Source organism: Hakea prostrata, chromosome 10 (assembly GCF_041222555.1).
Source record: "Hakea prostrata isolate BN-2017 chromosome 10, UWA_Hpros_2, whole genome shotgun sequence".
Lineage (NCBI taxonomy): Eukaryota > Viridiplantae > Streptophyta > Magnoliopsida > Proteales > Proteaceae > Hakea > Hakea prostrata.
In genome coordinates this window covers 29,129,843-29,201,931 of record NC_142609.1, presented here as the reverse complement: position 1 = coordinate 29,201,931, position 72,089 = coordinate 29,129,843, and the positions used below count along the sequence as shown (strand labels likewise).

The 72,089-nt window shown below is 38.7% G+C and overlaps 1 protein-coding gene across 3 annotated transcripts; it reads left to right on the top strand.

The window, feature by feature from the left end:
• Positions 1–34,138: 34,138 nt before the first annotated feature.
• Positions 34,139–57,625, top strand: LOC149002429 (NF-kappa-B inhibitor-like protein). Of its 3 annotated transcripts, none has more exons than XM_089136192.1 (9): positions 34,139–34,367; positions 41,640–41,806; positions 45,206–45,310; positions 45,459–45,515; positions 47,569–47,643; positions 48,741–48,775; positions 51,637–51,726; positions 51,815–51,971; positions 56,128–57,624. In XM_089136192.1, exons 1-9 carry the CDS (start codon positions 34,214–34,216, stop codon positions 56,233–56,235), a joined length of 948 nt encoding a protein of 315 aa, XP_088992318.1. In that variant the 5' UTR covers positions 34,139–34,213; the 3' UTR covers positions 56,236–57,624. The 3 variants fall into 3 exon arrangements, with proteins under 3 accessions (XP_088992318.1, XP_088992317.1, XP_088992319.1); XM_089136191.1 differs by having other exon boundaries at positions 34,140–34,367; positions 47,563–47,643; positions 56,128–57,622; XM_089136193.1 differs by having other exon boundaries at positions 34,277–34,367; positions 41,689–41,806; positions 47,563–47,643; positions 56,128–57,625.
• The last annotated feature ends 14,464 nt before the right edge of the window (positions 57,626–72,089 follow it).

The window sequence follows — 72,089 nt, the reverse complement described above, 5'->3', positions numbered from 1 at the left end:
GCTGATGCTGAATTAAGGAAATGAAGCCTGGAACTTTCCTCTTTCTTATGCTTGAGTCTCTGTGTTTCCCTTGAAATCTTTTTCTAAGCTATATTTTCTGCTCTCTTTCATCTTCTTCTTCTCTTAAACCTATACTCCTAACCTCGATTTCTTCTGTTTTGGCTCATTTTCCCTCTTACAAATTCTGTTCTCTTCACTTATATGCTGCTATATTCTTCTTCCCCTCCCCCCACAATATTGGTCTTCATTCTTCTAAATTTTTGCTGCACACTGAAGTTGAGGGACAGAATATCCTAACGTAGTAGGTCAAAACTTCTACCCCTAATCCGTTATACGGCGTTGCAATGAGAGAACTAACTGAACCTGCATTCTTGATCAATTCCCAACTCCTAACCAGAATCAAATGTAAGAGTTGCTGTAATCTACTTACCTTGTCTGGTACAACCGCTTCATACAAAAGTAGAGCATCCCTTGCAGCATGATAAAATTACTTAGCCAGTCTTGGAGATGACTAGCACATATCTTACATTGATGGTGATAGAACATAAATATGCCCCTCCAAAGAAATTACATGCTTACCAATCACAGAATATGAAAGGAAACATTTGAATAAAAATACCATCAAGTGAATATAACATTAACATATTTATAATGTGAAACATTCAATTATACAAATGCCAAGATATTTGGCAAGAAGAAAGCATGAAGAAGCTGCACACAGCCTTGTTGTAAATATGTTTAAAACTTTATATAGATATTTTATTTATTTTAATTGTGTCTTTTATCCATGGTTTTATTTAGTCCCACATCGGGTGGAGAGGATCTGATTATATGGTTTTTATATAGTAAGAGCCCAGGTATTATTAATTTGCTTGATACCCTATAGTGACCCTGCCATGATTATATAGATAGATATATACCAAATTATGGTATTGGCCCTGAAATTAAGAGGAGAGGAGGTTTTGGTTCTACCAATCAACCAAGCACCTCAGCTCAGATTTTCGAAGAAGTACAGATACCCCTTTGCCAAACAAAAGATGATTTGAAATCTATTGAGGTAGAATGTCAAGTCAAAGTTGGTACTAAGATAGTTTCTTTAACCGGAATAATAGATACGGGTTGTACAATTAATACATTGAATCCTAAATGGTTCAATGATCCTAAGTTTTTAGTAGATATACCACCCACTATCAGTAGAGGAATAGATGGTATACCCCATACAATAGATAAGATGCTGAAAAATCCATTAATTAGTTTCAAAACTAATTGTGGCCAAAGTCAGTGGTTCCAGATGAGTAAAGTTTGTCCAAGACCAACTCCGTGGGATAACCTCTTAATAGGACTAAACTTTATTTTAAGCTTTAATGGTGCCTTACAAATTAACAAGCACTATGTTCAGATTAATAGACAGAGTATTATGATTCCCACTCTTCCCAACTCCAGCCCTCAGAGTAGCGAGCGAAACGTGGTGGATAAGATAAGAAAAATCAAAATTCCTGATTGCAAATGCAAAATACCAGGTTCTTGTAAGATTGCCTTAGATATTGAAGAAGATGAAAATTTTGAGTTCAGAATAGAACAAGAATTATTAGAAGAAGAATTTGAGTTTAATTCTTGTTATGAGATTGAAACAGATTATTTAGATTTTAGAAGATTTGAATCTAATTTTCATGAACTGACAATTCAAAAGGTTCTAGAAAAACTAGAAACATCAAAGATTATATAGGATAAAAATCCCTTAGAATTCTGGCATATAGATAAGCCAATGATTGAGCTAAAGATAAAAAATCAGGATATGAGGATTATTACAGGAAACCCTAAGTATAATCCCAAAGATGATGAAGAGTTCGATATGCACCTTAAAGAGCTCAAAGAACTTAGATTAGTACAAGATTCAAATAGCCCCCATAGGTCAGCTGCTTTCATTGTGATGAAAGAATCAGAAAAGAAAAGAGGTAAAAGTAGAATGGTGATAAACTACAAAAGATTGAATGACAATACTGAAGATGATGCATACAACATCCCCAGTAGAGATTTCCTTGTCTCACTAATAGACAAAGCAAAGATATTCAGCAAGTTTGATCTTAAATCTGGTTTCCACCAGATAAAGGTCCACAAAGATTCAATTCCATGGACTGCTTTTACAACAAGCAGAGGACATTACGAATGGAACGTAATGCCTTTTGGACTAAAGAATGCCCCTTCTGTGTTCCAACGCAGAATGGATCAGATATTCTTAGATTACAGATAATTTATTGCAGTCTATATAGATGATATTTTAGTTTTCAGCAGAAATGAAAAGGAACATGTTGAGCATTTGCTCACTGCCTTTAGACTATTTGCTAAACATGGTCCAGTCATTTCTAAGAAAAAATTAGAGATAGCCAAAGAACAGATTAACTTTCTAGGCTTAGTCTTAGGAAAGGACCTGATATCTTTACAAGATCATATTTCGAGAAAAATCTTGGAATTCCCAGATGTCCTTGAAGGAACAACCCAGATTAAATCTTTTGTTGGCTAGTCAATCAAGCCAGAAATTTTATAAAAGATTTGGGAAAAATCTTAGGCCCCCTATATGCTAAGACTTCCACAAAAACTGAGAAAAGATTTAACCAACAAGACATTAAGTTGGTTCAAAGAATAAAACAGCTGATTTCAAAAGTTAAACCCATGAGATATCCCAAAGATAATTACTACCATATTGTTGAAACAGATGGTTCACAAGAAGGATGGGGAGCAATACTCAAAATTAGACCAAATGATTATTCACCTAAATCCAGTGAAGAAATCTGCAGATATGCCTCTGGTTTGCACCAGAACAAAAATTTGGCAGCAATAGATTTTGAAGTTGAGTCTGTTATTAAAGGATTAGAAGCCTTTGAACTTTTTCTTCAAAATAAAAAGATTCTTGTTAGAACTGACTGCCAAGCCATAGTCAGATTTTATAAAAATTTAAATGAGAAAAAGATCTCACAAAGAAGATGGTTGATTTTTAGAGATACCATTATTAACAAAGGTTTTGATATAACATTTGAACATATTAATGGAAAAGATAATTTTCTTGCAGATGGATTATCCAGATCCTTATTTGGAAAATAATTTGCAGGAACTAGATTTGGCTGTTTCCCAACCCAAAGATATGGCTGATTCTCAGCCCAAAGATTCTGAAGATACGACTGGTTCCCAGTCAAAAGATACTTCTATTGAAGAGATTATAGCTTCTGTGGTTAATACCCGGAGCAACAAAGATAAAGTTCCTCAGATGGGAAGTGCTATCTTGAAAAGGAAGCATGTACCAAAGAAGATTATGTATGGGCAGAGATATCTCTACACCATAGATGAAAGATTTCAATTCAAGGTTTTACTTGAAGTTGAAGAAGAAGATAGAACAATTTTAGATAATCTTTGGATTTCTCACCATCGAGGTGTCCAAGAACCAAGAGATAAGAGCAAACGTGACTACTTCGATTCAGTCATGAATTGCTTGAATTATCAGATGAACATGGCTTATTCCAAGTCAAAGTCCAGTTATAGATACTACGTTGTGTTTAAAGGAAAGCTGCCTGGAATTTATACACAATGGTCAGATGTCTCTGTTTGCATCAGAAATTTTGACAAGCCTCTTTACAAAGGCTATGTTGATTTATCCGAAGCATTGAAGGATGCCAGAAGACTCTTGGTATTAACTTCTACAAAGACCCGAAGATTGAAAAAGTTGATCAAAAAGATTTCAAAGGAGCACTTATGGCGTGCGATGAGTGTTCTATCACAAAGATGGAGATAAAATATCTCACTGAGCAATGTGAAATAAACAGGGTGTCTGCACTACGCCTTGTTGAAGAAGTAAACAGCTTAAGGCTTGCGAACCGTAAGCTTGAAAGCGAGAAAGTAGAGTTGACAGCACATCTACTTCGTGCCAAAGATCTCTTAGGCACGAATGAGTCAGAAATTATGACATCATTTGTCAGAAAGCATAAGAAAAGATCAAATGAAGATTCCAAAGATAAACCCTCTACAGATAAACAGATTGTAGAAGCTTTAGAATCTCCTATCCAGTAATATGTAAAATCAATTGATGAAATGCTGGTACAGGTCAAAAAGCTACTATCAGCGGAAGATGGTGGACCCAGTTCATCCAGGTTCTACAGATCGATGGCTCGTAGAAGGCCCTCCAGAAGAGATGAGTATAATAGAAGATCCAGAAGAATAGTCATTGCCCAAATTGGGGACATTTCTATTCTAAGATGGGTAAACAGATATGGCCGGATACTTGGACGAAGATTCAAGAAAAATAAGAAAGCTACATGTTTTCTTAAAAGATATGAAAAGAAGCATGATGAAAAGGTGACCAAGAAAGCCAATAGAAGGAGCAGATCCGAAATCATGGAAATGATGGATGATCAGCCCTTGAGATACAACGAGACTATTGCAGAAATCATTAGCCTTGCAGCTGAAGATTTTGAAGTAGGAACAGTAATTGCCTAAAAGATTTCACTCACAAGAAAGATGCCGCTGACGTCATGCTGATGTCATGTAACCACTAAATAAGAGTCCTTTTTATCTTTTATTAAACTACCTTTTATAGTTTTTGGATTCCACTTTATCTTTTATTAAATTGTGTTGTATAAACTTTGAAGTCCATAGTCTATAAATAGGACTTCTTGTTTTTAAATAGAACATGAATGAAGAAAGAGAGCTTGAGAGAGGAGTGAAGCTCTGTAATAGTAACTGTTGTAAGGTTTGTAATAGATGTTTATGAAGTACTACTTTCAAATATTGCACTTGTTTTGAGAAGATCAAAGCGAAGAAAGACTGCGTCTTCTTCCGTAAGTTTCTTTTCTTAATTTCTTTAAGATATGGGCTTGTAGTAGTGTGGTAATTCTGCATTTCATGTCATTTGCATGCATATTCGAGGTGGATAACCGTGGAACATGCCTACAGTAGTGCCTCTGTTCTTGGTGACGACCACCACTGCATACATGTAGCTGCATATCTCATCAATAATCCCAGATGAGTAGTTTCAGTGGATAACCGAAACTAGATGTATGCTCGATGAGTACAGGTTGAAAGAGACCCAACTCCAGCACTGTCTAGAATTGGTGAAAAAGCACTTTAAAATCGATGTTAAAAATAATCCTAAGAATTATTCCGAAGTTCAGGATGATCGTTTATAACCCCGTGAAATAGTCGGTGAGGTGCCCGCACGGTCCGAAAGTCTGTCTAAGTCTTAAAGAATGAGTAAAGTTAAAGGACCCTATCCGATAAAGTCAAGAGGTAAAGGCTATACGATCAAGGATCGGGTAAAGGCCTCAGAGAGCCGTGAAGGGCGGTGAGTGTAAGTCCCGTTGTGCCGGCAAGGTTGCAGAGGTGCCAGATGAGTCTGTTTATGGAAGCCTCTCTTGACCTAAGGAGACAAGTACCATTAATTTGGTTGGGTTACTCCTTGAAAATTAAAAAAAATTTCACACTTGACTTTGCATATCATTTAGACTTTGCATCAACTCATATAGAACTCAATAAGAGTTGAGATCGGTTGAAGTGACAGAAATGTATCCCTTGGCCCAAAAGGAAATGCGCAAAGCATCCTGCTGCTTGCCACTTCTAGAGCGAGCTTGGCTATAAGTCTCGGTGGGTACGATGTAAGTATGCAGGAGCCCTATAGGCCTTGTGTTTTGCGTCTGTTTGTCTCAGATATACTGGTCAAAATACTCTGAGAGTATAGGTCATACTTGCATATAGCTTTGCATAGTTCGACCCAGCGAACTTAAAACTTTCTGGAATACCCCCTATTAATGATATTTGCATATAACTTTGCATAGTTCGACCCAGTGAACTTAAAACACCCAAAAAAAAAAAAAAAAAAAAAGGACAAACTATGCAAAGCTATATGCAAATATGACCTATACTCTCGTAGTATTTTGACCAAGATATCCGAGACAAACAGATGCAAAACACAAGGCCTACAGGGGCTCCCGCATACTTACATCGTACCCACCGAGACTTATAGCCAAGCTCGCTCTAGAAGTGGCACCGCAGAGCGTGGATGCTTTCTGCATTTCCTTTTGGGCCAAGGGATACATTTCTGTCTGCTTTCAACCAGATCTCAACTCTTATTGAGTTCTATATGAGTTGATGCAAAGTCTAAATGATATGCAAAGTCAAGTGTGAAATTTTTTTTAATTTTCAAGGAGTAACCCAACCAAATTAATGGTACTTGTCTCCTTAGGTCAAGAGAGGCTTCCATAAACGGACTCATCTCGGCACCTCTCGCAACCTTGCCGGCACAACGGGACTTACACTCACTGCCCTTCACGGCTCTGCTGAGGCCTTTACCCAGTCCTTGACTGTTATAGCCTTTACCTCTTGACTTTATCAGATAGGGTCCTTTAACTTTACTCATTCTTTAAGACTTAGACAGACTTTCAGACCGTCAGGCACCTCACCGACTATTTCACGGGGTTATAAACAAATATCCGAACTTCCGAATAATTCTTAGGATTATTTTTAACATCGTTTCGTAACAGTTTTTCACCAATTCTAGACAATACTGGAGTTGGGTCTCTTTCAACCCGTACTCATCGAGCATACATCTAGTTTCGGTTATCCACCGAAACTACTCATCCGGGGATTATTGATGAGATGATGCGGCTACATGTATGCAAGTGGTGGTCGTCACCAAGAACAGAGGCACTATCGTAGGCATGTTCCACGGTTATCCACCTCGAATATGCATACAATTGACATGAAATGCAGAATTACCACACTACTACAAGCCCATATCTTTAAGAAATTAAGAAAAGAAACTTACGGAAGAAGACGCAGTCTTTCTTCGCTTTGATCTTCTCAAAACAAGTGCAATATTTGAAAGTAGTACTTCATAAACATCTATTACAAACCTTACAACAAGCTTACTATTACGAGCTTCACTCCTCTCTCAAGCTCTCTTTCTTCATTCATGTTCTATTTAAAAACAAGAAGTCCTATTTATAGACTATGGACTTCAAAGTTTATACAACACAATTTAATAAAAGATAAAGTGGAATCCAAAAACTATAAAAGGTAGTTTAATAAAAGATAAAAAGGACTCTTATTTAGTGGTTACATGACATCAGCATGACGCCGCGGGCATCTTTGTTGTGAGTGGAATCTTTATGACATCGCCGAGGGGGCGGCGGGCATCTTTGTTGTGAGTGGAATCTTTATGACATCAGCATGACGTCAGCGACATCTTTCTTGTGAGTGAAATCTTTTAGGCAATTACTGTTCCTACTTCAAAATCTTCAGCTGCGAGGCTAATGATTTCTGCAATAGTCTCGTTGTATCTCAAGGGCTGATCATCCATCATTTCCATGATTTCGGATCTGCTCCTTCTATTGGCTTTCTTGGTCACCTTTTCATCATGCTTCTTTTCATATCTTTTAAGAAAAACAGTAGCTTTCTTATTTTTCTTGAATCTTCGTCCAAGTATCTCGGCCATATCTCGTTTACCCATCTTAGAATAGAAATGTCCCCAAGTTGGGCAATGACTATTCTTCCCGGATCTTCTATTATACTCATCTCTTTTCGGAGGGCCTTCTACGAGCCATCTGATCCTCGTAGAACCGGATGAACTGGGTCCACCATCTTCCGCCGATAGTAGCTTTTTGACTGTACTCAAAGCATTTCATCAATTGATTTTACATATTGCCGGATAGGAGATTCTAAAGCTTCTACAACTGCTTATCTCGTAGAGGGTTTATCTTTGGAATCTTCATTTGATCTTTTCTTATGCTTTTCGACAAATGATGTCATAATCTCTCGACTCATTCGTGCCTAAGAGATCTTTGGCACGAAGTAGATGTGTCGTTAACTCTACTTTCTCGCTTTCAAGCTTACGGTTCGTAAGCCTTAAGCTGTTTACTTCTTCAACAAGGCGTAGTGCAGACACCCTATTTATCTCACATTGCTCAGTGAGATCTTTTATCTCCATCTTTGTGATAGAACACTCATCGCACGCCATAAGTGCTCCTTTGAAATCTTTTTGATCAACTTTTTCAATCTTCGGTCTTTGTAGAAGTTAATACCAAGAGTCTTCCTGGCATCCTTCAATGCTTCGATAAATCAACATAGCCTTTGTAAAGAGGCTTGTCAAAATTTCGATGCAAACAGAGACATCCGATCATTGTGTATAAATTCCGTGCAGCTTTCCTTTAAACACAACGTAGTATCTATAACTGGACTTTGACTTGGAATAAGCCATGTTCATCTCGATAATTCAAGCAATTCATGACCGAATCAAGTAGTCACGTTTGCTCTTATCTCGCTGGTTCTTGGACACTCGATGGTGAGAAATCCAAAGATTATCTAAAATTGTTCTATCTTCTTCTTCAACTTCAAGTAAAACCTTGAATTGAAATCTTTCATCTATGGTGTAGAGATATCTCTCGCCCATACATAATCTTCTTTGGTACATGCTTCCTTTTCAAGATAGCACTTCCCATCTGAGGAACTTTATCTTTGCTGCTCCGGGTATTAACCACAGAAGCTATAATCTCTTCAATAGAAGTATTTTTTGACTGGGAACCAGTCGTATCTTCAGAATCTTTGGGCTGAGAATCAGCCATATCTTTGGGCTGGGAAACAGCCAAATCTAGTTCCTGCAAATTATTTTCCAAATAAGGATCTGGATAATCCATCTGCAAGAAAATTATCTTTTCCATTAATATGTTCAAATGTTATATCAAAACCTTTGTTAATAATGGTATCTCTAAAAATCAACCATCTTCTTTGTGAGATCTTTTTCTCATTTAAATTTTTATAAAATCTGACTATGGCTTGGCAGTCAGTTCTAACAAGAATCTTTTTATTTTGAAGAAAAAGTTCAAAGGCTTCTAATCCTTTAATAACAGACTCAACTTCAAAATCTATTGCTGCCAAATTTTTGTTCTGGTGCAAATCAGAGGCATATCTGCAGATTTCTTCACTGGATTTAGGTGAATAATCATTTGGTCTAATTTTGAGTATTGCTCCCCATCCTTCTTGTGAACCATCTGTTTCAACAATATGGTAGTAATTATCTTTGGGATATCTCATGGGTTTAACTTTTGAAATCAGCTGTTTTATTCTTTGAACCAACTTAATGTCTTGTTGGTTAAATCTTTTCTCAGTTTTTGTGGAAGTCTTAGCATATAGGGGGCCTAAGATTTTTCCCAAATCTTTTATAAAATTTCTGGCTTGATTGACTAGCCAACAAAAGATTTAATCTGGGTTGTTCCTTCAAGGACATCTGGGAATTCCAAGATTTTTCTCGAAATATGATCTTGTAAAGATATCAGGTCCTTTCCTAAGACTAAGCCTAGAAAGTTAATCTGTTCTTTGGCTATCTCTAATTTTTTCTTAGAAATGACTGGACCATGTTTAGCAAATAGTCTAAAGGCAGTGAGCAAATGCTCAACATGTTCCTTTTCATTTCTCGCTAAAACTAAAATATCATCTATATAGACCGCAATAAATTATCCGTAATCTAAGAATATCTGATCCATTCCCGCGTTGGAACACGTAAGGGGCATTCTTTAGTCCAAAAGGCATTACGTTCCATTCGTAATGTCCTCCTCGCTTGTTGTAAAAGCAGTCCATGGAATTGAATCTTTGTGGACCTTTATCTGGTGGAAACCAGATTTAAGATCAAACTTGCTGAATACCTTTGCTTTGTCTATTAGTGAGACAAGGAAATCTTTACTGGGGATGTTGTATGCATCATCTTCAGTATTGTCATTCAATCTTTTGTAGTTTATCACCATTCTACTTTTACCTCTTTTCTTTTCTGATTCTTTCATCACAATGAAAGCAACTGACCTATGGGGGCTATTTGAATCTTGTACTAATCTAAGTTCTTTGAGCTCTTTAAGGTGCATATCGAACTCTTCATCATCTTTGGGATTATACTTAGGGTTTCTCGTAATAATCCTCATATCCTGATTTTTTATCTTTAGCTCAATCATTGGCTTATCTATATGCCAGAATTCTAAGGGATTTTTATCCTGTATAATCTTTGATGTTTCTAGTTTTTCTAGAACCTTTTGAATTGTCAGTTCATGAAAATTAGATTCAAATCTTCTAAAATCTAAATAACTGTTTCAATCTCATAACAAGAATTAAACTCATATTCTTCTTCTAATAATTCTTGTTCTATTCTGAACTCAAAATTTTCATCTTCTTCAATATCTAAGGCAATCTTACAAGAACCTGGTATTTTGCATTTGCAATCAGGAATTTTGATTTTTCTTATCTTATCCACCACGTTTCGCTCGCTACTCTGAGGGCTGGAGTAGGGAAGAGTGGGAATCATAATACTCTGTCTATTAATCTGAACATAGTGCTTGTTAATTTGTAAGGCACCATTAAAGCTTAAAATAAAGTTTAGTCCTATTAAGAGGTTATCCCACGGAGTTGGTCTTGGACAAACTTTACTCATCTGGAACCACTGACTTTGGCCACAATTAGTTTTGAAACTAATTAATGGATTTTTCAGCATCTTATCTATTGTATGGGGTATACCATCTATTCCTCTACTGATAGTGGGTGGTATATCTACTAAAAACTTAGGATCATTGAACCATTTAGGATTCAATGTACTAATTGTACAACTCGTATCTATTATTCCGGTTAAAGAAACTATCTTAGTACCAACTTTGACTTGACATTCTATATGACTTGGGACTTGGGACTTGGGGACTTGGGCCGTGGGTCGTGGGCTTGATACGGAAGGCCCAGTTTGTCATGGGCCCTATTCTTGAAAGCCCACTACTGGGTGAATATGTGGAGATGCCATTTGAGTGGCACTCTCCTGTAGGGAGGTCAGCTGAAGGTACCTTGCTGAAGAGAGTTGAGCTGAAAGGTACCCTCACAGCCTTACCCTTTCACCCACAGCCTTTGGGGCTCTATATAAACTCCATTTCGTGCTCATTCTTGACACACAGAATTCCTCCTCCTCTTTCTCTCTCTCTCTCTCCCTGTATTCTGTTAAGCAGTGAACATAACCTGATTATACCTTGAGTAAACCTTTCTGGGGTGCAACCTTAAAGGTTTGGGCTGACTGATCTTGGGGTGAAGACACTTTTAGAACCCGTATTGCACAATTCGGGGTGTCTAAATACCTTAAAGAAAGTACTTCATGTACGTTTCAGCTCTAAAGAAGTACTGTGATTACAACAACAGTTCTGGTGTGCGTGCAGATCCCTCAGACGTCAACAACAAGCCCCATGGTACGAGGATCAATTAGTGAAGCTTTGTTTGAGATCTCCAGTTTCTCCTATCCCATGTTTGAGTAATGGGGAGGGGCTAGAGACTTGCTGTGAAAGCTAAAACCTATGGTTGAGGAATCTTGCTGAGAGAGCTGAACCACCTTTATCCCCTTCAATTTTCCAGTTGTTTCCCTGCTATTCTCCCTCTGTTTGAAACCTCTTGGAATTGAATTTGTGTTACAGCTTGATTGAAGGAGATCATAACTCATAAGTTTGACATCAACTCCTACCCAAGCTGCTGTGCTAAGACTGCTGTTGGTCCTCTTATTCTAACAGGTGTGCGACTAGAGTTTCGAGTGCCAAACAACTTTCTCCCTCATCCATCTCACAAATCCTTGTTGGGTAAACTAGCCTTGCATTATCACCTTCACTTCAAATAATCCAAGAAAGATGGGAGAGGCAGATGCAGCATCTACTAAAGGACTAGTGAGTTTGTACTTGGTATTTGGTAGCTTATTGTTTATAACTCAACTTGTCTAGTAACTTACTTAGGTTAATTTTATATGAAGTCTTTTAAGGATATTGTTGGGAAATGTCATGTCAGCATTTGCCACATCAGCCTCTATTGGTTTTGATGATAATAAGCATGAATTACTAATGGCTATATTGAGTTATGATGTTTTAGTTCAAGATGAGAACAAGTGAACCAACTCCAAGTCAAAGCCATATGCAAGTCAAAGCCAAGATCATGCCAAGACAGACATGAAGATGGACATGAAGTCTAAGTCAAGATGACCATGCCAAGATGGACATGAAGACCATTGTACAAAATCAAGTCGAAGACCAAGTCAAAGATCAAGACTTAGGCTAAATCAGGGCTTAGGACACCTTTGCATACACACACATGTAAATGCATCCATAATATGTAATCCATGTTACTAAAGTGACCTAGGACATGTTAGTAAGGTGTACAACGCTTAGGATTGTCAAAACGATCCAAAAATCCAAGCCATATCCCAGCCCAAAGTTGTTTAGAAAAACAGAGCCCAGACGGATGTCCGTCTGAGCAGACCGACGTCCGTCTGTTTTGATAACTCTGTTTCTCAGAAAACAACAGAAGGCCAGACGGAATTTCCCTCTGGCAAACGGATGTCCGTCTGAGCCAGTCCAGGCCAGACGGATGACCGTCTGGGCAGACGGATGTCCGTCTGAGCCAGTCTAGACGGATGTCCGTTTGGGCAGACGGATGTCCGTCTGAGCCAGTCCAGACGGATGTCCGTCTGAGCCAGTCCAGGCTAGACGGATGTCCGTCTGGGCAGACGGACGTCCGTCTGGCCCAGATTTGACTATAACGGCTAGTTTAAAGAGAATATCCTCTACAGCTGTTTGCAACGGATATTTTTGAGACGGATGACCGTCTGACCAGATGGACGTCCGTCTGGGCTGAAAAACAAGACAAAAAATATGTCCGTTTTCTATCCGTTGGGGATTGGGTTTTGGCACTCAAAGGTGCTCTATATAAACCCAATTCACCTCATTTGAGAGGAACAACACTCACACTTGATCAACCACTCCCCAAGTGATCCTAAAGCTCTCAAATTGCAAGAAAGCCTTGTGCTTTGCCTTTCACCTTCTCCCCAACCTTGAAGAACATACCAAGCTGTTAAAGTAAGCTTGTGGAAGTCAAGCTTGAGGTGATTGAAGGCTTTGGTGGTGCATACATTTCATATCTTGAGCATACAACTCTTATTGCATCACACACACACAAGAGGTAAAGTGTCACACCTCTTGTTAAGGTAACATCCTTCTCTTGTATCTGTTTTCAATTCTAGTCTAGGTAAATTAGAATTGGTTTTGGGTACTGTTGCCCGTGAACAAAGATTGGTTGGGTGCTCTTGCCCGTGAACAAAGATTGAAGAGGGTGCTCTTGCCCTAAGATAAACAAAGATTGTAAAGGGTGCTCTTGCCCCGTAACAAAGATTGTAAAGGGTTTGATCTCTACCCATTGTATTGAAAGAGAATCACTAGTGGAATACTCTCTTGAGTCCAAGAGGGGAGTGGACGTAGACTTGCAAAGTCGAACTACTATAAAATACTTGTCTTGTGGTTGCTTGTATTGTTTAGATTCATTTGAATTCTCAATTTATCTTGTATTTCCGCACAAATTGAAAAATTGGGACAATCCACTAGTTGCAACCTAATCACCCCCCTCTAGGTTGCACCAACAGATACCACTCGAAGTTTCGGTAGATTGGTGGCAATGTTTGTCACATCCACCCAGCCGGTACCCTACTTGGCATACCCGAGTGTGTGATCCATAGCCCTGAAGAACAATTATCGAGAAAACCCACCTCCCACATTCACAATAACATAATCATGAACAAGATGTAATCAATATAATATATTATAAGCAATGAGATCAAGATAAGAAGAAGAGAGACAATATAATCAGAGTGCGGAAAGAATGATACCAATATATAAATAATCGAAATGTAGAGTGTGCGGAAAATCACCCCACAACTACAACGGAAATGTAGCTCGAACAGAAAGGAAGATTACAACCGATTTCCAAAAGAAAGGAAAGAAAAGAAGTAATCAAACTAAACTAATATCTCTTCCGTCTTATAAAGAATGTCTTCATAAACATAAACAAAAGAAACTAAGCATGGCTGCTTCCACTCCAGAGTAGGGCTAGTCTTGGTATGCAGTATAATCACTTGAGGAATCTTCAATGTAATCTTCGTAACTGCTAGCACCTTGAGTGAAGTATGTTTCATCGGTTTGCGTCTCGTAGTACTGGCCTACATATTCTTTAGTACCTACTGGATAATCTAACAAAGATATTTGCACAAAAAGGAGTGAGTTCAAAAGAACTCAGCAAGACAAGTTATTCCACAACAACATAAATAACATGATAGCAAGACATAGCATGATGCAATATGATATGAAACAGATAATGCATGTATGATTCTAACTCTATGTATGCTTGTCTCTATAGGCAGACATGCTTTAAGTCACAACACCATACTTCTTTGGAAGGTCTCAAATCACTCAGCATCATTTGGTAATGGGTCTTGCATCCCTCTCGGACATTCCATGGCTGGGGCTTAGGTCACCGCTCTCGCACATCACCGTCTAGTCTAAGTATTGGCGCATGTCAAGGTAAAGCCTAGCCCAATACAAGTCAACTACTTGGTTATATTAACTAGAATTGGGATTTTGGCTTCTTAGGTCAAAATTTGGGATTTTTGGAAACATCGAAATTGGTTGAAACAAATTGCTTGAGTACCTCTAGCATATCATTCCTAGCATGTGAAAACTGATTTCATGTAAAAATTCAAAGCGGTTTGGAAGTAATCGAAATTTTTCTAAATTTGGGAATTTCGGCTGCGTTAGCGTTAACAAGTTGGGTTTTTGTGTTTGCTTGTTTTTGCATGGAAACTATGAAATTATGTTACTAACCATGCATGAACATGTTTCTAACCTAGAACAACAAGTTAAACATGGTATTTTAAGAAATCTAAGTGAAGAAACCAACTTGAGAAGAAGATGAATAGTGTTTACCTTGCTTTGATGTGCAATGTATGTTATTTTGATGTTGTTGAAGCTTAAGAACACTTGGATTCTCTTTGGAAGCACTTGTAAGAATGTTCCCCAGAGCCCTCCCACAAGAGAAATGAGTTAGAATGATGTTTGAAGTGAGAAATGAGGTTAAAAGCTAAATTTTCGCATGCTGTTGAGCTTGGTCGACCAAAGGAACACAAAATGTGAAAATTGGGTTTTTGGTGAAAATTTTGGATTTTGACCAAAGTTTGATTGTTTGCTTACTTTATTGATGCCTCTATGTATGATTTAAGCATTCTAATCATATGGTCAAGTGGTTATTGATGGATTTTCAAATTTCGGTGTTGTTATCTTTGGTTTTGCAGAATGGTTCTCTTGAGAAATCATCTCTTCAGTTCCGGTAGTACCGGCAACGAAGAAACACCTGCTGGGGGATCTGACCAATAGACCCAAGAGGATAACCATACTACTAATGGCATCTCCAATGCCCTTGAAATTGGAAGCTTCAAGGACATTGCTAGCGTCATGACAAATATGATGCAGTAGCAGCAAACCCAGTTCAATCAAATGATGGCTGGCTTTGTGGTTCTTCGGGAAGAGAACCGCGCTGACGGGCATGGTAACCCGGGAGTGGCAGCCCCATATGTGGAGAGGTTCGCTGAAACCCCGCATACCAGGCTGATGGAGAGTTTCTTAAAACTGCAAGTGCCATCTTTTACTAGTGTATCAAAGGATGCTCTGTTCCCTAACAGATGGCTAAGGGAGTTAGAGAAGGCCTTTCGGCACTTACAGTGTACTGATGCCCAAAAAGTACTCTTCGCTAAGCAGAAGCTCAGCAGGAAGCAGATGCATGGTGGACTTCATCTCGCCCTGTTCTCGAAGCCCTAAATGCTGGTGTTGTCTCATGGGAAGTATTTAAAGAAGCTTTCTGTAAGAACTACTTTCCTGAGGTAGTGAAGGATGCCAAAGAAGTAGAGTTCATGGCATTAGCTCAAGGTTCCTTATCAGTGCTGGACTATCAGCAGAAATTTGAAGAGTTATTCTTTTTTGCCCTTGATTCGATAAAGCCTAACAATGCTAAACCAAAGAAATTCTTCAAAGGACTGTGGCCATCTATAAAGACATATCTCACCATCTTACCTCTTGAGAGCTATGCTCAGGTAATTCAGAAGGCTGAGAAGTTGGAAGAAGCTGAAAGAGAAAGTGCGCGTGTCCAGAGGCCTTGGCAGCCAAGGAGCCCTGGTTATGTTGACCGCTCCGATCGTTGTTTTGTGAGACCTACTCCATACCCCACTCCTACTTTTCAGCCAAGGAGTGTTGGACAGAGTTCAGGTGTTAGACCAGTGGGCCAGCATAGCCATCCTGGCGGAGTTAGACCTGCGGGAGCTGTTTATCCTTCTTGGCCTAGGATTATTAATCCTAGACCTGCTTTTCAGAGACCTCCCACTGTAGTGACTCCTGTTGGATAGAAGGATTCTATTTGTTTCTTTTGCAAGCAGACTGGACATTTTGCTTGCTTTTGTCCAAAGAAGCCTGCCCAACCTTATGCTCCTGTTGTGAAAAGTGTTCCTATTTCTGCCCCTACCCCTCCCTCTGGTAGAGTATTCAGCATATGGTGTTGAACAGGACCCTTGTCATGAAGTCGTCACAGGTACATTGTTAGTTGCTTCTTTTCCGACATTTGTTTTGTTTGATACGGGTGCATCTCATTCATTCATCTCATCTACATTTGCTATGAAGACTAACCTAACACCTAGGTGTTTTTCTAGTTGTTTGTCGATGAGTACCCCTGTTGGGTCTGTCGTAAAGCTAGATAGAGTGTTAAAAGAATGTCCTATGTTGGTTTGCGGAAAGAATTTGAAGGCGAACTTAGTGTTGTTTGATATGAAGGATTTTGATGTAATCTTGGGAATTGATTGGCTGACATCTCACAATGCTATGATCTTGTGTTCTTCGAAGAGAATTCAGTATCAAGTTAGTGGGAATTCGGTTTTTGAGTTCCAAGGTGAGAAGGGAAGGATTAGTAAGAAGACCCTGACCGCATTAATGCAAGTCCGTGCATTAGTGGAAGATGCTTCACCTGGAAGCAAGGTCAAGGAAGGAAAGAAGCTCAAAGATGTGAAAGTTGCTTGTGATTTTGCTGATGTGTTTCCAGATGATCTGTTAGGACTGCCCCCTGATAGAGAAGTTGAGTTTTCCATAGACTTAACTCCTGGAGCTGCTTTGGTATCTAAAGCTCCGTATAGAATGGCACCTACCGAGTTAGTGGAGTTGCAAACACAACTGAATGAGCTCTTAGAAAGAGGTTTTATGCAGCCAAGTGTATCACCTTGGGGAGCTCCAGTCTTGTTTGTGAAGAAGAAGGACGGTAGCATGCGTCTGTGCATTGACTACCGGGAGTTAAACAAGTTGATCGTCAAGAACAGATATCCGCTGCCCCGTATTGATGATCTTTTCGATCAGTTGAAAGGTGCGGCTGTGTTCTCGAAGATTGATTTGAGGTCTGGGTATCATCAGTTGAAAGTGAAGTCAAGTGATATCGTTAAGACAGCGTTCAGAACAAGGTATGGACATTACGAATTTAGAGTTATGCCTTTTGTTTAACTAATGCTCCTGCCGTGTTCATGGATCTCATGAACCAAGTATTTCATGATGTGCTTGATAAGTTTGTAATCGTGTTCATTGGTGACATCTTGATCTACTCGAAGAGTGAAGAAGAGCATGTGGAACACCTTAATTTCACATTGCAAAGGTTGAGAGAAAAGAAACTCTATGCTAAGTTTAGCAAGTGTGACTTTTGGCTCTCAAGGGTAGTATTCCTCATCCATGTTGTTTCAGCCGAAGGTATTCGTGTTGATCCTGAGAAGGTGCAAACAGTTGCTGATTGGGAAAGACCGAAGACCATGACTGAGATAAGAAGTTTGGATTGGCGGGATACTGTAGACGATTTATCGAGAACTTTTCTAGGTTGGCTGCTCCTATGACTAAGCTAACTAGAAAAGAAGAGAAGTTTGTGTGGTCGGAAGCTTGCGAGAAGAATTTCGAAGAGCTGAAAGTTAGATTGACAAGTGCTCCGGTTTTGACTATACCTGATAGTTCCGGTGGTTTGATGGTCTACACTGATACTTCCAAGATTGGTTTGGGTTGCGTGTTGATGCAACATGGTAAGGTAGTGGCATATGCCTCTCGGCAATTGAAGAATTATGAGCAGAACTACCCCACTCATGATCTAGAGCTTGCCGCCGTTGTCTTTGCGTTGAAGATTTGGAGACATTACCTGTATGGTGAGAAGATCGCTATCTTCACAGATCATAAGAGTTTGAAGTACTTCTTCACTCAGAAGGAGTTAAATATGAGACAAAGGAGATGGTTAGAATTGGTCTCTGATTATGATTGTGACATCCAATATCACCCAGGTAAGGCTAATGTTGTTGCTGATGTTCTTAGCAGGGAAGAGTCGAAGAAAGTATTTGACTTGAATGCCTTGAGTCAACCTTTGTTGTATGCAATTGCGGGTTTTGGTTTAGAAGTTGTTTCTGAAGGTTCAGATTTTGTTCTCTCCACTATGACAGCAAGATCTACCCTTAGAGATAGAATTGTTGCTTTGCAGAGTTCTAATCTAGAGTTGAAAGAGAAGATTAAGAAGATTGCTTTGAATCCCGGAATGGACCCTAATTTTAGTATGTCTATGGATGGTACTTTATTGTTTAGAGGTAGACTTCGTGTGCCGGCTATTGAAGAAATCAGGAAGGAAATATTGAAAGAGGCACACCAGTCAATCTTTACAGTGCACCCTGGAAGTACTAAGATGTACAAGGACTTAAGGGAACATTTTTGGTGGAATGGTTTGAAAGTTGATGTCGAAGACTTTGTTGCCAAGTGTGAGACTTGTTAACGTGTGAAAGCCGTTCGTCAACCTCCGTCTGGATTGCTTCAGCCCCTTCCTATTCCTAATTGGAAGTGGGAAGATATCTCTATGGACTTCATGACTAGCTTGCCTCGGACAAGTAAAGGAAATGACACTGTGTGGGTGATTGTTGATAGGTTAACCAAATCAGCCCATTTTATCCCTTTGAAGATCACTTACACCTTGGATAAGCTAGCTAGACTTTATGTGGACAATGTGGTTCGTCTACACGGAGTGCCTGTGAGTATTGTTTTTGATCATGATCCTAGGTTCACCTCAAGGTTTTGGGATGGATTCCAGAAAGCCTTGGGAACCCAATTGAATCTGAGTACAGCTCATCATCCACAGTCTGATGGACAATCTGAGTGGACAATCCAAATTTTGGAAGATATGCTTAGATCTTGTGTGGTGGATATGGGTGGAAATTGGGATGAACACTTAGCTTTAGTTGAGTTTGCCTATAACAACAGTTATCAAGCAACAATAGGCATGGCTCCATTTAAAGCTTTGTATGGTAACACTTGTAGAACCCCGTTGTATTGGACTAAGACCGGTGAAAGAAGAGTCTTGGGTCCAGAGATGATTGAAGCTACAAGTGCGATGGTTGACATGATTAGAGAAAGAATCAAGTCTGCTCAGTCTAGATAGAAATCTTATGCCGACAAGTGAAGAACCGATTTAGAATTTCCAATCGGGGATAAAGTTTTCCTTAAAGTATCACCTATGAAAGGGGTGACGAGATTCAATGTGAAAGGAAAGCTTAGCCCTCGCTTCATTGGACCTTATGAGATTTTGGAAAAGGTTGGACCTGTCGCATACCGCTTGGCCTTGCCCCCATCTTTTGTTGGAGTTCATAATGTGTTTCATGTTTCGATGCTTCGGAAGTACATAGAGAACCCGGAACATATACTGCAGCAAGCACCTGAAGGACTTAGTGCCAATCTTTCTTAAGATGAAGGACCAGCCGAGATCCTAGACAAAAAAGACAAGCAGTTGTGGAATCGCACCATCCCTTTGGTGAAGATTCGGTGGAAAAATCACACCCCGGAAGAAGCTTCATGGGAAAAAGAAGAAGACGTGAAGGAGAAGGTTCCTCATCTTTTTGGAAGCACAGGTATGCTTTCAATTTCGAGGACAAAATTTCTTTTAAGGGGGGGAGAATGTGAAATCAAGCCCTTTCCTAACCCTGACCCTGACTCGGATCCATTTGTGTTTGTAGGTCCGAAGACCCGGAGTAGTGGAAGAAGAGACTTGTGGGCCCTCATAGTCGAAGATTCGGTGTATGACTCAGAGCCTATGGATATTGACAGTGATGCCCCTTACTTGGATACACTGTCAGTGTTTACTGAGAAATTGCACTTAGAAGGGGGAGAGCGTAGTTGAAGTACGTAATGCACTTCCGATCTCGTTTCGAAGGTATTTATCTATTCTAGACTTGTTGATTGACTTGTAGGAGAAAACCCAACTCAATTTGGATCAGTCTGGCCTTCCATTTCCCTGACTAAAGTTGCTATTCAGGCTTGGTCGACTGGCCAGTCGACCAACAGAATAGTAAATTCAAAAATTACAAAATTCTCCATTATTTTAACCCTACTTTTTGGGAAATCATGAATAGAAACCTAACCTAATCATTGGCACTCAAGAGCTCGAGGAGTGAGCTTCCCAAAGCCCTCTCTTGAAGTTGGTGAAGGATCTTGGTCTCAATCATTGCATTCCCTCTTCATTCACTTCCTCAAGGTATGATTCCTCTCTCTCATCCTCTAATCTACTCTTTCCTCCACTCATTCTCACTATTGAGACCATGGCTGAAGTGCTGCAACCTTGCAAACACTTAGCCATGTGTTTCCCTTTCATCTCCATTAATTTCTTCTTATTCTTGCTATGCTATGCATTCAATACAATCAATAGCATTGCATTTCCATGATTCTTGTCATTCCAAGTTGTCTTATTGAGCTAATCTGATGTATAGATGTATGCTAGGTCTGATTTACTATTGGTTTATGATTGTAGTATAGTTCTTATCATTTCTTTAGCTGATTCCCCATCATTCCTTGCCATTGCAACAAACCCCATTTCAATTCTTGATGTTAGCAGATAGAACATAGGGTTTTGATTTGGGTATTCCTAATTAGATCGTTGGATCTTGATAATTTTCATTGTGTAGTGTCCCTATATTGCTAGGATCTTTCCCTCCAAATTTTAGATCGATCCGACACCCGGAAGATTAGTTTCAGGCCCAATTTCCCTATGCTGCCCGTTATTGGTCCTCTTGGTCGATTGCTTGGTCGACTGGTCAGTTGACCAATCAGTCGACCAAAGGAAAACAACAACTTAACTCTTGCTCGTTTCGCTTCGTTTGATCCCTGATTTGATTGTTTCCTTCTCTAATGTTACTTATATGTTATCTAGGGTTCAAGCACTAAGTTGGGGACTATCCTAAGTGGTATTTGCTATTATTCCCGATTAGATTAAGGTAAGGACAGTTATACCCATATGACATGGACTATGTGCTTATTCAATGATGATTGGCAACTTGATATGCTTTGCTTATCAATTTCATTTAGACATTATATGACTACTATAGTTGTCTTTTAACAGCAATAACATGTTTAAGTACTTTTGTATATCATGTCTATTTAATTATTGTTATTTACATTACACTTGAATTATGCGATGTTATGATATGATTTCCAATATGATGATGTATCATGTATGTGTGACATGATGAATTGAGAATGAGATTGGATAAGTATAATTTGGGATTGAGGAATGTCCTATTGACATTTCTGTCCTTGGACATTGGAGGGAATTGTATGGGATGCTCTCCGAAGGTGTCCATCGACGCTTTCCCTGATTATTGGATGACATATATAGGACTTGTCTAGGTGTATGGCTAGGATATCCTTGTCATATCAGACCCAAATCGGAAGGGTATTGAGACCGAACAACTCGTGGTAGTAGTATGGTTTGATGGGCGCTCAAGACCGGTAACCAACCCGTGAGAGGACATAGATCATATTACGGATACCCGAAAGGGGCCATTGTTGGTAGGGTTGCAAATAGTCAGACTTGGGCTCATGGGCGCTCGAAGATCGGTGATTCATATCCGTGAGGGGACGTGAGAGCTTCCTGTCTACTATTTGTGGATGACCAATGGGGTTGATGAGTCCGGTGAGTAATATCCATGACTCTAGTGTGAAGGATACCGGAAAGGATCGCCCGGGGCAAGGAATGGACGTATCTGGATCTGACACGGTATGACTGAGTAGATGACTTACATTGGGCTAGGCTTTACCGTGACATGCGCCAATACTTATACCAATGGTGATGTGAGAGAGTGGTGACCTAAACCCCAGCCACGGAATTGTTCGAGATGGATGGTCGTGGGAAGAGTGATTTGAGACCTACCAAAGGGAGTATGGTGTTATGACTTAAAGCATGTCTACCATAGAGACTAGCATATGTAGAATTAGAATCATAATTGCATCATTTGTCTCATATCATTTGCATCATGTTATGACTTGGATCATATGGTTTATGTATTATGGATTAATTGCCCTGCTGAGTTCCTTTGAACTCATTCCTTTCTATGCACTTGCTTTGTTAGACTATTCCACAGGTTTTGAAGAGTCCGATGGCACGTCCTTCGAAGCACCCTATGATGAGCCACACTACCCTCAGGGTAGTGGCTACTATGAAGATTATTGTGAGGGTACCGAAGAGGACTATGCTGCACACCAGGATTAGCCCGACACTAGTGTTGGAGCAGCTATACTGGACTTTGGATATCTATAGTTATGAGGATGTGTTTTATGTGGCTGATGAAACATTTATTTAATATTACATTTTGGATTCTCCTTTAAAACCGGATCTGTAATTCAACTTTCTTGGATATACTCTTTTGATGGAATTTGTAAACTTAACTTGATTTTGCTACTTTCCGCTGCCGTGTGAGGAAGTGACTTTTGATCTCTCTCTCTCTCTCTCTCTCTCTCTCTCTCTCCTTTGGATTCTATATATATATATATATATATATATATATATATATATATCTTGGTATCATCTTTATTCCGCACTCTGATTATCTATTTTATTTTATTCATGATTATTTATTATATGCTTAAACCATGATTATTATCGTTCGTGATTGTGTTATCGCGTATGTGGGAGGCATGGTTGCTCGATACTTGATCTTCGGGACTGTGGATCACATACCCGGGTATGCTAGATGGGGTACCGGCTGGGTGGATGTGACATGGTTGATTGGCTGGTTGACTGATCCAGTCGACCAGGTGAACAGTAATCGAAGCCAAAACTGAATTTTTGGTCCAAAACCATACTTCCGGGACTCGAAACACTCTTAAATTCGAAATGAATCTTAGGAACAGTAAACCAAGACTATCTAGCAAAGATTAATCATCAAACAAGAATCAAAACCATGACTTTCTACTTTGAAAACATGACTTTCTAATATTGATCAAAGCATAGTTTTCAATGAAAACAACCATGGATGCAAAGGAGAATGAAGGATCATGTCAAGAGGATCATTAGCAATAGATCAGAGATGAATACTATCATAAACTTAGATCTAATATGCTAGAGAAATCAGATTAGAAGAATGATCATGCTTTCACGAAGAAAATCATATAATCATGGCTAGAATCAAGTATGTGAATCATGGCATCAATATAATGAATAAAGATTCATTCTAGATCAAAGGAGATTGTAAAAGAGGTGTTTGCAAGGTTGCAATACCTTCTTCATAATCACAGTAGTAAGAACAAGATCAAACAAGAGTAAATCAAAGAGAAAACAAGAGGTTACTAACCTTGAAGATGAACTAGAGAAGAAGAACAATAGATCTTGCAAGAGTTCTTCACAACCACCAAGGAGAGGCTTTAAGAGAGGCTTTACACATTCTTAGAGAGTTCTAGCAACAAAGGAGGCTAATAACCACGAAGTCTACTTACATAGAACCTTACAAGACCTAAAAATCAAATATTCTCGGATCTTACAATTAGCTGGCTGACTGGCTGGTCGACTGGCTAGTCGACCAGGCTAGGACAGCAAGCCTTGACAGGGATTTGACAACCTAGATCAACTCAAATTCAAGCGGGCTTCTTCCTACTTCTCAATTGACTAGTCTAGGTCAGAGAATTACCTTCAATTCATGTTCGAGGGTGCATTAGGTCCATCAACTAATCTCTCCTTCTTCAAGGTGCAGTTTCTTATCAAACACTGCCAAAGCTTCCATGTATGGAGCACCATCATCAATCTCCATGGGTTCGGAGTCAAACACCATGTCTTCTACTGAGAGGGCCCATAGTTGTCTTCTTCCTTCACTTCGGGTCTTCGGACCTAAAAACAACAGGATTTCCGGGTCAAGGTTAGGGCTGGATTTCATAATGTTGGCTCGTGAACGTACTACTGCCAGTTAATCCAAAACTCTAGAAACTGTTTCTTTTAGTTCTATACTTATGTATAACCTTACTCGTTGATTCTATATGTTTGTTGTAGCTGAGTGGTGGCTGCAATTTGGGGGTGAATCACCCAACTTGGTAGTGATTGCATGTAAAGTGCTCTCATAGACATTTTATGCCATTGGATGTGAGTGGTAGCTAGAGCACATTCAACCTCATTCCCTCTAAGAAGTGGAACCGATTCGGCATGAAGCAGCTGGTAGACCTAGTTTATGTACCCTACAATATGAGAATTAGAAAGAAGCACATTAAACTCGGGATGGAATGTGATAATAGCCTGATAGAGTTAGCTGAGATCTTTGAACTGGATGATGATGATGATGATGATGATGATGATGATGATGATGATGATGAGAACCGCCTATATGAATGGATCAAAGATAAATGTGAGCCTTTGTTGGGTGAGGGAGGTTGACCCAGTAAACATAGAGCAAACTAGATGGGTGTGAATGTGGATGAGTACTACACCACACATGGGAGAGTGCATACACAATCCAGTTCATTTGAGCCACACCCCAATACATCCCATAATAGTGAAGATGATTTACAGTGGTTGGACATAAACGATCATGCCACTCAAGCACCTATCTAGGGTGTTGTTGTTGATGATGATGATGGTACTAATGGTTCTGGTGGTAATGGTGGAGCACCAGCTGATGCCAGCCATAGATTGAGTTCTCTACAAGAGGAAGATGACCAAATGATACAACAAGCTAGGTTTGGTAGTCAGGCAAGGTCACTAAGGTTCACAAGGGAGTGTCAGTTCAACATGTAACATAAGATTGAGAATATGGTGCACCACATCAACGTCATGTACTTACAACCGACGCAATAGAACCTTGGATATGAGGATGATAGGTATAGGTTTTTGATGGATATATCCACCTTGTTAGGCACCGTGGGATCTGTGAACTTAGGGGAGCCTAGAGGATCTGGACACTGGTGAGCACCATCTGCAACAACCCCCGTATTTCTAACCTGGGATCCATATTGTAGGTCCGAGAACCCGAAGGTCTAGCCGGGTAAATTTTTGGAGTGTCCAGATAGAAGTCCATGATCCATACCTTGAACCCATGGATCTGGATTCTCTTGTTGAAGAGCCTGCCTTGCTTGGTAGTTGGACTTCTGGAAGGCAAGTGATGTCTAGAGATGTCCGGATTGAAGGTAAGAGCACCCCCATGTGTTCATTAGGATTAGGTTGTACTTGGACTTCAACCTCCTAAGCAAAGCACCCTTGTATAGCAATATACTAGGGGGCGGTTGATTGGACCAAGCGACCGCTTGGTCCTGGTTGCGGGGTTTTGCCCTATTTTGCCCCCAGACTTCTATAAATAGCAACCTTCGTCTATTTTACGAATATTATATTCGGGATTGCTGTTTTTGGTGGTGAGGCGGCTGTGGAGACGTGTTGGAAGGTGATCTGAAGTGCTGTTAGTGTTCCAGAAGCTTCTACTATCTTTTATAGCTGATCTGGTTGAGGTAAGTGATTCACTGTTCACTCATACTCTACCTTTAGCTATGCTTAAAGTAGATTAGTTTTCCTCTTTGGTTGTTCATGATCTTTCTATTTCAGTATCTACCTTTTTAATGATCTTGATGAGATCAGGTCCGAAAACGAAACCCTGCTTTCGTGAAAAGCACTGATCTAATCAAGGGGAGGATTCTGGATAACCAATATGATGTCAATTGTTAGGTTTTGTGTCACCCTTGGTTGTGGGAGTGTTAGATATGAAATTCGGACTATGATCATCCAAAAATTGGATTGAAATGGATGATCAGAAGCTTGAGTTTCGGATTGAAACTCTCTGTCTTTGGGGCGGTCACTAGTGGCGGTTGCTCAGCCCAAGCGACTGGCCCAAGTGACCGGCTGGTTTCTAGTGAGCTTGCAACTTTTGGATTTTATCCAATTTGATTCATTCGACTTACATATTATTGTAACCCTGTTTATAGGTGTCCTCTGTTTCAAGTAAAAGTATTATATTTGTTTTTGGTTTGCAATCCAGAGGAATTCTACTTATTTACAGGTAAGGACATACAACCTCATATTTATGAAATGACTTGAACATGCTAGTCCAGTGTCTTTCAATATTGTTCTTTCATTTTATATACTGTTGTGACCTTGTATAGCATGCTTATCTTATTATATGCTTGATGGTTTGTGGTTCTGATGGAAAGGGTATTCCATTGGGATATCTTAGCTTGAGATATCAGAGGGCTGTGGTATGGGACACATGCTCGCTGATGTCTCCAGCACTGTCATAACTAATGGATGACATACCTAGGTAGAGTCTAGAGTTGCATGGCTAGGTACCCCACATATTACCAAGGTTTAAAGTATCGGTATCGAGTATCGTATCGGTCAAGTGATTTTAAGAGACGTATCGTCTTGTATCGAGTATTGTATCACTCTGACTAATGTATTTTAGTGTAATTCAATGGAGAGACGTATCGAGATGTATCGTATCAGTTGGGTCAAATATGGATACATATCGGCTAGTATCGCATGGTATCGTGAGATACTTTAAACCTTGCATATTACTACCCTTTCGGTAGGGGAATTGAAGCCGACTGACCCGTGATGACGGTGATGTGACTCTGTTTCATCCTATAGCAGTAACCAGTCTGTGCGGAGATTCAATGGTCCACTGTTGGTCATAAAATGGTAGGGTTGCATATGTTAGGGTTGGGCTCATGGACGTCCAAGGAGTGGACCTGGTGTTGTGAGGAGTCATGAGAGTATTCCACCCCAACAATATGTGGATGACCATAGGGTTATGGAATGGAGTCCAATAGCGGTAACCAGTCCGTGAGTTCTCATTGTCACATCCACTCAGCCGGTACCCCATCGGGCATACCCCGGTATGTGATCCACAATCTCGAAGATCAAGTATCGAGAACCATGCCTCCCACATACGTGATAACACAATCATGAACGATAATAATCATGGTTTAAGCATATAATAAAGAATCATGAATAAGATAAAACAGATAGTCAGAGTGCGGAATAAAGGTGATACCAAGATATATATAATCCAAAAAGGAAAGAGAGAGAGAGAGATCAAAAGTCACTCCCTCACATAGTAGCGAAAAGTAGTCAAATCTAGTTAAGTTATAGAACCAACTTCTAAAGAGTATATCAAGAAGGTTAAATTACAGATCTGGTCTTAATAAGAATTCAAAATGTAACATTAAACAATGTTTCTTCGGTCACATAAAACACATCCTCATAACTATAGATATCCGAAGTCCAGTATAGCTGCTCCAACACCAGTGTTGGGTTAATCTTGGTGTGCAGCATAGTCCTCTTCGGTACCCTCACAATAATCTCCATAGTAGCCACTACCTTGAGGGTAGTGTGGCTCATCATAGGGTGCTTCGAAGGACGTGCCATCGGACTCTTCAAAACCTGTGGAATAGTCTAACAAAACAAATGCACGGAAAGGAATGAGTTCAAAGGAACTCAGCAAGGCAGTTAATCCATAATACATAAACTATATGATACAAGTCATAACATGATGCAAATGATATGAGACAAATGATGCAATTATGATTTTAACTCTACATATGCTAGTCTCTATGGTAGACATGCTTTAAGTCATAGCACCATACTTCTTTGGGTAGTTCTCAAATCGCTCTTCCCTTAACCATCCAGGTATCTTGGGTTCTCCGGTGTGAATTGGGTCCTGCATCCATCTCGGAGGGGTTTAGGTCACCACTCTCTCACATCACCATTGGTATAAGTATTGGCGCATGTCACGGTAAAGCCTAGCCCAATGTAAGTCATCTACTCAGTCATACCATGTCAGATCCAGATACGTCCATTCCTCGCCCTGGGCGATCCTTTCCGGTATCCTTCACACTAGAGTCACGGATATTACTCACTGGACTCATCAACCCCATTGGTCATCTACAAATAGTAGACAGGAAGCTCTCACGTCCTCTCACGAATATGACTCACCAATCTTCGAGCGCTCGTGAGCCCAAATCTGACTATTTGCAACCCTACCAACAATGGCCCCTTTCAGGTATTCGTAATATGATCTATGTTCTCTCAAGGGTTGGTTACCGGTCTTGAGCGCCCATCAAACCATACTACTACCACGGGTCGTCCGGTCTCAATACCCTTCCGATTCGGGTCTGATATGACAAGGACATCCTAGCCATACACCTAGACAAGTCCTATATATGTCACCCAATAATTCGGGGAAAGCATCGATGGACACCTTCGGAGAACATCCCATACTATTCCCTTCAATGTCCAAGGACAGAAATGTCAATAGGACATTCCTCAATCCCAAATTATACTTATCTAATCACATTCTCAATTCGTCATATTACACATACATGATACATCATCATATTGAAAGTCATATCATAACATCGCATAATTCAAGTGTAATGTAAATAACAATAATTAAATAGACATGATATACAAGAGTAATTAAACATGTTACTACTGTTAAAAGACAACTACAGTAGTCATATGATGTCTAAATAGAATTGATAAACAAAGCATATCAAGTTGCTAATCATCATTGAATAAACACATAGTCCGTGTCATATGGCTATAACTGTCCTTACCTTAATCGAATCGGGAATAATAGCAAATACCACTTAGAATAGACCCCAACTTAGTGCTTGAACCCTAGACAACATATATGCAACATTAGAGAATGAAACAATCAAATCGGAGGTCAAACGGAGCGAAACGAGCAAGTGTTGAGTTGCTGTTTTCCTTTGGTCGACTTACTGGTCAACTGACCAGTCGACCAAGCAGTCGACCAAGAGGATCAGTAACTGGCAGCATAGGGAAATTGGGCCCGAAATCGATCTTCCGGGTCTCGGATTGATCCGAAACTTGGAGGGAATGATCATAACAATATAAGGAGACTATACAATGAAAATTATCATGATCCAATGGTCCAATTAGGAATACCCAATTGAAACCCTATGTTCTATATGCTAAACATCAAGAATTGAAATGGGATTTGTTGCAATGGCAAGGAATGATGGGGAATCAGCTAATGAGGTGATAAGAATCATACTAGAATCATAAACCAATAGTAAATTAGACCTAGCATACATCTACACATCAGTTTAGATCAATAAGACAAGTTGGAATGACAAGAATCATAGAAATGCAACGCTATTGATTGAATTGAATGCATAACATAGCAAGAATGAAAAGAAATTAATGCAGATGAAAGGGGAAACACATGGCTAAGTGTTTGCAAGGTTGCAGCACTTCAGCCTATAGTCTCAATAGTGAGAAAGAGTGGAGGAGAGAGTAGATTAGAGAATGAGAGAGGTAAATCATACCTTGAGGAAGCAATGGAGATGGAAGGCAATGATTGAGACCAAGAATCTTCACCAACTTCAAGAGAGGGCTTTGGGAAGCTCACTCCTCGAGCTCTTGAGTGCCAATGATTAGGTTAGGCTTCTATTCATGAATTCCCATAAAGTAGGGTTAAAATAATAAGGAATTTTGTGATTTTCGGATTTATTAATCTGCTGGTCGACTGACTGGTCAACTAGCCAGTCGACCAAGCCTGAACAACAACTTCAGTTAGGAAAATGGAAGGCCAGACTGATCCAAATTGAGTTGGGTTTTCTTCTACAAGTCAATCAACAAGTCTAGAATAGATAAATACTTTCGGAACGAGATCGGAAGTGCATCCCGTACTTCAACTACGCTCCCCCCTTCTAAGTGCAGTTTCTCACTGAACACTGATAGTGTATTCAAGTAAGGGGCATCACTGTCAATATCCATAGGCTCTGAGTCATACACTGAATCTTTGACTAAGAGGGCCCACAAGTCTCTTCTTCCACTACTCCCGGTCTTCGGACCTACAAACACCAATGGATCCGGGTCAGGGTCAGAGTTAGGAAAGGGCTGGATTTCACACTCATTCCTAGGTTGCGAAGGATACTAATCCGAGTTGGTTGGTGCCATAGGGGATGTATCTGGACTTCATGTAGTATGTTACCATTATGACTTGCATTGGATTAGAAACCCCAACATGCGCCAGTACTCAAGCCAATGGTCGTGGTGAGAGAGTGTTGACTTAACCCCAGCCATGGTTTGAGAGCCATGTGTGAACTTTCCATTTTACCCAAGATCCCTACAGAGATAGCCAGTCCTTGCCGGATCAGAGTGACTAGACCTACCTAAAGGAGGGCTGGTGTATATCTTAAAGCATGTCAACTGTTAGAGACTTGCACAGTTAGATCTTAGCGGTATTCATACTTTGCACTCATACATATCATATATGCATTTATGATGGTTTGACATATGGATGAGAATTATTGTTGTTCTTACTGAGTTCACTAGAACTCATTCCTTTATTTGTCTATGTTATAATAGCCTGTACAGATGGAGGATATACACACGAAGATGGATTGGTTTCCCATGAAGGAGCCTTCTCGTACGAAGAAGATGTGGCACCGGCAATGGGAAATGGAGATAACCTGTGCGGGAGCTCCTGCGAATGCATGGAATGAGCTTATAGCACCCATTGATGGGTGGAGGAGACAGGTTGCCAGGCAGTTTGCCTATCGTATGAAGAAGAATTGGAGGACCCCTTTTCTTGACATACATGAGAAACATTATCTAGCTTTAGAGAAAGAACTGGAAAGAAAATCATTTAATTCTTTTTATTGCTTCCGCTGAACTCATATTCTTTTTTATCATTTATTTTTTTCCTTGATTATTTTATTGGAGTATTTGGACTCTTGTAATCATTTTATTTAATTATTGAACTTAATATTGCTCACGATTATCTTTACTTGCATTTATTATTATTGATAAACAAAAACCGTGGATCCTATGACAGATCACTCCCACGGGTTGTCGGGCGGGTAACCGAGACCGGCGAGTGGGGTGTGACACCATCATTCAATGATACCCAAGACCATGGTTCAAAATCTCGAAGAGATTTGCCAAATTTTGACTATCTCGACATTGTCAAGAAGAGACGAGACGAGAGGGCGAGATGGTAAGATACAAGATCTTACCAAAATCTTGCCGAGATATCGAGACAAGATGGGGAAGATCATAATAATGAAAAAGTGGGGGCCCTAACTTCCTTATTCCTATTTTCTTCAAATCTTCACTTTTTCACTCATTTCTTCTTTAAATCTCGAGGTTTTTCCTCAATCTAGCTAAAAAACACTATGTGGAGGTAGATTGAGTTTATTTCATTAACTTTTGGGAGTTTCTCATCCTTAAGGTACACCATTCTTCCCTCTAATTTTTTTTTTTGGAAATGCATCTTAAGTAGTAGTTCAATGGGCATGAAAATAATATATTGCTAAACACTGTGGGCCACTTAACAAACTCACTTTTTTGAATTTTTTTTTTTTTTTTTTATGTTAAGTGGATTTTTCATTTTATTTTGTCAACTTAAAAGATCTACTTTACTGCATAGAAAATGTATATGATATACAATTTGTACAATGATGGAGTAAATATATGTTGAACTCCATGGGCCAAAGTACGGTTTCATGGAGTCGAAATATTTTCAACCCATAATTATTTTTTTTTTTTTTAAAAATTAGTATAATAATTTAAAAATAAAAAATAAACAGGAAAAAATATGTGTTATGGTTTTGAAAATTATAGAAAAATATGAAAATATATATATATATATATATATATATATATATATATATATATATATATATATATATATATATATATATATATATATATATATATATATATATATGTTTTTGTAGTTCTGCCCATAAGATTTCATAGTTGGTTTTGCTATGGGCAATCGATTTTATTGTCGAATTTCTTTTATAGAAATGATTTTATATTTAGAAAAATACATAGGCAAGGGGAAAATACTAGATGGTGAAGCATTATTTTCTTTGTATTTCTAATAGAAAAGTCTAATTGATTGAATAGAAGAGGTGTTGGAGGGAAATGAAATATAGCGGTGTCTCTTGAGATTATATTTTTATAATAGTAATATAATAAAATGATAGTATGATATAATTTTTTTATTTTATTTTGATATAAATTTTTGGATGTAACTAGGGCTGCAACTGGGCCGGGCTGGGCCGGGCTTTTGCAATCCCAAGCCCAGCCCTATATGGTATAATTTGAGTCCATTCCCGCCCTGGCCCTAGTTCAAGGCCAATAATTATTGTCCCTGGCCCTAAGCCCTACAGGGCCAAGCCAAGCCCATTCCTGCCCTAATTGGCCCTAATTGGGCCAGGTCGGGATGGGTTGGCTTTGATTGGCCCTGTCCTTGGCCCTAATTGGCCCTTGTCCCTGGCCCTGGCCCTGATTGGCCCTGATTGGCTTAGGCCCTAATTTGCCTTGTCCCTAGCTTTAATTGGCCATATCTTTGGTCGTAAATATCAAATGTAAGACAAGTAGTAATTAAAATACATATTAAAGTAATTAAATACTTAAATTCCAAACTCAATTTTGGAAAATAAAATATTAAAGATGTCAACAAATAATCCAAAACTTAGATTCAATTTGCTCTCTCTCTCTCTCTCTCTCTCTCTCTCTCTCTCTCTCTCTTATTCTGTTTTTTCCTTTGGTTTTTCTCCAGCAGCAAAGAGTTAAAATTATTCATGAAATAGAATAAGTAGAGAGAATAATTGTAATTAAATTTAGGCATATTTGAAAGTCAAGTCAATTATAGAGAATGTCACACAAATTCTTTTTGTGAACTTAGAAACATCAGAGATTCATAATTCAAAAGGAATTTGATAAATGAGAATTTTATCTTGAAAGTCAAGAATTTAAGCTATAGGTAGGTATGTTTTCATTCACAACTGTTCAATAAATTGATATCTTTATTCAATACAAAAAAAAAAAAAAATCAAAATCTATTCAAAACCTTGTTAACAAGTAAATCGACAATAATTTAGTATTCAACAAAAAAAAAAAAGTATTTTTTTCATAGTTAAAGAAAATGATGTTTTAGTTACAAACATAGCTATATGTTTTTAATAATTTTTTTTTGAAATATCACAGTAGATTTGTTAGATATTCATGATGAGAAGTTAGGGTATAGATTTGTTAGATATTAATTCTTTATGTAATTGTTTTTATTATTTATAATATATTATCTTGCCTTAGTCAAAAAACAAAATCCATATTTTATTGAACTAAAAATGACTTTGTTGGAAAAATAAAAATTACCTTAAAAATAATATAAAAAATGAATTTATAGTCTAATATGATCAAAGTGACTAAATATCAAAATCAAGACTCATATCAATGTTAGTATGAAGATCAGGGTAAAAATCTAATACTGTAGTACGTGATCATCGTCAAATTAATATTAAGATTAGAGCCAAAATTAGGGTCAGGATCAGGGCCAAAATCAAATAGATGCTTATTACATTGGTAATGAGGTCATAATTTATTTTTATTAATTTTCTACAAAACATGATCATGTTTTTAAAATTTGACACGTGTCAAGTATCCACCTATATGTATTACAATTAATTCCTCTCCATGTGGGTGGAGGGTCCAGAGTCTTTAGACTCAAATCAGGGCCAGGGTCAGGGTCAGGATCAAGGCTAATATCAGGGCCAAAATCAGGGCCAAAATTAGGGCTTGGGTCAGGGCTAAAAATCAGGGACGGACTGGGATGGGCTGCGCGGGCCAGGGAGTAATCCCATGCCCGCCCTTGGCCCTAGTTCAGGGCCAGAATATTTTGGCCCTAATCTGCCCTTAGGGCCAAATCTTTAGCCCAAGCCCTATTCGGGCTCAAGGCGGGCTTAGGGCGGGTTAGGGCCACCAGGGCCAAACTTGCACCCCTAGATGTAACTGATACACACGTGTGTTTCGCAGTGAGTGAAATGGATGGTCAGCGATGGACAACCCTATTCTGAATCTGCAATTACATAAAGCGAATTCTCGGGGTAGAAACGTAAATTCAATTTTGTGGATACGACTGTAACGAATGGGCCTGCTCTCTTGCGTTACTCCATCACCATCCATTGGATGGTGTTTGCTTTCATAAACCTTCCATCCCTTTGAGCTGACTGGTTTCGGTTGAGTTAGAAATATGGAGACACTTTCCAGAGCTGGGTTCTTAAACAGCCTCAATTTTGCAGAGCTAACTTGCCCTACTCCACTTCCTATCGGAGCACCTCCATTTCATCGTTATGCCCTGTCAAGGAGAAATCTAAGAACTTTTGTCTTCAGAAACACTCTTTCTGGTAATTAGGGACTTTTTTTCTTCTTCTTATTGGGTCCAATTACAATAGTCTCTTTTCTTGACAAATGATGAGCATTTTTTGGATGTGGATGGTTTTGTGTGCCTTCTAATTTCTGTGATAAGCTTCTGTACTCTGCTAGGTTTATGTTTTTGTATTTTGCATTTGTTGGAAGTTCTGTCAAATAGAGTAACTTGTACTGCATTTTGGCGTGAGACCAACTGTTCATGTCTAACGTACCAAATATAGGCGAAAATGATACACCGATTACTAATCATGCAGCACAAATTAGTATCAACCCTAATCTTTAGAAATGCAGTACTGATATTCAGGAATTCAGCTCTATTTCACTTTATCTTAAATGTGGTGCTCAAGTTGATCATAGTAAGGGATATGAGGTGCTTTATTTCAGCTTCAAATGTTGGGTACGTGTTTAGTGAGTGCAACATTTCCCATGCTTACTTGTTTGGTACTTCTGATACTGTCCTGCCCATGGTCAATATTGCCATGAGTCTTGGCAATTGACTGGCTTATATATTTGGATCCCTTTATGGGTTTCTCCTATTCTATTCCCACATCTGATTCACTCAAGTTGATGAATTTGGTTAAACTCACATTTTACTGTCTTTTTTCTCATTTGGGGGTGGGAATGGAGGTCGAGGTGGGTTTTGTATGGCTTAGAGTATTGAAGAACTTTTTCCCATTATACATCAACAAATGTAAGTGCATGCTTACACATTGTAGCTAGCTCTCTCCTTGACATTGAGAGAACATCCTTTTAGGTTAAAATAGAAGATGCAGAACTGTCAATTTTGAAAAGTCCACGAAGATATTGCAATATTGATTGGCAACTTACAGGAGTAACACTGGTGCTGCTCTTTGCGAATCAACTCAAAGTACATGCAACGCTTATAATTTTATAATTATTGGAAGTAGTCTTACAAGCACACGAGCAATACGCATGTATGCAAAGACGATACCCTTGATTGAGCTAAATGCTGCCCAGCTGGCAACATGAATTAGTCCCTAGAACCTATAGTCAAACCTTTATCTTTATAATGAATGGTAATTTAAGCTAAGAGCCTGAGGCCAAGGATGCCTTAGAAAAGAATCTAGCCACCAAAAATCAAAAACTGGGATAGAAATTAGCAACTTAAGGCCTGAATGAAACCAGCCACCAAAACTATGACCAGCCTCAGCTTTGATGGAGCTTGCATGACAAGGAAGAACTGCTGCAAGTTTCAATCAATTCTAACGGCCAGATTGGAACAATATGAGGGTGGTCACCGGCATATGAACTTAACTCAGAAATAGAACCTTTGGTTATGAGATCCAATCAACCAGTTGATTGACTCCCAACTTGGATTGAGTGGAAGCCTCAAGGGGAGGACGCTTTGTTGCTTTGCTTTGAATGTGATGCTATTATGGTGGCTGGGTTCCAGTTATGGTGACAGAATATAGTAACTTTTGATTGAAGAGAGTGATGAAGTAATGGATGGATGGTATGATGGATCGATGAAAAGGAGGTGAGATGGAATGGAAATCTAATTAGATGGAGGGATAAATTGATGGTTTAAATCAATCAAAAGTTTCAGTGACGCATCTCATTAGTAGAGAACAGTGGCATTCCTAGCAGAACAGCTTGAAGATGGAATGGCATCAGGTGGAGGCTCTCTTCAGTTCAACAGCACAAGCAATTTGATGGTAGCTTTCCTTGTCCTGCAACAACTGATTCAGTATTCAGAGATGTAGAACTCAAATAGGGAAGGAGCCATGAGACTTTATTTGGAAACTGGATTAAGGCTGTTATCTTATACTTCAGATGGAGTTTTTAAACTCCTATGATTGAAGAGACTTGAAATTACGTGGAGGTTGCTTGGACACTTCTTCTTCTAGATCCCTATTGGGGTTGGCTCTTCACATCCAACTGACATTGAGTCCAGTCCTTGTTGGCTGCCATTTACAGGAGGATTTTGATTGAACTATGTTTGGCCATAAGTACAAAGGTCTCTTGGTAATTAATACCATACACTTGACTGTACCTGTTGGTCATCAGTTGAGCCTTGTATCATTCCACAGGTTCATCTAATTGATACTAAATTGTATAAATCCACTTGTATCCAGCTGGAGCTCTCCCCCTAGGGAGATAAACCAGCTCCAAAGTCCCTTTTTTTTTTCAATTGTCATCATTTCCTTGAAAATGGCTTGTTTCCATTTTAGGTCAGGCATAGCGTTAGAGAGATTTCTATTAATGGAAATTGAGGAGAGAGCAATATCAAAGGCAGAACCTGTAGGAGACAGAGCATTATAGGAGACAAATTGAGAGATGGGGTTACTCTAAGCCTCTGCTTTCAAAACAATAATAGGAAGAGCTAACTCAGACAAGGGTGGAGGTGCGTTAAGTGGCTCAACAATAGGAGACTTAGGACGTGGATCTGAAGAGAACTCTTGGCAGGTCTTCTTTTGATCTTTTCTTTGTTGTTCCTCTTGTACACATTGTTATGAAGAGGATAATCTATTATATTCTCCAAACCAACTTTCCTTTGACCTGTATATTTCCCATTATCAAGGTCATCTTTTTCTTTGTCTTTGCCAATATCATCATAAAGGGATAGGTAGGTAATGGTTGAAGAAAAGAAATGCCAATAACTCTTTACCTCACTATTCTCTTCCTAAAGAGGATGTTGGGAAAGAGAAAAAAGGAACAGATTTGAAGAAGGAAACATCATTGGAAGGAAGACGTCGATGGAAAGAGCGCTGGCAACAATCATACCCTGTAGAACAGGGGGAATACCTAAGGAAGACACACTTAAGGGCTTTAGGATTGAGTTTAGTCCTGGAGGATTTGTGGGCATGGACATAACACAACCAAAGACTTTAGGTGGGAGGAAGTAAGTAAGGAATTGGGGGGAAAGGATTTCCATTAGAGACTTGGAACCAAGAAGCTGTATGGGCATTCAGTTGATTAGAGAACTCACCATAAGAGAATCAACCTAAAAAACTTCGGGAACACGCATACCAAATAAGAGGCTACGAGTTTCTTCAAGTAAGTTTGATGTAGGAGAAACCCTAGAAACTAGGGGACCTACAAAATGGGCTACTAGACTTTTAGAATTAAACACCTATTCTTGACATATAGTAAAGAAAGGAATTTGCAGCACTTGAAATCTGATTAATCATGCATGTAAGACAGCTAAAGTAGAGAAATAAACACAATAAGTCTTACTGGTAAGCACAACTAAACAAGAATCAATAGGGAAACAAGGGGATGGGGATCTTGGCACCATAACACTAAATTGAATGCAAGGGTATTAAGAAACTTAAAGATAAATAGAGCTGTCCTAATCAATATCAGATTTCTAACAAGGAATTCAACAATTAACAATGTAAAGGGAGTCTTGGGAAGTTTTTGTTTTAAACAAAACTACTGCCAAATAATAAATGAGAAATATTTTGGGAGAGATAATGTTACCTGCTGATCTTGGCTGCAAAACAGGGGTTAGAAAGCATTTAGGAATAGAAATAAGAGAAAGAAAAAAATATGTTGAAGTAGTGGTGAATCCTAGGGAAGGAGAAAAAATATATTGAAGTAATGGTGTATCTGAGGAAAGAGAGTAGGTGATAAGAGAGAGGGAGGGAAAGAAAAGAAACAAAGAGAAGGGAAGGGAGACTAACAAAAGAAAAGCTAGATTGCCGTATAAGGGAAAGAGGGAAGAAAAAAAAAAGCAAAGATTTTTTTAAAATTTTTTCTGCTAGAAAATTATAACAACCGTGGGGTTTGGGGAAGAAGAAGAAGATTTCTAGGAAAGAAACTAGGTCTTTTTTGAGAAAAAAAAGAGTAGATCTTTGTAGAGGAGAGCAAGGGGAATTTTTCTAGTGGGAAACAAGGGTGAAAGGAGGAGAGAGAGCTTACTTGGAGAGAGGGGGAAGAACTAGTACGGTAGTACCGCCAGGAGAGAGATAGAGCAGTGTGAGCTTCTTTTCTAATTCTTTTTTTCATTCATTGATTGCCAAAAACGAATTCCATACAAGGTTTAAATAAAAAAATTGATCCCTCACAACCCTACATGTTTAACTCCCAAAATAACCTCAACTTAAGTTGTATATATAACCCAAACTTAAAATAATTCAAAATTGGGCCAAAATAGACTCTAGGTCCAACCCATAAAGACTCGAACATGAAATTAAAATATTTCAATAGTAAATTACTACCCAACCCACTAAGACTAAGGAAAATAACATGACAAACTGCCTATGAGCAATGTTTCTCATCGAACCATAGGATCCTAACAATCCAATAACCTCCGAACTCATCATCCATCCACATAGATGCTGTTGTGGGATGATCTCTACGTCGGCGTCGCCTGTAAACTTGGAATTGCTCACTGATGTCCTCATCAAAGTCTCTGTTCTTTTGCTTAGCTACCCCATTTTGTTTGGGTGTGCAAAGAATTAAAATTAAAATAGCTAGAAATAATAGAGTTGAAAGAAGAGAGAAGAAGTGGTGGTTGAGAAGAAGAGGAATGGAGAAGGAGGGAATGGAGAGTTGTGCAAGATGCAGCTCTCCCCCTCAACAATGTATTTAGTATTGAAAAGTTTTTAGATTAGAGAGATCTTCAAAATATCCTTAAATCCGGTTACAAGATCTTTGTGATTTTGAGAAGAGAGAAAGGAAAGGAACGAAGGAGAGAAAAAGTTGATTTTGTTTTGGAAGCTCTCACTAAAATTGTGAGCACTCCTATTAAAAACTCTTATTTGTTAGTTGTTTATAATAGGATTCCCAATAGGAATCATCATAGAAATTTAAGTCTGAATAGAACTCCTTATCTAGATTAATCTAGGATTAGGATTCTGCCATTGTGAGTTAGCACTTGTTACTAACTCACGATGGTTCTTATTCTCTTCCAATTTTGCCCTTCCTAAAACTCCCCCTCAAGCTGGAATATATATATTATTCATGCCCAACTTGTTAGTTGTTACAAATATAGTCAACCCTTGCACTCCCTAAAGCTTTAGTGAACAAATTTGGAAGTTGCTCTCTGGTATGCAAGTGGCTAGGGGCTTTGTTGTAACTTTTCACGAACAAAGTGACAATCAACTACAATATCTTAGTACGTTCATGAAAGACTGGATTGGATGGTATATGAACAGCAGCTTGGTTGTCACTCCACAACTTCATTGGTGAGTCATCAACAAATCCTAACTCCTAGAGTAATTGTTTTATCCATACCATCTCACATGCCGCAAGTGCTATAGCACGATACTTAGATTTTGGACTTGACCTTCCTACCACAGTTTGTTTCTTACTCTTCCATGAGACAGGGTTTCCTCCAACAAATGTACAATAGCTTGTAGTCGATCTCTTATCAATAGGTGATTCAGCCTAGTCAGCATCAAAGAATCCTTCAACATTCTTATGACCATGATTAGTGTAAAGAAGTCCATGCCCTACTGTTTTCTTAAGATACATCAGTATTTGAATAACTGCATGCCAATGTGCTGTTTGTGGGGCAAAAAAAAAAAAGACTCAAAAGACTAGTAGGAAAGGCAATGCCAGTTTGAGTTACTATCAGATAATTTAGCTTCCCTAAAAGTCTGTTTGTTCTTCTTTGGATCGTCAAGAATGGTTCCGTCTTCTGATAGTAACTTCAAATTGATTTCCATGGGAGTGTCTAGGGGTTTGGATCTTAACATTCCTGTTTTAGTTAGTAAATTGAATACATACTTGTGCTGAGACAAGAAGATGCCCTTTGTTGATAGGTCAACATTAACTCCTAGAAAATATTTTAGCTTGCCCAAGTCTTTTGGTTGAAATTTCTCTTGTAAATAGGTCTTTAACCTATAAATTTCTAAAGTTTCATATCCTGTAATGACGATATCTTCAACATAAACTACGAGAAATATTCTTCCTGCGTTAGAGTGTCCAAAGAATATAAAGTGATCACTCTGACATCTTGTCATCCCAAATTGTGTCACAACGTAAGTGAATTGTTCAAACTATGCTCTAGAACATATAATGATTTGCGGGGGTGGCAGGCCATACCCTTCTCCCCCTAAGCAACAAACTTTGGTGGTTGCTCCATGTACACTTCCTCATGCAAATCTCCATGAAGAAATGCATTCTTTACATCTAACTGAAACATGGACTTGGTTTCCAGCGAAACTTTGTCGAAATTTTGCTTTTATAAAGGATTTCTATACGAAATATTGCGAGATATACAATATATCACAAAATTTCACCAATTTTTGACAATATTTCGGTGAAATTTCAGTGAACCATTGCAAATTTCAATCTTCACTGGCATTTCATTTTGGCCAGCTTGAAATTTCTGAAATTGAGTTAGTGAAATTTAGTACTATGCTCCTAAAGGCATAAGGCTTCAGCAAAGGAATCCTGGTAGGGTGTAAAGAGGACCTCCAGACGACACAAACTCTGCTAACCCCAGCTTGAGCTGAAGGGATTGTTATGGAGAACCAAAGCAACAGGAAAATGGCCAGTTTAAATTCTTCTGCTGCTTCTTTGTTGTTTGAAAACACCTTCCCAGTCTTCAAACTGCCTTCATTAAGCAATGTGTGAGAGATTAGACTCCCATTAAACCTTATTTGTCAGGTACTTGCATATACAGCATCTAGTGGAATGCTTTTGCTTTGCTAGGGTTCCAAGAGAGGTGAGGAGAAACCCAGGTCGGTTGAATCGACTCTCAAACCTTACCTGCTTTGGTTCCAAGTTGGAAAAGAGACAGGAAGTTAGTCAAGGAGGAAGGAGTTGAGCTGAGAGAAGACAGAAGATGGAGACGAAGAGAGAAGAAGAAAAGTTGAGACAACAAATGTGAATGAGTTATTCTTCCCTTCTTCACCTACTTGATTCAAATAGATATATTTTGAGAATCCCAAGGGACCTCTCTTGGGATTAAGAAGTAAATAAAAGAAAGAAAATAAAAATGCAACTCTACATTACTCATACTAGACATGTGACAGAAGTACCCCTAATACATGGGTTCTACTTCCTGAACACTTCCTCCCCTGAGAATCTAATGTGGTTCTTTGGAGGTCTGCTTTGAAACCAAATATCATTTACTTAGCCTTGTATTCAGCAAGATACAAGCCTGTTGCATATAAAAGATTATCTTCGGGGCTTTTTCTTTAGGGTTTTTTTTCTTTGGGGGGGGGGGGGGGGGGGGTTCTTTAAGTTTTAAGCTCTTTGCTGCATAAGATTGCATGTTTAAAAATTCTATCATCACTGTGTTTCCTTCTCTTTTCTTTATCCTGTTCTAGGGAATGAACTTACAACAGAAGGTACTTTGCAAATGTTTCTGAGAGACAGACAGTTGAATGGAGATTTTATATCAAAAGCTACGGACTTTCTCTGGATGAGGGGTGTTTCAGAATCTGTCAATTCAGAGGTCAGAATATATGATGACATTCCTCAACAACTTGAGAAGGTATGATCTGCATGAATACCTCTGGTAAATTCTTTCTGAGGATTTGTTTCTGTAAGAAAATTTTTGTTCTAGTCCAATGAAATTGCCTGCTCACCAATGTCACCTTGTCTGTTCTCTTACAAAATGATGAAACTCTTGTTAGCATTTTTGCCACTATTCTGAAGTTTATCGATTCTTTCCATCTTGGATTTGTTACAAAAAGTTGATGGTTAAAAAGAATTTCTATACAGTGTGTACGATGGGAATAAAAAGGGAAATGAAGAGACGTCTGGATGCAGTTGAAATCTGCTGTCCACATTCATTTCAAACCAAGTCTAAGTATGTTTTAGTTCTGACTCTTCTGATCACATATCATGATCCGTCTTAATTACAGAGTATGGTTTTATTTCCACTGGTAAAAGGTCTTCCTAAAACAATGATATGCCTTTCCTTATTCATTCTATAGGGCGGGGCTACAGACTAACAGTCCAGCAAAAAATGGCCCTACCTCAACACAAAGAAAGGGGCCTTTTGGCAACTTATGAACAAAGCCTGATAAAAAGAAATTGTTTCAGAAACATCTACTATCACTGTAATGGCATAATAAACCTGAGTACTGATGGGTGCTATTTTCTGGAAAACTCTTAATTACATTTTATTAGAAATATTGGTGGTCATTGTGCATATAGTATTTATTCAGTCATGCATTTTGTGGTGTCCTATTTGTATAGACTTTTTGAATGGTATGAGAACTTATGTCTGAGTGACATAGCAGGCCTTTATTTATATAAGTAATATGACAAGAAGAAAAGAGATATTCCCAATGTGGGACTATTACAATAAGATATCCTAACAGATAATTCTACCCTTGATAATACTATTGAATTACAACGCTCCCCCTCAAGTTGGTGCATGGATATTTATTATGCCCAACTTGCTAATAATATCACTGAGAGTTTTGGTACTCAAACTTTTTGTTAGTATATCAGCCCTTTGATTGTCAGAGGTAACAAAGGAGATATGGATTAGTCTAGACTCAATCTTCTCCTTGATGAAGTGCTTGTTGATCTCCACATGTTTGGTTCTATCATGTTGTTCCGGATTATGAGCTATGCTGATTGCTGACTTCTCTTGAATACAGCTGGACAGGTGTTGCGAAATCTGGTCTAAGCTCTTGAAGTAGTTCCTTTAGCCGTAGCACCTCAAATACCTTGTGCCATTGCTCTAAATTCAACTTCAGCACTGGACCTAGCAACCACTGCCCTTTTTTTTTTTTTTTACTTATCCAAGTTGCCTCCAACTTAAGCATAGTACCCAGAGGTAGATCTTCTATCATCTAGACACCCTACCCAATCCGCATCTATGTATGGCTTCATCTTCATGTGTCCATGAGAGGAGATTAAAATCCCTTTTCCTAGAGTAGCCTTTAAGTAGCTTAAGATTCGGTTGACAACATTCAGGTGTGAAGAGTGGGGATCATGCATATACAAGCTTACAAGACTAACAAAAAATGTAATATCCGATCGAGTATAAGATAGGTAAATTAGTTTCCCTACCAACTTCTAATAGCCAGTCTTATCTACTGATCTCCTTCCTTTGTCTTCAAATGTAGATTGGGTTTATTGGGAGTCTCAGCTGGTTTGCACCCCACATTCCAATCTCAGTCAAAAAATCAAGAGTATACTTTCTCTGAGAGAGAGAAATACATTGGTCGAATATGCCAATTCAAGACCTCGGAAGCATATAAGTTTCCTAGTATCCTTGATCTTGAATTCGGTTCCCAAAAATTCTTCAGGTAATCTCCTCATCACTACTTCCCATGATAACATTATCATCTGCATAAAATAGTAGTACAATCATATGGGAATCCTTTTTCTTAACGAACAAGGTATCATCAGCATAGCTCTGTTTGTAGCCAATGGACGCCATGATTTTATGGAATCTCCTAAACCAAGCCCTTGGAGATTGCTTCAGACCATATAAGGCTCTCTTAAACCTGCAAACTTTTCCATGAGTTACAGTAGTAGCATATCCAAGTGGTTTGTGCATATACACCTCTCTTGAATTTCTCCGTGGTGAATTTTTTTTTTTAATATCCAAGTGGTTTATGCACACGAAAGAACTGCCCAAACTATATTCATCTTTGCAACTGGGGCAAATGTCTCCTGGTAGTCTATCCTGTAGGTTTGAATAAAACCCTTAGCTACCAATCTTTCTTTGTGTCTTTCCATAGTTCCATATGCCTTGTGTTTAATGATCAATTCCCCCTTACACCCAACAGTTAGCTTTCTTGTGTTTATGTTTTCTTTTGGAACAAATTAATCCAAAAGGTTAAATCTATGGCTTATGAATGTAGGCCCAAGCAGACTTTTTTTTTTTGTTTTTTCTTTTCTGGGGTTGGGTAGACCTCTATGATGTGAGGTGCAATTTGTGTTTCTGAGTTTGTTCGACTGGATTGTAGATTCTTCTATTTTGATGCACCAATACTCATATTGATCCTGACTATGTGCCTAATAAAGCGCTTTTTTTGGTTCTTTTTTTGAGGAAAAAGTAGAGAGAAAATCAATGATGAAACTGTAAATGAAGAAGTAAATATAATACCAATCGTAGTTGCTTGGTGTTGCCTTGGTTTTCTCCACCCCCTCAGATGCCTTGTCCTCTTGGTGCCTTGAAAACTATGATCCCAAGATATGACTTCTACTGCTTTTATTACTATGGATATCGGAACAACTGTATATGACCTGCTAGCTACAGGAATCAGGCTTTTCCAGGAATGGGAGAAAAGAAACTGAATGGCTAGAGGCTGAGTGTTCTTCTTGAGCCCTCAATATAGGTCGACTAGGAAGCTTAAGGGAAATCCATATATAGGCTAGTCCTTGGAGCAGCGATGATTTACCCTGAAAGAAGCTCCATAGCATATCATCAAATTTCTGACTCAGCACTTCTTTGCATAAAGTTTGATTGGAATAATCAGTTGATGGTACTCCAGCATTAGGAAAAAGTCTCCTTCAAAATAAATTGTATGGAAAGTCAATAATAGCTCAGATATCTTGTGGAATCTTTAGGATCAGACCATGAAATCTGTTTTACTTGAAGTAGTCTCTATTACTTGTCCTCTGTGAAGAAAAGGAAAAGAAAATAAGCATTTTGACATTTATGATGAAACTATGAACTGCTTGGAGTTTAAACATGTATTTTTCACAGAGGGCTCTTTGTGGCTTTACAGAAGACATATAGTCGCTGATTGACATGATGAGGAATTCTTTTTTGTAATGGAAATTCATCAGTTGAAAATTTTTTCTTACAAACTTTTTTTGGTACCTCCTTTTTTTATTTTTTTATCTTTATATGTTAAGTATTTATGAAATGGAAGTCAACTGATTTTCTGATCCAATATTCAACTCTGCAAATCTTTTCTAGGTCATTGAACAGGAAAATGATGGTGGATTTTTGAAGCTGAAAAACACCCAAGAGTGGGTCATGGGTGACAATGTTGCACCAATCAATAAGAAAGCCATTAGAAAGGTATCCCTTTGGGTGGTTATCCTTAAATTATCAGTAGTACTAAATGGTGTTTGATGTATTCCCCATTTATATGGGTAGCGATGGAAATTGAAGATAGTGTTCCTTTACTTTGGATATTTTTGTAACTTCTTGATATGTGTAATGACAGGAGTTGCAGAATAATAGTGAAAGAAGGAAGAGACTGAATCTTCTCCAATACGAAGCTGTATGATACTTCCTCTAAAATCAGATCCTCCCCCACCCTTCATTTCTTTGTAAAACTGCGTCACTTAAAAAATAAAATTCAGTGGATGCACATGGCGGAAGTGTCAAGTGCATGGCTTGCTAACCCTGTTTCGTTAATGATTGATCACATAGCCCATTTCCTGGTAGCCCCTATTGTATGAATTTTTACATCATGGGCTCCATGATCACAAACCACATAAACAAAGCTCATGATGATACATTGGACTCAACTAAGAGAAAGATAATTCAAATCTAGGAAACCATGTTAGTGATGATTATTGGGTTATAACTTCTAATTTCACCAATGATTGGTAAATTATGCATGGCACCAGCCAGCCCAAAGGTGTGGCCTATAGCAGAAAATTGCATTATGCGTCAGAAAGTTCTGTTAAGAGTTATGTAGATGTTACTTACCCTATCATTATAATTCTTTGTTTGTACATATATGTTTTTAACATACTGAGATGTTGGCTGAACCAGTATCTTGTACAGCAATAAAACGACTTTTGATCATTATGTAACCCAGGATCTGGGTTAGATTTCCGGTCTTCCATGTAGGGACCAGTGCTAATTGTGTCTGGTTGGTAGTAAAAATTAGGGTTTCAGTATCTAAAAGTCTTCTAATAAGTGCAGGAAGTTTTGAAAAATTTTATGGTTTCTTATTTTCTGCCAAAACAGTGACCTGAATGGGGGTGGGGAGGTTCTGGGGAGCCTATAGGTCTGAAACAGCAAGGGGCAGGGGTTCCTAAGGCTTGCCTGTTGTGGGAGCTGCTGGCTTGATGCGGCAGCAGGGATAGGGGGCAGGGGAAGGTGGGCAGGAGAGGGAAGAGGCTGGGGTTAAGGTGCAATGGCCTAGGGAGGTGGAAGAAGGGGGTTGCAACCTCTGAACTTGAGAATTGAAAGGTCTTGCTGGAACTGTCGCTGGACTGCCCTGAAGAGGAAGGAGAGTGATCACTGCAGAAATAATGCCACAAACCCAGCCGCAGGTCACCAATCTCAGGATCCCATGACTTCTCTCAAGTCCATTATTCAAACTATAATTTTATTCATCAAAATCAATCTGAAATTTACAACCATCGACTAGGCTATTTATAGCCTTGGAAACCCAAATTGACTCAATTACAGATTCCCAAACTAATAGGGATCCAACAACCTTGTTACTTGAACTCTAGTGAACAAATAAGGACTCAATTACTAATTTCAGAATAAAACTAGCTCTAAGAGATAAAGTCTCTTAATATAAGGAACTTTATCCAAACCTTATCACAACCAACCAACCAACTGATTGACTTCGTGTAAAATTCTTAGACAACTCACAATTGACTGACCAAAGTTAAAAACATAAAAAATAAAAGTCGATCCTTGACCCGGGGTTTGTGGGAGTAAAATTGGAACCATGTTTAGTCCTAAAAGGGGCTGGAAAATGACCAAAATGCCCATGGGGTAGTACGGCCAGCTTTGGAAGCTTCTTGGGTTTGGATTTTTGAGCCCAATTTTTGGGGTCCAAGTTCCAACCCAGGTTACATCAGATCTTGTAGAGCAAGAATGCTGCCCCATTGACCAAAGGATTCTGGAAATGATATAGCACTTTCGCCATGGTGGGTTTCATTAGTGACCAGGGTTGAACTGAATAGGAGTCCTGTTCCCCCCCGAAAAATCTAGCACCACTTTCTGTGGCTTTCCAGTTTAGAAGGCTTCAGATGTTGGGCATTCTGAACTGAGAGTCCACCTCTTCTCGGAACTGTCTGTTTTCAAGAGTATGTTAGAAACACGTATATAAAATTTAGCTTCCCCAATCCAGGAACTACAATACCAAGATGCGTTGGAGGCTACATGAACATTTTCTTCTGAAGTTTCTTTTGAAAGATAAAGGAATTCAATTTTGTATAAAATTCAAGGATATGCATCTACTAATGCTTTTAATATTTTCTTAAAACCTATTTTACAGTGTCAGATCCAGTGATGAAAGGATTACAAATAGGAATTATATTTGTGTTGAGGTGGACTGATCTTTGTCTCTTTGTCAGCTGAAGAAGGAGTTGATGCTCTTAAATATTGCCATTGGAGCTGCATGCAGTGGATATTGTTTGGTAGCCTTTTCAGTCCAGGTAGGGTTTTCAATAATAAAGCAAAATTTCTTTAGCTCCTGAAGCATTCGACTCCTGAGATATTTTTCTTCCCTCTCTCCTCTAAGATGAAATTTCCATAGGATATACCCAGATATTCATGAATAAATGTTTTAATCTACTGCTCTCTCCCTCTCTCTCTTCCATTCTCTTCTCAAATATTATAATCCCATTAACTATAAATTTTGTCAGTTACTAGTGGTTGCTGGAAAAGAAAGGACTGCCAATGGAGTGGAGTAAACAGAATTTTGGAAAAAGTAGCTATCTACATAATAAAATTCTTGGGTCACTCTTTGTGTCCAAGAAGAGAAGTTTAAAAATGCCTTGCCCATTTATCTCATGATCCAGTTTGACAGGTAACTATAAGAAAGGGATGGACCAAATTTTTGAGGAAGGGAGCGAAGGAACTAATGAAATTTATGTTATCGGCTCCTGAATAAGCCTCTCTTTTTTTTTTGTTTATTTTCTATTTAGATTACGAAAGTTACAAGGTACAGTGACTGGTGGGGATTTTTTGATGTAGACTATTCTACAAAAAAATTCTTCCAATGTAGTGGCTTAAGGGGACCTAAGTTTTTGTGATCATGTATGACCTTTTTTAGACCAAGGTTCTCTAACAAGCAGATAAGACAAGTTGAAATTATGGTGCTCTCATAGCATCGTAAGGATCTTGAAGGGCCATTCTAAATGCTCTTAAGCTGTTGTTAGTTGGGATAAAGGGAGGAAATGACTCCTGGAACATAAACAAATACCACAACAATGACAACAGAAGTATCAAACCTGTGAATTATTTCAGGAATATAAGGCAGCAATTGATATATTGATTATGGCCTAGATATACCTAAATCACAGAGAAAGTAATAAATAGTATGCTTTATTTCTCTAGATTTTTTTCCAAACTAGCAAAAGGTAATTATGTGAGTTAGTTTTTGGTGATGGCATTGAGTTATGAACACTGAAAACCTTGATTGAGTTATGCCCCAGATACGTTTTATTTATGCAAAATTTTATGTTCCTTTGGTATAAATCACTTCAAGTATTGGCAGATGACTCATCCATGTCGTTTTTGAAATGGATAGGCTGCCATCAGTTATGCTTCTGGAGTAATTTTCAGGTTAGTGAGAATCTGCCTTTCACCTTAGCTGGGGCTATATTGTATTGAATAATTGAAGTACTTGATATAGGAGGGTTGAAAATTAATGACTCGAAAATAAGTTACCTAAGAAAAATTTCATTTCAAAATGTTTGTTTCTTAGCTGGAAGCTCTTAGTGCAAAAAGGTCCAGCATGGCAGAATGAGTAGGGCCTATAATGAACATGTGGTGGTCAATTATGGCTCAGAGTTGACCTGATGGTTCACTAAGAACCTGTAAAGTTTCAGTTCAAATAAGTAAGCAGAAAAACATTTGGAAGTATGTTGGTGAGGTCCAATATAACTGTATAAGGTTTACCATATGGTGGGGATTGGACTGCTAAACATAAACCTAGACAGTCAAGGCAGTTTCTATTTAACCAGAACTGGCCATGTGACTCATAACCATGTCCTAAATTTTGCTGAAATCTTGCAAAATTTCAGTCATTTCCAGCCTACCGTGATGAAACATTGTCAAAAACGAAATCGAGTCAGTTGATTGAATTTCAATTGATGAAATTTCAAGAATTTCAAGGGGTCGTAATTGTAATTGTAATTGAGATTCAACTACTTCTCAGTATTTGTTCTTGCATGTTAATAATGTTTTCTTGTATATCCTTGTTTAGATTTGTGAAAATACATGATCTAGTTTGGTCCTCATACAACCAAGCATGCGAATCAAGAAGACTAGTTTGTGTTAGGTTTTAATTAAAAAAATGATGTTGCCATTGCATTTACTGGCCTCAATTTTAAGTGTACACAAAAAATCAGACCTAAAACCTACTTAAAACCCACTGAAATGTGCAACCAAAAAATGGTACAATGATATACAATGTTTCGCCAAAATTTTGGTTGAAATTTTGTGTAGACATAGAGATGAGATGAAATTTTGAATTATGCTCCTAATTGGGCTCAGATTTTTTTTTTGGATGATTAAATAATTCATTACCAAAGAGAATAAAAATTACAAGAGCACAAGGGACAGAGCCCAGATAAGCAAGAAAAAGAGGCCTTAACTAACAAGCAACCTAAGAGGCAATGTGCCTAGCAAAACCTTAGAGCAACAATTATAGCACACTAGATATGCAAGCAAAGTGGTCCAAAGCCAAACTGAGAAGAAAACTAAGTTGACATTGAGCCAAGCAACTATTTAAGGGCAACAATAATAGCAAACTGGTTACACAACACAAGAGGTCCAAGGAAGTGGACTGAAGGTCCCCTAGCTAATCCAGCGCTGACTCCCTCTTGATCGAAGATAATAGAAGCCATCCTAGAAACATAGCACATGGACCAACGCAGCAGCATCACATTTGCAAGGGAAGGTAGCAACACAAGAAAGAGATAAAGAACGGAGAATATAATAGACTCCAAAATAATTGGAGAGATCAAAATCGATAGTCCACATGGCTTTCCCCCAAAGCCAGAGAATCCATCAATGGCTAAACCCTCGACAAATTGGAGTGAATCCCAGAAATAGGAAGGGAAGAGAAGGAGAAGCAAAGGGAGGAAGGGCTGGAATCAACACAAGAGAGACGATAAGAAGAGAAAATATGAGGGTTGGAGAAGTTCGGAGAGTTCAACAATGATGGCCCTCATGGCTTCCCCCAAAGCTAGAGAGACCATCAAAGGTTGGAACCCTCGACGAACAAAATGAAACCATGATACAGGAAGGTAAGAGGGCCAGAGAAGGAGAAACATAGGTAGAAGAAACATCTGGATCTGAGAATGAACTCGATTCGGAGAAAACAACTATACTGGCCCTCACGGCTTCCCCCACGCCAGAAAAGCCATTAAGGACAAGAATCCTCGACGAAGAAGCTGAAACCAGAAACAGAGAGGGGGAGAGGAGGAGGGGAGAGAGAAGGAGAGAAGAGGAAGGAGATGAGACCATAATTGGGAACCAAACAGCACTTAGGAGATCGGCAACAGTGGCCCTCAAGGCTTTTCCCCAAAACTAGAGAGACCATTGAAAATAGAAATCAACAACGACCAAATACGGAACCCTGAAATGGCCAATCTAAAAAAAAAAAAAAAAAAAAAAAAATTTCATTTTTTTTTTCCGGACAGAGAGGAGAGGTAGCAGGAAGATGGAAGCAAGAGTAGGGAAACAGGGAGGAGATGAGAACGAGAGGAGGAGAAGCAGAGGGAAAGAGAGGAGATGAGAAACAACATAGAATCAGATAGGAGATGAGATTGAGAGGAGGAGAAACAGAGAGAGAAAGGAGAATCATAAAGCAAGAAGCGAAGGGGGCAGAGAGACACGGTGGTGACCCGTGTCTCTCCGCCTCCAGAGTCACTCAACGCAACCAAAACAGAGAGACGGAGGAGGAGAGATGCAGAGAGAGGCTGTAGAGAGATCGGATGCAGAGTTCGGTTGCCGAGATCTGACGCTGTGTCGCTGCTGCTTCACCAGGGCGACCGAGAAGATGAAGACGATGAAAGCTTCCTCGCTTCTACTTCTCCTACTTCTGTCTTAGATCGATGTTTTCTCAGTAATCAGACGAAAATGTGTCGGTTTCAGAGTTCTGAAATCACCGGAAAAGCCGGGCTCAGATGTTGTTAGGTTTAACAAGTAACAAATGCATGTTCTTGCACTTTCCCTGTCATTAAATGAAAAAGAAAAGAAAAAAGATTTCTCCAAACTTTATCTTGGGAGTTTGTCTCAAGATGTTTTTTGTTCTTTTAGAAGTTTGGTATACGGCTTGACTCATGCGAGTTGCATTATGTCATGCCTAGGAGTTCTCTAATTGTGTTTTGCATATTGAGGCCTAATTGTGTTTATTTAAAAGAGAAATGGTTTTTATAGAAACTTAGTTTTCCATTTGTTTCATTTTGTTTGTACAGCTCTCTGTATCTTCAGCTCTTGTACCGTTATGCTGACAGCTTGTCCAAGGAAAATGTGCCTCAGATTTTCATGCTTAAGAAGTCAAAGAAGTTGGTTTGCCATTTACAGCTTCATCCTTGAGCTTTTGCACTGTGTTGTAGATTTTATTAACTTATTGTAACTTTTTATTCTCATCAGAATTGGTACAAGAAGCGAGGACCTAAAGAATCTATTGGAGAGATATATCAAGGGTAGCGCCATGGCTCTTTCAACTCCAAGACTTGTGATCCCTGCAGCAATATATGGAGTTTGGGTGCTGTCCCAGCATTTATCCAATGGTTTCTTTGATTTCCAGGTTTTCACATAGACATTCTATTCCCTTATTATTATTATTTTTTTAAAAGGCTTATCTTTCCCTTCTTTGATTTAGTTTAAGAGACTTACCCTTCATACTGGATGCCTTAAAAACAATAATTAGAAACTGATGCAGTCCACTCTTGCAAGTAGCCTATAATGAATTACATAAAGGGTTCCACTGTTGAACTGATGATCGGAAGCAGAAAACAAGTGTCTAATCTTCTTAAACCTGGACAAAGACCTAAACAATGCTAAATTAGTGTTTTATATTTATTGATTTTGATGTGATTGTACTCACTATATCTACTTGGTCATCCTTGAGCTAAAATCTGTAAATACAGATGAAGCAACTGTTGCCATGACTTCAAGAAAATCCTGGGGACGATATTAGTGGCATTGACTCTTCCTGTTGTTAGAGAACAGAGATATAAACTATCCCCATATTGAATTAAAGTACAGACTTTCATAGTTAGGGTGAAGTATGAAATTCTAGGCAAACCAAAAGTAACTGACATTCATCAAGGTAAACTTGGTAGTGGGATGATGAAGTTCAAGCAGCTATGGAAGCTAAGAAACATTACTTTAAAGCTTGCAAAGGAATAAGGAACCGGGGGGGGGGGGAGGATGTGAAAAGGCATACATTTGCTGGAAATAAAGCTAAGAAATCTTGAGATTTCAATGACAATAAAGGCACAGAAGATTGGGGAGGGGAAGTTGTATAAACCAGCTAAAATAAGAGAAAGGAAGAGTGAAGATTTCAACCATATTAGCTGCATTGAAAGGAAGATTCAAGTTCTCGGGAATACAGTTGCTATCTAAGAAATGGTCTAAATTGGGCACAAGTCAAATTGTAGCCTCAAATCCAACCACTTAAACACCCTCACCTGGAGAGGAAATTCAACTAACATGCATGTACAATGTGCTTCTCATGGTGATGTAACCACAGATCTAGGGTGAAGGGTAAAGCTGTTATTTTCCTAGAGTGTGGCTGCCCAGGAAATTCCAGCAATAGGTAGAGGGGTTTGTTAGGGTTTTAAAAGCAATTCAGGCCTGTTGAGAATGGCTATTGGTTGTTGAAATTCAGATTTGAAATTTGAATTTTAGGGCAACTTCTGGCTAGGGTGGGAGTGGGGCTAAGCTTGCTGTCCTGCAGATCAGACTTGAGTATGTAGTTGATCTACAAGTCAGAAATTGGTTCAGAGAAGGAAGACTGAGGTTTAAGCAATTAGGGTTTTTCTGAAATTTAACAAAATTCTGCAAATCACCTGAAGAAGATGAAGTGCAAGAAATTCTGAACTCCAGAAAAGAGGGCTGCTTTGGGGAAACTAATGTTAGGATTGATACTTTTGAGGCTTTTGTGATTCTGATGAGGGTAGAAAGGGATTGAACAAAATTGGGAATTAGGTTTCCTAATGGGGCTGGGATTTGACTGCCGTGGGAGAAAAAGAGGGGGAGGGAGGCTTGCAGGTGCTAGGGTCAAGGCTAGGACTTGAAGGAAAAACATAGGGGAAGGGGCAGGGGTGATTTGCAATGGGGGTGGGAATGGTTTCCTAGGTCAAACAAAGAGGGAGGGGGCTGGGTATGCTACGGTTACTAGGGGAGGCTTCTAGGGTTGTGCAAGAGAGGGGGGAAAGTGAAGATGGCCTGGTGGACTGGATTGCTTGGAGATTGAATGCTTGGCTGTTGGAAGATGAACGCTTGCTGGAAATTTATTGAAGACTTGAATGCTTGAAGACTCAAAGCTCAATAGACAACTGCAAGGTACCCCTCAAAGGAACCGTGCGACCTCTTAGCAAACACTCAATTCCTTAATCAATCCAAACTGAAAATAACTTGCATGAAAAGGCTATTTAGCCTGAAAATAAAGAATTTGACTCAAACTGGGATCTCCTTATTGATGGGGTCCCATTACATATAGGACGTTGATTCTTATCCAAACACTTGAAAGGGGAATCAAATTACTACAAAATTTCAACCCTTAGATTGGAATCACATTTTAAGTTACCCTTTAAAGCACATGTTAATTAGATAACTTAAGACTAAAGCAATCTATTGAAAATCAAGCTGATTCTTAAACAAAACCAAACCTGACTCAACTTAACAAACTGGACTCAACCAATGTTCTGGAAAATCCTAAAATAAATTTCAGAAATAAATTAAGGGCTAAAATGCCCAAGATACACCCCAAGTAGGGTTGGCCAAGCTATTGTGGTTTCTTGGAGCCATCCTAGGGGCCCCACTTGAGCTTTGGGCTAGGGGGGGGGTCCTTGTGTTCATGTCACATGGTTCCGTGCACCTGAGTCCTGGATTGATATGTTCTACCACATGGGCAAGTCCTACTTCTTTGAGCATTGTGTGTATGGAGGTCTAGTGGTCTACCTATTCATCATTTTCATGCCAACATGATCTACCACATCTAGGGGGCCCACCCACTATTTTGCTCATGGTTTACCATCCATAAAACCATTTGCATTGTTTTATTCATGGTTTTCTGGTTGTCCCAGGAAATTTTGGAATTATATACAGAATTTTGATACAGAATCAAACAATAAAATCAGACTAAGCACTAGACAGAAACTTAAGGAATTGATATGGAATAGTAGCGAAGAAAAAGAAATTGCAGGGACTAGACCTTAGAACCCACCAATGCCTAGATGAGTCTAACCATGACAGAACCTCCACATTTTTAGATCGTATATGTGAAACACCGAACTCTAGCTGCAAGCCTGCAAAAACATGTCATAGGGAGCATGGTACAACTATTCAGAGAGCTAAACAGTAATCTTGAATTTAGAAACTATTCTAGGAGGAGCCAGAACAGAAAGTAGAAATTGTTCTGTGGCCCTAGTTTCTGACAGAAAATAGAAACTCGTCATCTGCTAAGACAAACCTCTCTAGTCACATGAATTACAAACCAATGAAAACGTAAACTGGAATAAACGAAGAAAGGAAAACCATCACAATGCAAAACCAGTTGGACATAATCTTTGTTTTCCTGCATCATGCTGGAAACTAGCATCTTTCCGTTGGACATTCAAGTTTGACGGTGCACTCCTGCACCTTTACAGACAAATATTAGTTTACAGAAAGAACGGTGGGGAGAAAGTAAGAGAAGGGATGGTGGTACAGACAGGGAAAACTCGGGCTTCAAGTTCCTTCCATTATGAAGTTTGGATTTTCAGATGGAGTTGAAGAAATCCATTGACTTTCTGTATAAAGATTGGAGAAGCTAGTTAGCTTTTACCTGCAGAGTTTAAGCATTGTAATGGTGGGAGCACAATTGTCAAGGCATCACCTAGGCAACAAGGTTGCCTTGCCCAAGGCTAGCATTCACTTTATGCATCAAGGCATCCATATCCAAAAGGAGAAGGAAAACACCCAGAAGATGGCATTAATATTGGGTGCCTTACACACTACCCTAGATGACACCTTAGCATCATAGTGGTTGGCCATCACCTTGACTCGTTTTGGTGTCATGATAACTTTGTCCACTGTCATGTCCATTAAGTTATTTACTTGTGTCTAGGGATGCAAGTCTTGATGGTTTGAACCCACCTTGACCTACCCTAAGCCCGAACAGGGTTTGGGCTCAAAATTCTGGCTCTAAGGGTCAGTTAGGGCTGGCTCAGGGTTAAGTGTTTGACTAGGGTCAGCAATGTGTAGTTCTGCCCAATTCTACCATCGTTTAGGATATTTTTGTACAAGTAGGGCAACAATATGGAATTATGCATTGTTTTGTTGTTTCATGATTAGGATCGGGTTTAGGGCTAGGGTCAAGGCTAAGGTCAGGGTTAAGTGTCTAACCTGGCCCAGCTTGACCAGGCTATGGTATTTAGGGTCAGGGTCAGTTTTTAAAATTCTAGGCCCAAGCTGACCCTGTTGAAGCCCTACTTGCAGCAATTAAAATTTTCTACAATCTTGTCTTCTGGGGCTCGAGCATTATGCATATTCAAATTCCCTTTCAGGCACATTCATATATCAAATGGCATTCTTGGCTGTTTTGCAGCTTTATGGTAAACCATTTCTCTTTAGTTTTTTTCTGCCCATATACATGGAACTCAAAAACAACTAAGTTCCGTTATCCTATTCTATTACAATTTATCACCAAAACGAGAGCCTGATGATTCCAGATTCAATATTTTGTCTCATCACAGATTGTTCCAGCAATGTTTGGGATGTTTGCCTATAAGGCTGCTGCTTTGGTTCAAGTTTATAGGGATAATGAGGACCTGAAAATAATCTTTCCAGACAGCGAGGAGTAAGCAATTGAGTCGGCAATCTGATCCTTGAATTTTTGAAAGCAGAATTTGGTGCCTGTATGGAGTAATCCTTTGTAGATCTACCAGGTACCCAAATTCACGTATCAATGTATGATTTCAGGTGTAACTTGGTAGCTTGGAATGTTTGTCGGATTGTTAGATTGACAACCAGAACATTGTTGTTAAATTCCACATGTAATTAATTCTGTGGGGAAAATTTTTGTTGTACATCAAAATGAGAGAATGGCTGCATTTAAATGCTGTGGAAAGTCTTGACCACTGTGAATCTAAGAGCTGTCTGGGGTCATAGGTCAAATTGCAGATCCATTTTAATCCATAGATGCCACATGAATTGCCATGCCTTCATATGTGAGTCCTGTTGGGTGCCAAAAGGAAGCCAATATCCATAAAAACATTTTGACAACAAGAGGAAATCAAGATTGAAAATTGTTGACGCTGATCTTAGGATGAAACTGTCCTTGAATAATCGCACTAATCTTTCTATTTGTGGTACTGTTCAAGCTTGTCATTGAGCTATAGAGGAAGACCATAAAGATCTAAATGGGGATACTGCAAAACATCAAGTTATTCATGTGACTTCAATTGGTTCTCTCCCTCCTATGAATATAGATAACTTTTTTATCTGTGGATGGAGCTCGGAAAGTTATCCTGTTGATTTGGTTGAGGCAGAACAACCAACATTCACCAATGGTAGCATCCATTAAAGTCCCATCACCAGCAGCGAGAGTAGTGCCAGCATCCTTGATTGTTCTAGCATTCCAACGCATTAACCCAGCAGTGAAGGTAGAGAGCTCGATAATCCAGCAGCCATTGGTCGATCCACTCGCATTAGTGGCAGTGGAAGGAGGGTCAAAATGTGACAAAAGTTCAGAACCTTGCTTTAAGCTCTGGGAGACTTGGCCCAACCGTGCCCTCACTGCTTTTGGTCAATGTCACAGCTTTGGTATGCACATTCTGGCAGACGAATAAAAGCCCTTTGCAGGGTGAAATCCTGTTCTAGAAGTGGTTGCTACTTGACTGGTGCTTTCACAGGGAGCCATAGTAAAATGCTGCCTTGTTCTGGAACGGCGAAGAAAATGGGGACGCTTCATTAATGGGAACATCAAACTGTTTATAGCCATTGCACTTCTCTTCAGGTAGTAGGGGTCTCATTATCAGAAATCACTATGGGGAGTTCATAGCAGTGTAATGCAAGTCAAGGAGTTTCTCAGCTACATGGAAGCAGAGGTAGTAGCTTGCATCTCTGGTGTATCATGGTCTTCTTTGATTCAAACGTTGTTTGTCTTGTTCAGTGTTAAACTGGATTGGTCTCTCTGTAGTATGCTGGATTAATCTCTTAACTTTTGTTGTAAACCCTATCCTCGCAAAATTTCCCTCCTCTCTCAATCTGGATTAGGCCCTTTATTTGATCATCCACCTCCACATCCAAACATTCTTTTTTAAAAAAAAAAAAAAAAAAAAAAAAAAAAAAAAAAAAAAAAAAAAAAAAAAAAAAAAAAAAAAAAAACAACCCCCCCAGCGATGAAGGAATCGCAGCAAAAACGCTTTGCAAAGTTTTGATGCAAGGTCCATAGAACAAGTTAGACACCTTGACACTCATTTTGTTGAACATCTAGGGTTTTTTTTTGACAAATTTCACCTTATGCAATGGACTAGGATCATTAGTCTACACTATCTTCTCTACCCTAAGTTAGTCAAACAAGTTCTTAGAGACATTTCCCCTAACTACTCTGGTGAAAAGAATTTATATCCAACTTTCACATCAGACCTTATTTACCTTCTTGAAGTTCCTAAAAATGATCCATTAAAATTTTGTTCTCCCAAAGGCAAGATTGATTTTCTATCTGATGTTCTCAAGCCAAAGAATTTCAGACTCTTGAATGTATAACGTCTACTCTTCCTAAATTCAAACCCTTTGTTTTCCGAGAAAACGGTGATGGGAGAAACATTGCCTTTTGGATAGACCCATGGATCCCAACTATTAGTGGGAATTTCTTGCATTATAGCCTGCGAACTCAGACTAACAAGGTTTTGGTATCTTAGTCTACTTTGTTGGTTGTTGGGGTTTAGCCACCTGGGATAGAGGGATGGTGATGGGGCATCTTTTTGGATTGCTATTATAAATAGCTATGATGGGTCCTTTTGTGATGTTTAATGGTGTTTGTATGTTTATGATCAAGGTATTAAACTTTGAACAAAATTTAACAGTATTTTAGGTGTTTGATGTGCTTCTTCAATCTCATTTTTGTCAATTACTTCTCTTTTATGGGTCCTTCATTGCTGTTGAACCAGCACTTGAGTTAGTCATGACATAACCCAAGCTTCATATAATAAGGTCAATCCAATCTAGAATCTAAGTAGGTGACAACAATATGGTCTACAACAGGATGAGCATGTTCGGTTGAGATCCAACATTCCTATTGAAAATGAAATTGAATCACTTGTTCCTTGAACATTCTTTACATTGAGATTTCACTAAACTTCAGGGGCTTTTACTTGGTGAGAAAATGACTATGATTGGAATCAAGAAAACATCAACATAGAACAAATGAGATAATTATTGTTGAATTTGCTGCTGCAACACTTACTAGCATCTAAAACGCTTGGCGCGAAGACTAAAACAAGAAGAAAGAAAAAAATACTGCACAATACAATGTCAACCAGTCCCAGAAATGAAGGAACATGTGAATAGATAACATTCTCAACAAATTTCATTATTGGATGTGTACATACAGAGGAAACATGTAAACAAATTTAAGACTTGTTGCGATCATTTTAACACCCACCCGACCAGATATGCATTTGCGTGCAGCTAACAGCTAATTTTTACATAATCTAGATCCTCATCTTTACTCTGCAATTTCCTTGAATTTGAGATGAAAGATTTTTCAAGCATTAGAAGTTGAGACATAGCAAAGCATCACAACTCTGAGAGTCTTTGTGAGAATTAGGAAGTCAAGCACCATTTGAAGAAAATCCAATTCAGCAGAAAATTTAATATTTATTTTAACATTCTGATGCATCAAGTTACTCCAATATGCTATACTTTCTTCTTTTTTTGTATATCCTTTCAAGAATCAGTATGTTGAAACCCTCAAATGTAGCCCATTTTGTGCTTAAACTCTAGTAAACTTTTTGAGTTTGTCTCCACTAGAAATAGATATCTAAATTTTTTTATGATCAACCAATGGTTCAAACAAGAATTGCATACACTGTCAGAACTAGTTGAGATGATCAATTCCGTTGCTACACACTTGTATAACCACAAGCCCACAAAACAGTCACCTTATTGTGCATTGTTGTTGAAAACATCTCTATAAGAAGTGTAGAAAAGAGAGAAGAAGGAAGCACCAAGACGTTATCGTCACAACCCTTCTAGTCAATTTCTAACAATAACGTATCAAGATTTGCTTATAATGATTGACTGATAGCATATGACTAGAAGAACGATCAATAATTGACTTGTAAACGATTAACTTAGGTCAGTATACTGACCGAGAAATGGCCAATTAAGTGACCGAGAAACAGACATTGAGTGACTGAAAATGGTCAACAATTGATGTACTGTGCAAGGTAGTCTCAAAACTACCTAATAACTGGCAGAAATATCAAGAACTACCAAGAGGATTCAAATTCAAGTATCAAGGAGCTTTAAAAGAAGAGAAAGCTAGAAGCTGCAAAAAAATTTTGGTAGAAGAATCTGCAACAATTAAAAGTAGGGATAAGGATGAGGTTTGGATTTTCAAATAAAAAATTTGAACTGATTTCGAGTGCCAATGACTTCTATAAAAAGGATGGTAAGAAGGAGATTTTGGGACACATAGAGTCAATATCATACCAACACTCTATTAAGAGCTCAAAACCATTAAGTCGAACCCGAAAGAGTCCTAAACCACACTGTTGACACCTTAGTGTTTGAAATTCATATTAAAAGGTAACTCAAAGGGTGGAACCGAAAATCTACCAAAGAATAGGCTCATTAATAGGTCCATAAGCTTGTTTTGACCTATAAATCAGCATGCCATATGTCTTTGATATGGTGATCACCTAATTATTGTTGGGAAAAATACCGATAGACGGTTTACTATTTTCCCTCCTATGTAAAAGATCGACAGAGAAAAATAATACAAAAATGTATTCGTGAATAGTGCCCGTGTGAATAGTGTTGTGAATAGTGCTGGTGTGGGGCCCACGGAATAGTATTTGTGTGGGACCCACGTGAAATATAACGAAGGAAATAATCACAAAAGAAGCACCGACACAACAATATACGTGGTTCGGCTTTGCCTACATTCACGGGCGTAATGTGACCTTCATTATGAGAAGTTGAAATACAATACTTGTACAGTGCTTGGATTTACAACCCAAACCCAACCCTGTATCCAAAGCCGGATACCCCTGTACACCCTCTCTCAACTCACACTCTCAACTCTAGAAGAGTGTTCCCACACTTGGCTTACCTTCACTTGGCTTGCCTCTCACTTGGCTTACCTCTTACTTGGCTTGCTTGCCTTTCTACACTTCTCTACCATCAAGCAAACCTCCCCACCCCTATTTATAGTTGGAGAGGAGAAGGAAGAATGGACGTTGACTTATCTCCCTTGCCATTTTGTCAAAGAACTTACCATCCATATTAATGGAGTTGTCTCCAAAGGATTTAGAGATTAGGAGAGAGAGAGAGAAGGAGAGATTTCCTCTCTCACTTAGTCAAATATAGTAGCTGAGAGGAAATCATTTCCCATATGTTTGTCAACAAAGATGATCCGTCCATTAATGAGGAGGACTTTATATAATTATTCCTAGAATTGATAAATGGGAAAACGTGCTGGACACTTGTAATATAAAAAAAAAATTTGGGGTAACTTTTAAAATAAATTTGAATTTTATTTAAACTCACTCATAAATTTGAATTTTATTTAAACTCTATTTTGTTGGGTAACCTTTGGATTACTTAAATGCCACATGGCACAATCCTACGAGGGAATTGTAGGGAAAGGAATTACAGAAGATTTGAATCCCTTGTTTTAAAGGTGTTCTTGAGCCTTGTATTAGAAGCTATTACAATCGATTTCACAGGAAGCAGGGAAGAAACTCAAGAACCAAAACAAAGTTTAACGTTAAAGGTTTTGTTGTTTGTTGATTTTTTTTTAATTAATAAATTATTATTTATATTAAATTTAATGTCATTCAAATGACAACTGGTGATAGAAGGTTAACAAAACTAACCCATAAATAAAAGAGAAAAATAAAAAATATTGTTCATCTAAGAGATTCACACGTTCGTTCAGTTCATAATTAATTAAAAATAATTTTTCACGAGTAGTTAGAATTAGAAAATAAATAAAGGGTTCGTAGAGTGGTAAGATCCATAAATCTCAGTAGAGAGGTCATGAGCTCGATTTACGGACATCACTCAAGCTGACCCGAATAAACCTCATACCCCCCCCAAAAAAAATTAAAAAGGGTTTTCCATTAGAATTAGAAAGTAAAAAATCTCTTTCGCCAAAAAAAAATACAATTTTGCTTCTGTAGTGCGTAATAAATGCGCACTACGGTGGAGTGAGCCGTCCGATCTAATCGGACGGCTCGGATCATCCTCCCCATTAAAAAATCAAAAAAAACCCATTACCCACCTCATTAAGTGTGTGAACAGAGTTCGATCTGTTCGGTTCGGTCTGATGCAAACCAACCGGTCCATCTGGGCGGTTTGACTGGGTTTAGTATATCTTATTAATGGTGTATTACATACTACCAGCCTATACGTATATACGGTTGTACAGTAACCGTATATACAACCAATTCAAATTGTTTTGAAATTTACGAAACAAACCCCTGTTCTAAACCACCCCGCCCATTTCATTTTCATTTGTGTTTTCGTTTTTGGCTAATCTAAAGCAACCTTACCAAGCTGGAGAAGAAATCGAAGGAGAGAAGAAGAAGAAGACCCCTTTGTGTTTTCGTTTTTGGCTAATCTGAAGCAACCGTACCAAGCTGGAGAAGAAATCGAAGGGGCGTCGTTAGTTGAGAACGAAGAAGAAGAAGAAGCAGCAGAGGAGAAGAAGTGGCAGTTGAGAACGAAGAAGAAGAGGAGAAGCTCCAGCTTCGATTTTGAGAAATCTAGGGCTGAGATTGTCTCGTCTCGTCTCTGCGATTCTTCGATCAAAAGGTAATAACCAACTCTTAAAACCCTTACCAAGGAAATTCCTGATGATGTGGTAGAAACCCTGATTTTGTCGTTGATTAAAGCTGAAAAATGCTCTGTAATAACTTGGTCGGTTTCTTTTAGTATTTGTTGTTTTACCTTTTTGTGGGGTTGTGGAGGGGTTTAATTTTGTTGTTTTGTGTACTGCATAAAATTGATGCATTTGGGTATGTGTGTCTTAATGGTTCTCATTTCAATTGGTAAATCTTGTAGAGAGAATGGTTAGTTTAAATTTTTCGAGCTGCTATTTTGAACGGTGACCTTGTATAATGAAGGGTGACTGTGTGTATCTGGGTTGTCATTTGTCTCCTTGTTCAAGTGGGTTTAATTGGTGCAATTTGTTTATCTATTTATTGTCAGTCTTGAACAAGTTTACCCCTGGGTCAGTTGTTTGATGGGTGTGGTTAGTGGCACATTTCCTTTCTAAAAGTATGTGAAGAACACTTGTGCATGAGTAGCATAACAGTCTGTTCCTTCGAGACCCAGTCTATTGCAGCTTGTTACAACTTTATTGTAAATGTCCCAGAAGTTTTATCGAGGTTCGTTGTTCTATTCTTGAGTATCGTGTTAATTGTAATTTCATCGAAATCTTGTATCACAAAGAATGTAGCCAATGAATGGAATCCTATTGATTACTGGATGTTGAGGAGAGTACCAGCTTGCAATTTCTGAAGTCAAAGTAGAATTGAAGTGTCTTTGCCATGGTTTCAACCCCTACATGCATGTAATGCCAAAGGTTAACCTCATATCCCTCGGAGAGCTGTATCTACATCCATTTTATGAACTTTGAACTTGAAGTGAAGAGTAATCGGTTTTTATATAACTTTGAACCTCATAATCTTTTTGAAGGCTATAAATAACCTACTCATGCAATGTAAATTTCAGATATGTTGACTGAAAATTTTTATTTGAAAAGATACTTGAGAGGAGTCATGGGATCCCAAGGTAGGTGACCTGTGGCTGGATTTGTGACTGTGTTTCTTCCTCCTGCATTTTATTTCCCTTTATGTGGACCTAGGTTTTCCCTATTTGGTTTTGAAAGGATCCATGTAGCTGGCCCCATTTAGTTGGGATAAGGCTTAGTTTGTTGTTGATTTTTTGTTGTATAAAACTTGTAAGAATTAAAAACAATAATCAGATGATGGTCTTCTACACGGTCAAAATTTGGTTGGACCCTTTTGTTTATTATTTTACGGTTTAGGGCTGCATGTTAAATTTGTGTTAAATTTGGTTGAACCCTTTTGTTTATTATTTTACGGTTTAGGGCTGCATGTTAAATTTGTTATAGTTACTTTAATTTGTGTTAAATGTTGATTATCCAATATGTTTTTTGATATGTGCAGCAATTAGAGTTGGACTAGTATATGGGCCGTAAGATGGCAGCAAGTGGAAAGCATGTGCCAACAAAGCGGAAGGCTATGGCAAAGGATAAGGGAAAGGGAAAATCAGTTGTAGAAGCTGATGACGAAAGGGGCTGGTTCAATGATGATTATCCCCAATGCGATCCCAAAAGATTAAAGAAGCAAGCTATAGCTGAAGGAAGGGAAGTGGACATTCATTCTTTCGAGGCTGTAGGTCTAGCAGCCAGATTTAGAGAGATTGGTTGGGAAAAAAATACTTGAGGTAAATACCAAGTGTTATGAGGACTTGGTGAAAGAGTTTTATAAAAATTTGATTGACCAAGGAGTTGGGGAAGAGATTGGAGCCGTAAGCAAAGTTAAAGGGGTGCAAATAAAGTTTGATATTTGTAGGTTAGCTGAGATTCTACAAATCTCAAATGAAGGTGCAAAAGTATTCTGGGAGCCTAAGAAGAAGTTCAATGACCTGATTAATGTGGATGTGACATATAGGGATATAATGCTGAATTATACGGGTGACACGAGGCATGTGAAGCTGAGGTAGCTGAAACCACTTCCGCACGCCATTGCATACATTGTGCAACACAATGTTGTACCTCGCAGTGGTCACCATGAAAGCTTAAATTCATTTGAAGCTTATGTCACCTATTGTGTGCATACAGGTAACAAGTTGAACCTACCGTACATCATTATGAAAATGATGCAGTACGCGAGATTGGCACCTAATCGGGCTCTCCCTTATGGCAAACTGCTGACACACATTTTTGAGCATTATCATATTGATCTGTCAGCGGAGGATTCTGAAGCGGGGAAGAAGAAGAAGAAGAATGATGCAAAAATATCTGCCAGTAATTTTCATTTTGGAAAACCATTGGGAGATGTAGGAGCAGAGGGTGCAAATGTAGGAGCACCGGTTGGTGAGGGTGTTGATCAGCAGGATGGAGCTAGATTGTCAAAATTTGAGAGAGAATTTGCTATCCTCAGGGGTGATGTACGGTATATCCGTTGGCGCTTAGATCAAATTGCAGAAGAGTTGTAGCTTTCGGATCTTTCGGAGCACTCAGATGGTTCTTCTGATTCTTTAAATAGCTTGTTGAATGATTGAGTTGCTCAAATCATAAAAGGATAAGGTAATGTTATTTGCAAGGAACTTGTTTGGAACATTTCAGGCGTATTTTCTAAAGATGGAATGTTATTTGAAGTTGGATGTGTTAAATAGATTTACAATAGACATTGGTTTTTTTTTGGTGAACAATTTGTATGTCACATATTTCTTATCTTTTGTTATTTCAGTGTGTGTGAATGACTATGAATATGATCGAGTGGTGAAAAATGATTTATTCTATTCATACTGCCATTGTGACTTGTTATATTGGTTTGTAACATATTGTTATTGCATTGGGAGTTCAGACATGATATGAAGGTTGACCATTATTACGAATTACCAAACACCACTTCAACCTGTAACAAACCCCAACCTGCTTAAAATTACTTCATCCATTCCGTATGGGGAGATAAAATTACATTTAATCTTAGCTTAACAGGAATTTTGGGTGTGTATATGGATGTAATCCATGAATTCCACACATAGTATATTCAAATATCAAAATATAAGAAATATCACACATAGTATATTCAAATATCAAAAAATAAGAAATATAAAGAAACAGGAACTGGGAACCTTACAACTTGTTATCTGTCTATTAAATAAGCATTGTTCAAAGGATTCAAACAAAGAATCCCATTCAGCAAAACATCCAAATTAAATTTAACAACAATAGTCAACCTATTCAGATTGTGATGCAGATCCTTCAGCTTCAGCAGTAGGTGGTGACGAGTCAGAAATATCTGGGATGCCCAGCTTATTGGCTACTTGATCCACGCGCCGAAGGATCTTCCACAAATGTCTTGAGGTTCGTGATAATTTTTTCTCAACACCCTCAAATTCATCTCGACTCATGTATGGATCAACACCAGCATGTGCTCCTACACCTGGAGGCTGCACTCCTACATCCGCCATCTCAAGATGGAATTTTTTTCCATGGATTTTAACTTCATTGTTCTTCTTCTTATTCTTCCCACTTTCACAATCCTCCCCCTCAAGATCAATCCCATAGGTAGTAAAGATTTGGGTAAGGAGTCTACCATATGGGAGAGCACGATTGTGGGCATCTTTCGCATACTTCATCATTTTGAGAATTATGTACGGCATGTTGAGCTGCGTACCTGAATGAATGCAATGGGTGACATAGGCTTCAAAAGAACTCAGCCGTTCACGGTGACCTCTTCGTGGGATAATGTTGTGTTGCACTATGTAAGCAATTGCATGAGGAATTGGTTTTAGGTCCTTCAACTTCACGCGGGTGTTACCCGTGTAGTGAACCATTATATCACTATAAGTGCGACCAACATCAATGAGGTGATCAAACTTCTTCCTAGGCTCCCAAAAATATAATTGTCCTTCACTTGAGACTCCTAGCCTTTCACCCAGCTCACCAATATTCAAGGCAATCTCCACCCCTTTAACATTGGACAGGGCATATAAGTTTCCCTCCTCCTCCTTGAATCTCAAATTAGAATAAAAAACTTTAACCAGCTGGTAATAACAATTAGGAGGTAACTTAAGTATGTTATCCCACCCAATCTGCTTAAACCTATTTGTTACACCTCCTCTCTGAAAGGAAGGGATGTCTACATCCCTTCCTTCTTCTATACTTTGCTTATTAATGAGACTAAATGACGCTTTTGCATCGTCATCCACCAAATATGAAGCGTCGCCTTGCTGTTGCTTTTGCTTCCCTTTTTTAGCCCCTTTGGCCTTCTGTTGAGTGGTTGCCTTAGGAGCCATTTTCCGGTGAGACTTATGGTACTTTTGGCTGCATGGATGCAACAAAACATATTAGCTAAACAACATATTATTAAAATGAAACTAAAGTATAACAAAACAAATACTAATTATACAGATGAGAGTCATGAGACAACATTAAAGAGAGAACACAAACAATCTAAGCATGAAAAACATTCAGTCCACACATTAGTTATTCAAAATTGGATGCCAACCATTGGCCTGGATTGAAACCTAGCCCCAACAAGTCATATTATAGACAAACATTTCCACACCCATGTGCCAAGCATCCACCCACACTCAACACATCACAAACAGAGGGAAATAACCCTCTAATGTTAACACAAAAAATGCTTCAAATTTACAAACCCTACCAAGTTAAAATACAAACCATTAACAAAAAAACGGGTTTGATCACAAAATTATCAAAGTGAAGTACTTTAAGTTCTAAACATTAACGAATGAAGTGATAAAATATCCACAGATTGCATAACAACATCGGCATTTGAGTATCTTAGACTGAGGACCCACTTCTTCAGCATTCCACATGTTACTAAAGGTACATCACTATAATTTGTAGGTCATAAAACCTTTATTCGCACTTATAATAATCTTAACCTAGGCTAAAGTACATCCACAGCATCATCACCTATCAAAAGCAAATAATAAAGGAAGTCCAAATCACAAAAACAGTATGACAACAAACAACCAAATTATTAAATGCCACAATATCATCAACAATGCTCGTCACCACCATTTTTATTGCTCCCCTGTTGGGAAACCAACTTATGTTTGCCCAATAATGGATGTTATCATTGTTTCAAATATTCTGTTTTAAAAAAGTATTGAATAACCTCGTCATTGTAAATGACTCCATTGAGAATTACGACACTCCACTAAATAGTTGTATATCCAAAATATTAAAATGCATTGGTTTGAACAGTGAATATGCTAAAGATAGGATCTTATACGAAGGTATGCATTAACAGAAATCAATTATACTATAGCCGTCGACATGAAAGGACTTCATCCAAATAAAAATAATAAAATATGAGTGCATGGGTGATGACCAAGGTCCCTGGGAATGAAAACCACATATATCTCAATATTGTCCCAGAGAAGTTGCATCATCAAAAGGTTCAGTCATTTCATTTGAAGGGCAAGATGGCAAGATGAACCGAAATTTCGAACCTTGTTAGTAGCACACATCAAAAGCCTACATCTTTTTTCCCCTCTCTCTCTTGACCTCTTTAATTATGAGGTATGTCCTTGCTAGATGAGCTAATCCCTAGAAGTTGAGACATTTACATGAAGACTTAAATAACTGTAAAATTTTTCCAATGTGCAGAAAGTGATGGAAAGATTTCCAAGTGCCTAATCACAATAAATAAGTCAAGGTTTTGCATCCAACAATCTCAACAGCTTCTTGCTTTGTGCAATACAAGAGTTCAACTACACATTCAGTAGGCTGAGAGAAAAGTATTCCCTATAAAACAACACACACTCGTTTGGATTGTATTCGAAAAATGCCAAATACAACCAACAAACAACAAAAGAATGGATACAACCCACATTTACTTTTCTTCTTTTCTCGATAGAGTAGTGAGACAAGGGCGAGTAAAGCAAAGATGTCAAGCTATACATGAATACATGAAATGCGAGTTAAATAGACCCCATAATGAGGCCATGAATTTACATAATACCAGAATGCGAAAAACAAAGACACGGCCACTTGCATACAATTGGATCCCACAAAAGTGCCAGGCACGAACAAAGTATGTATATCTGTCCACCCTTGCTCAGAAGTATGCTAACGATTTTGACAACCTCGGTTTCCATGAAAATGACATATTCCAGTGTTCACAATGATGCCTACCTCTTCTTATTAGGTAATTCAAGGGAGTAAATTTGGATCCAGAATCGACTTTTTAAAACAAAAGAAAACCAAACCAAATACAATTCAATATAGATTCAAAGTATCTAAGGCAAAAGCCAAACCGTAAAGTACTAAATTACTTATTCCCTAACCAAACCATGTATAGTGATTTTAAGTAGAACATACCAATATATATATATATATATATATATATATATATATATATATATATATATATATATATATATATATATATATATATATATATATATATATATATATATATATATATATATATAATATTATAAAATATGGTCTATTAAAATGGTATAAACTCCAAATAGAACAAGAAACTGTTTATGAATCCAACAGAAGTGTACTGAAACCAAACCTACTCAACACACTTTTTGTAAATGAATATGCGTGGGTTGGGAGGAGGAGGGGGTTGTGGGTTAGGCTCAATGGGCATGGTTGGAAAGGATAAACGTCAGCGGAGGGAGGGGTTGGAGGACTGGGACAGGGGGAGACAAGGGGCGCCATTGACAGTAGGCAAGACGGAAGAAGTCCGAGAAGTTAGATAGGGTGTTTGAAAGAGAGAGAAAGGAGGGAGGGGGGAGCAACAATAATCTTGCAGGAACCTTGTGCTTTGGAGTGAGAATTGCAGGGGCGACAAGGCCAACATGATATTCTTCTTTGAGGTGGATGACAAGGGTACAGATGCCAATGGAGCATCTATAACTAGTGCTTCGGTCAAAGACACATCGATGTCTCACAAGGTAGAACTGAGTTCTTCAGAGGGAGAGCTGTAAATTGAAATTGCAATAGATCCTACGAGATAATTAATAGCACTATGGTCTTCCTCAAGGAGAGTAAAGGCCGGTGACTCAGTGGTGTCACAACCTACAAAGAGATAAAAACACTTGTATCGGGAGAATCTGGCAGCAGGGGCGGTGCAATCTGGAATCTGATTGACCTCAGCACTTTCCAGAAACTGTTGCAGTCCAACATTTTGTACAGTACGGTAGAGGGTTGTTTTTAGGGATACGTAGGGAGTCAGCTGAAGAGATAAGGCCCTATGGAGCAATGTCAGGGGGTAGCAGCTAACCATAAGCAATGGTGGAGTGGCCATGCATTGTTTCTAGCCATGGACAATGACTCTGCTGGCATTAACGGTGTCGGTGGCTTCCCCCACTTGGACTCTCCGATAGGGAAGGGGTGACAAATAGGCGGGAGATTCCGAGTGGGTCTACAGCAGATGAAGGGAGTGGTTCAGGGGAGGTACAGGAGGGTACGGAGGGATTAAAGGATTTTACGGGAGGAATGGTTTGTAGTGGCATCAGGGGCCAAGGTACTTGGGAGGAACAGTTAATTGCCAGGCTTTACTAGAGCAAGCAAAAGCGGGGTGGATAAAAGACTTCATAGTAACGACAATGGGGAGGAAGGTTTTCAAAAAGGAATTCTTGGTTGAAGCTCCAACCTTCTTTTTCCTAAATAAGAATAGAGGGAGGCAAAAGTGAGGCCGCAAAGGCTTCCATACTAATTCTCACATACAACAACTTGGGTGGAGCTAATTGTGGCTTTGTGCGAGTGAAATAGAAAATTTTAGACTAATTCAAGCACAAGTCGTAGTCATTTAGGAGGTCTAAAAACCACAAACAAATTATATTTGTGAACATTGTAATTGACTCAACAAAAGACACCATCAATCGCTTAAACTTAGGTAAAAAACTGAAATCCACATAAAAGAAAACACAGCAGAAATTCATTAACACACGTATCTCGAATCACACTCGAGAAAAGTAGAAGAACCTCTACAACTTAACAAACTAATATAGACACAAAAGTAACCACTTCTATATTTTGAGAAACCACAGCAGCCGGAAGTGAACAATTTCAAATGAACAAAAAAAAAATTAAGAAGAAGCAAAATTCGCACTGAAACAGCAAAGGAAATAGAACTTGTTAGGGATAAATTCGCACCTGTAATCGGACCAGAGCAAACCACTAGAGTTGTTGCCTAGGCGGACGGCTGATTATGAATGTTGGGGCTTTACATTTTGAAATTAAACACAACTTTGGTTTGTCTTCTCCGCCGCGTCAACCTGCTGCTTCTCGAGCTTCTCCGCTCTTCCCAAGATATTGACAACGATCGAAGCCTCAAGGACTTGGAGAAGTTCGAGAAGCAGCAGGTTCAGGAACAATAAGAAGCAGAGGAGAAGACGAACCGAATTCCTATTTCATTTCAAAATCAAGATATTGAGAGCAAAAAAATTCAGATAGGTGTCCAAGACAGGTGTTCACATTTTTTACCACCTTAGTAACTTAAAGAAAGCACTCATGCATCCTACTGACTAGTTCCTAACCCAGGATGATACAACTCTATTTCACTCAAATATTCTACCGACTTGTGAAGCTTGATAAGTTTTCTATTCTTTGGTGGAAGGACACCAAATAATAGCATAGCAGGGAGCAATACAAAGGTGAAAACAAATCCTAAAGATTGCAAAGATAAGTGAACCACATTCCTTCAACAACATGGTTAAACAAGACACCACATTAAAGAAGAAGAAGAAAAATATCACAAAAGTAAGAGATCTTGGAATACAATATATAACAACTACTACTTGACAAAACGGGTTTGATCACTATCAACTCATATTTAAACATCTGGAGAACGATGGCAATCTGAAGAGTGGTAGGAAAGGGCTCTCATTCAAAGGCTGGCACCATAAAATTTTATTCATAGAAACAACCTAACCATGTGCATCAACCATACAAAATAGAATTGGCAGCAAATCTCTCAGGTATCTCAGTATAAGCCGATTAGGCTTCTTTCGGAAGGGACCACAATGATGCTCCATTTAAGATGATGCAGAAAACTATCACCGAAAAGGTAATCTGTACTTTTGAACACTTTAAGTTGGCTAATCACATTCAACATGCAAAGCCATCATCGACAGCATAAAACTTCATCAAAAATACCAACTCAAACTATCAATTTTTTTTTCTTCTCATTAACACTACCAACTTAAATAGATAAACAATATGTAATCATTAAAGTAATGGTTAACTAAAGGAAGGCTGTCATTCTAACATCAATACCCATAAGCTCATTGAAACTCAAAATAGCATTACTCCATAGAACAAACAAAATGGTCCAACACAATTTTGAGTGTGTGGAAGAGCATCATCTGATTAGTTTTTTTAAATCTTACAAATGAATAAAACAATAAAGGAAAACTGCCCCACGGACAACAAACCCCCGGAAAACAGCCCCCCACCAAGGGAAGGCGAACACAAAATGAAAGCACCCAAAAAAGAAGCAAAAAGGCAACCCAAAGAAACAAGCAGCAAAACAAACAAAAAAAGTTTGGATTTGGTGGGACCCAACAGAGGAAACCACAAACAAACACAGAGGAAGTTACAAACAAAAGCAAAAGACAAGATAGAAAGGAACAAGGGAAAGGGATTTCAAGGCTGAATTAATTGATATTCAACAAGTTCATTAAGTTTAAAACACTCCATGGGATTATTTTGGAAAAAATCACATCTTTC

Coding starts and splice junctions, on each gene's coding strand:
- LOC149002429 (XM_089136191.1), top strand. CDS start 34,214: ATGGAGACACTTTCCAGAGCTGGGTTCTTAAACAGCCTCAATTTTGCA. Junction 34,368..41,639: donor CTTCAGAAACACTCTTTCTG/GTAATTAGGGAC, acceptor ATCCTGTTCTAG/GGAATGAACTTACAACAGAA. Junction 45,516..47,562: donor ATCTTCTCCAATACGAAGCT/GTATGATACTTC, acceptor TCTCTTTGTCAG/CTGAAGAAGGAGTTGATGCT.